Below are 72,089 nucleotides of genomic sequence, written 5' to 3'. Positions count from 1 at the left end.
AAATAAGTGAAACAAAGGTACCAGTTAAAAAGAGGTTTCGCTTAATTAAAAATAGGATTCAAACCTATAAAATTAATAAAAAAATATGGCTTATAAAAATTTAAAAAATGAGTAAAAATAATACATACAAAATTATAATTCATGTCAAAATAAAAAAGGATAAAAATAATACACTTAGACTTATAACATGAATCATAAAAGGTGAAATCAAAAGGTGGTGAAACTAAAAAATAAGTGAATCCAAATTACCACATAAAAATATGTTTCGTAATTTATTAATAAAGAAAAATGGGTAAAATAATACATATAGAATTTTAAGTCATATATGAATCAAAATGGATAAAAACAAAAGGTGATGGAAGGAAAAAATAAGTGAAAACACAGTATCACTTAAAAAGTTTATTAATAAAGAAAAATGGGTAAAAATAATATATATAGAATTATAAGTCATATATGAATAAAAAAGGATAAAAATAATGCACTTATAGTTATTACATGAATCATAAAAAGTGAAATCAAAAGGTGGTGGTACCGAAAAAAGTAAAATCAAGATACCACTTAAAAGAGATTTCGCTTATTAATAAAGATGGTAGTACCAAAAAATAAATAAAATCAAAGTAACACTTAAAAGTAGGTTTCGTTTTTTTTTTGACAAATATGGCTTATAGCCTTACAAATGAGTATCTGTTCTCATAAATCTCGGGGTGAGCGAGGATCGAACCCAGTACCTGGGACTACAGATGATAAACTCTTAACCACTTGAGCTATCCAACCGTGCTCAGGTTTCGTTTATTAAGAAAGAAAAACAGGTAAAAAATAAAACATATAGAATTATAAGTCATATAGGAATAAAAAAGTATCAATATACTTCAACACATCTCCCACGATAGATGGGAGTACTTCACTTTGGCAAACCCACTCCTTTCCGATCTAGGGGTTAACGCATTGGACTCATTGGAAGGTATCTGATCAACTTAATATTAACTTATCGGTTTTGTTAATTTTAAAACGAACATGATCCCATTATAAAGAGATTCCCAAATTTTGTTTGAATAAATACTTCAAATCAATATTCGTCAATGGTTTGATTTGCAGGTAGTGAGGGAGTCACAACTGTCTCGCTTAAAACCCACAACCTTACAAGTTCAATGAACTCTTTTTTGACAAAATCGCCCCATGTCAGATATAAAGAAAATTTGTATTTTATTTGTGTTTCATAAACACGAGAATCTCTTAATCGTTTGTTCATTTTAAAATTTTGAGTCGTTACCGATTTTATCTTGTTTAGCAAGCATGGCATGGGTGTCGTATCTAATACATACATCCTTAATCTAATTAAATATGCATCTTTATAAAATACTCTACATATATATTCATCATATGCGGAAATATATATATATATATATATATATATATATATATATATATATATATATATATATATATATATGTAAAGTGCAATAAATAAATGTGGTTGGTTATGGCTTCATCCTATGTGATCTTCATCAAGTTAATGACAAAGATCTATATCAATCTTGGGTAAAAAATAAATACAAGCTAACTATTACATGTCTTTTTTCTTGTATTGCTTCCTTGGATGACCTCTATGTGAGATTACCCTTCCTTGATCTTCAAATCTTCATGTCTTCATGTACATTACACGAATGAAATATAAAAACTAATCTAATGTACTTACAATAAGAACTCGAGTTACATTCGAGATTTAATAATTACAAGATCAAACGACATACAAGCCGTATTTAAAAAACCGAAACCATTAACCTAAGGTCATAAGCCATAACCATCCACCATCACCACTAGAAATATGGGATTAGACATCGGTTCAGAACCGATGTTAAAAAAATCTGAACCGATGTCTTCGCGTGTGATGTTAAATGTCATCAGCCTTTGACATCGGTTAACAGCCGATGTCTATTACAGTGCTATATATCGGTTTTAAGATTAAATGTGATGTCTTTGCAACAAATTTAAACTTATATTACAGTATATTTTGGTGAATATGAGTATATTATGAGGTATTTATCCATTAAAACATGAAACCTACATGCTCTAAAAACCATTTATTAAAATTCTTTATAACAAACCGATGTGAAATGCTAGATCAGACATCAGTTAGATTAGTTGGCCGATGTGAAATGTTTGATTAGACATCGGTTAAATTAGCCCCCCGATGTGAAATGATGGATAAGACATGGGTGTTCTTCACGAAACCGATGTTGAATCTTTTTGTTTAATATCAGCCAGTTTCTCTGACCGATATTATTTGACTTAAAATACATTGAGTTTCTTTTGAGAACCGATGTCAAATGACTATTTTACATCGGTTTTTTAGTTCTTTTTCGTTTAATATTATTGTTCCTGATGTCTTTCTTATATTTTGTACATCGTTTTATATTTACCAATGTGATGTTAAAGTTTTGTATATTGCATGCCATGCTGATACTGTTCACATCCACATGAACCAATTACATTTACAAATAAAAAAAATACCAAACAATGCAACATAAACATAAAGCTACATTGATACCAAATTTCTTCACTACACAACTGGAAGTAGCATAGTTCACAATTATTTTTGTATAAATAATCATAAGTGTACATGTATGTAACAAATACAAATGGAAATTTTGCACGCCTTGTCATTGTTCTTACAATTCCAGCACTATATGAGAGGTACGAAGATCAAATCGACAAATATGTGTTGTTAGCGTCCAGGAAAATGATGTAGTTGTATGTGATCCTCAACCAAGAGTATATTTTCGCCGCTTGAAGCTGCTTCCTTTTTGGCCCAGGTCTGGAAGTTTGTTGTCTAGAGGACTGCTTGCGACACCTTGGTTCCCTACATTACCCCTGTCTATATTAAATAGGAAACAAGTTAAACTAAAAATTTGTGCAGAATGTGTGACAAACTAATAGTGCGGAATTAGGTTTGATCTTATGTGTGATGGTAATATACTGTGAAAACATAGCCACATCAAAATCATCATCTCTAGAATGCACCCCTACAGTTTTATTTATTTATATATGCTCATTAAGGGCACACTTAATTAATCATAACAAAATGAAAATAAGAAACACGCAAAATAAAGAAAAAATAAATAACTCTAGATATAGATGTTTTTATACAAGTAATTGGTAAATAATGATACACATCGAAATTTGTTACTTATCTAATTTTAATAAATTTAATTCACCTCAGTGATCCAATTGGTAAAACTGATGCTTAATACCGACACCTTAATGGTCCGAGGAGCATCGAATCCATTCCTTTAATTTACAAGGTTCCTTTGATTCTTGCACATCAATCTGCTCTAAACATGTTATTAAGCAGTACTAGGTAAGTAGATGATGGGAAAAAAGAGGAAGATCAAGGTTTAGAAAAGTCACCTGTATTATAACATCTGAATCACGATCAGTCTGCCGCCTTGTATCCATGGATGATCGACGCTCATTGATACTGCCTGCGACCTGAATATCTCTACCTTTTTGAATTTATTAATTATTTTCTGAATAATTACGAAACTATTTTATAAAGTCGGGAGTCGTCCAACTTTAACCATTTTTACAACCCGAAACTCTTCTGAAAATTCCTTCCTAACCTAATCTGGTAATTTCAGACATTTTCCGTGTTTTTAACTTTTTCGATCCGGAATATGGTTTGACCCGTGCGCGGCCCGACGCCAAATTTTCGATAGAATAATCATTTCGATAAATCAACAAAACCCGTATTCTCAAAAGACAGGATAATATTACATTATTTTCGTATAAAGTGTTTTATAAAAAGCCCGGTTTGGATAATTACCCGATACGGATACCAAATCGGATCGGTTTTGCAGTTACTTAGCGGCTAAGTAACTAATTAATCGATCCAGTACGATCCAACTCGTACCAATAATTCCATAAATATAAATAGCCCTTTTATTATTTCATTTTATTCGTATAATTATAATATATCAGTAGAAACTGATAAAATACAGAAAAAACCCTAAACACATTGCGTTCTTGAAAATCAAACTTACAAATGAAGGCGTTATCGAACTCCGATTCGGGCGTGCCATATATCAAATCGAAACTCTCGAAAAGTTCTTTCTGAATCAATCAACCATATTTGTGCAGAAATCAAGGTGATTATCTTATTTAATTATTTTAATTTGAATTAATTAAGGATTAAAATAAGAATTTTGTTCTTGATGTTGTTAATATGATTTGATGCTTGAATCATGTAGGTAATTTTATCCTGGTCATTTTGGTATATTATATGACTAATTTGGGGTGCAATAACATATAGAAAAGGTGGTTTGATTCTTAGAAATCAAATTAGGGTTCTTGGTATGAATTTTTTAAATTGAAATTTGGGGATTTTTGATTCATGAATCGTTTGTTGATTTTGATGCTTAAATAAGCTTTACGATTGAATTTGCAGGCGAATAGTATATCTAATAGATGATTATAACCCCTAGAATAGTTAGGCCGAGTTCTTGAAATTTTGGTTTTTATTTTTTTAATTTCTAGATTATACGCGTTTCGGTGATTGATTCTGATAACATGAATCGATTATATGTGTTGTAAGCTTCATTTTTCCCTATAAATCCCTGAGTTTGGTTCAGCTTTGCGAAAAATCAAATTATTCCGATATGGTTCACCGGTTTTAATGAACAGTTGGCTGGAATCTTTGAAATATGGGTTGTAGGTTGATGTTGTCGAATTCGTAAGGTTTCTGGAAGCATATTGAAAGATTTTCGTGCACAAATGAGTTCAAACCGTGGTGTTATAGCCTTAATCACACTCTGGCCGGACCACCGATCGGTCGCTGGATTCTGTAGAATCCCGGCGGACCTGGGAGGTTCTTCCCGACCCGGGTATGACCCGTTTGATTCTTAAAAGGCCCGGTTTAAAAACCCGGGTTTAATTCTGTTTTCCCCAAAATCAGATTCTGAAATATGTTTCTGGATTTGATTTTTTTGTAAATTCCAAAATTCAGTTTTTGTTTATTAATAAATTGATTAATTAATTAAGTCTCTATTAAAACCAATTAAAACAAGGATCAAAAATTTCTCTCTCGCATGAGAGTCGGCCGCCCTAACTTCACCTAACCCTAGCCGCCCTACCTTCTTTTTCCCCCTTTCTACCCATCTCTATCTCCATATTCATCTTCATCTTCTTCTTTTGTTCACTTTTTCTTTAATAAAATCGAGATTTGTTTTACAAAACTCGAAAAATCCATTACAGTTTTTCACTTTAGTTTTCAGATCTACTAAAGTAAGAGCTTGGATTTTATAATAAAATTCAGTTTTGGATTCAAAATCTCTGGTCTAACAACATATTACAATTTGGTGTTATTCCGAGATTTTTGAATTTTGGATTTTTTCGTATTGTTCTGTTTAAGTTATTATTTGTGTGTTTGATTGTCTCGCTTTATGCGATGTGTCTCGCTTTTTGCGATGTGTTGGTTGTGTTGAAAATGAATTGGATGGTGAATTGGGAGATCTGGATATCTCGCATCAACAACAATTTCGGCAGGTCTATAGCTGGTGTCCGGCAGGTAGATAGCTGGGGTGCGTTTGGAACGGTGGTGAAAATCACATGTGCTCACCTCTCACAAAAAATATTTGTTCATAATATAAGGCCTCTAAACTCCGTTGTTGCAACTGAGTCCTCTGAACATTGCAATATCAATCGAATTAATGTGAGGGTCAATTGTGAAGCTACTATTTTCGGGGGAGATGCGTGCTGGATTGTCCGGGAAACCATTACCTTCATTTTTAATTTTCAGAATATTTGTATTCAGTTTGTTAAGCAATCCGGAAACAAAATGGCTAATTATTTAGCTCTATTTGTTTTTTAACCTGGTTGCATGATCAGTTGGGGGTTTGTCCCGATTGAATCTCTTTCAAGTTATTAATGAAATCTGCTTTAAATTTGGCAAAAAAAATTGATTAATTAATTAAATTAATTGATTTTATTTTATAAATAAATCTGAACTGTTTTTAATATATTCAAAAATCCTAAATATTATTTATTTATTAATTATTTATTATTTATTTAAATTGATTAATTATTTTAAAAATTAATCAGTTTATTTATGTAATTCATATTAAATTCATTTTAATTCCAAAAATTATGGAAAAATCATTTTTAATTCGGATTTTTCCTAAATAATGATATAAAAATCAGTTTGAGATTTTAAATTCAATTAATATTATTATTAATTGAATTATTCTTGTTTTATTCGTATCGAGACCTATATTTTGACGATTCAACTCATGTGCTTCATGAATTATGTGACTATGTGTTATATGAAATATGTGATACGTGCCTTGTGTTTTTATGTGTTATGTGAACTGTGAGTCCACGTGTCTACTAAGCTTTATATGATTAAAGATGATCCTTATATGTTATTATCGGGCGGGTAGACGATAAGGATAAGCGTATAGACTAGACAATTATATATTGTAAGTTAATTGAATGGTATCTTTTATGATAGATACACATAGTGCGAGGCATTCAAAGCCAGACGGAGATTGTAAAAGTAAAGCCTGATTACGTGTAGTAATGAAACGAGTGGATTCAGAATAGAGATAAACCTGAAATGGTGAATGATAAGAAATGTCAACTGGTCTGTCAATAAAAATACAGATACATCCGGACTGAGTGATATGGCAGATAGTTAAAGATCAGAGGGTTATCAATTGAGGCAAGTATTCCTTACTTTTCTCGTAAAATACTGCAAATACTTCATTCATATTCTAAGTTCAGAATAGTTAACTGTTTTATATTCCGCTGCAATTTACTCTTAATTATGGAAGTTCCTTTCATTATTGTTCTTATGTTATCGATTGCTCTCTTGAGCAAATACCCATTATTTCAGGTTATTTGGGAACCCTGAATTGGGATGTTTTGAAATCAAAATGATTTGACATCAAAATATTCCACGGACTGGATGGTTAGGATTCGGGCCGGGTATGAACCGGACCCTTGATTATTAGGCCATAGTTGCCTGGGTACCCCATATAAGTGCGGGAAGACTTCAGATAAGGAATGCAGATGATTTACAGGAGAGGATCTGGACTAAAACACTGGAAGATATGCTTTAGAGTTGGAAGACTAGAAGACTTGTAAAAAGATAATATCCGATTGATATATTTTAGGAGATAGAATTATATTCCATATCAATTAGAAGATTTCTTGTAACTGTGTACTATATAAACACAACTTAGGGTTTATACTATATGTGTTATCATTCACGAGAAGATTATACATTGTAACCTAGCAGCTCTTAGTGATATTGTTCATCACTGAGAGTAGTTTAACCTACTTTGTAACAGAACTTATTATATTGAATAAACTTGATTAATGTTACATGCTTGTGTTTAAAATCGATTTGATTGTATCAACACTATATTCAACCCTCTTTTATAGTGTTTTGTGACCTAACAGGTATATAACTGAGGAATTTCCTGATTTAACAGCTGAAGAAGCAGTTATGCAACAAAAGGAGTTAATGGCTCAAATTGAAGCTGAAGCTAACACTTCTAAAGGAAGAGTAAAAAGAGGTGGAAGATCTACAAGAGCCAGATGAAGAGGAGGAAGAGGAAACACTTCTAAATTAAGTCAAGTGACTGTACAGAGAAGGTTATGTTCCTATACAAGGACATGAAGAAGATGAAGAAGTTCAGAAGTCAGAGGAGTTGATTATTCAAAGGAAGAAAAGGTCATCCACTAACGTTGATCAAGCTGATACAGCAAATCAAAATGTAACTCCTGAAGCAGACACAAATCCTGAGGTAAAAGCAGATCCTGATGTTGTGAACCTGATAACTGATTTTGATTCTGATGAAAAAGTGATCGAAGCATTAAATGAGTTAGCCCTTACTACAGTAGTCACTTCTCATATTTCAGAGGTTGATGAAAAAGAAAAGGTTGACAGAAGGAAAGCTGATCAAGCATGCAAAGATTATGTGCAGAGAGTTTTAAAATCAAAGAGAGAGCTATGTCATAAAGCAAAAGGGAAGATTTATGATTTGTCTACAAGTTATGCTCCTCCCGGAAAGAAGGATAAAAGATGGAAAGACATTTATACATTTGATTATCCTAAAGGGTTCAAGCATGTTGAATTTGTGTCAACAGGGTTAAGAGATTCTATTTCAGAATAGGAAGATGTTGATAAGTCCATCAAGAAACCTCTTTGGTGGAATATAATGAGAAACTGAAACTTGTCAAATCTCGAACCAGATGAGGCATTGGTCATTTGGATATGGAGATTCTAAGATCTGATCTGCTGGATACAAAAACTCTGACTGAGAATCTTGGTGAAAGAGTTTCTCCTTCACATCTTGAGAAAGTTGAAGTTATGAAGATTGTTTATAGAAAGATAAATGATAATGATGTCAGAGAAGAGATTCTGTACTTTTTGAGGGATGGTAAAGTAAAGAGCTTTACATTGCAATAACTCTTAATGAAGAATTTGACAGAATTGAAATACATTCACTATCTTCTTAGAGTTGAGAACAGTGTCACCAGAAATTGGTCTTCTATGATACTTGAAGTTATCAGAAGAAGAGTCATGACGAAAGATGATAAATACAATGGTCATTATGTTCCTGTGTACAGAACTTATACTAGTCAAGAAATGAAGATGAAAAAGGGAGTTGCAGTTTTAAAAGTTTTTCTTAACAGTCCTCAGTTATCCTTCAGTCTTGATCATGAAAATGTCAGTTTAAGTTTTGTGTTGATTGGTGATCTTGAGATAAACAAAAGCTCGTTTTCTAAATTAAGATCAGCCATCTATCAGCTTGGAGAAGACATTGAAGAGAAGAGAGAGTTGAAGAAAAAGCTTGTTAAAGTCCTATAAGACAAGGAGGAAGAAAGATTAAAAAAACTTTTTGGAAACAACTGTCAGTTATCTGAAGATACTGAAGTAAGCTTTACTCCTTGTACATTTTGTAGTTGGTTTTGGCATCATTGAGAATATAATGTGTGCTTCATTATATTAAGCATAAATTGGGGGAGATTGTTATATATTGATTCTTAATGATCAGAAGAAGCTCAGGATCTGGCTGTTCGGGTGTCATCAGTATTTGATGTGTCGTCAGGATTTGACACACCATCAGCATTTGGATATCATCAGTATCTGGAGACATTCAACTTAGACACTACAAAAAATATGGGATCAGACATCGGTTCTGAACCGATGTTAAAAAAAAAACTGAACCGATGTCTTCGCGTGTGATGTTAAATGTTATCAGGCTTTAACATCGGTTCACAGCCGATGTCTATTACAGTGCTATACATCGGTTTTAAGAATAATTCTGATGTCTTTGCAACAAATTTCAGCTTATATTACAGTATTTCTAGGTGAATATAAGTATATTATGGGGTAATTATCCATTAAAACATGAAACCTACAAGCTCTAAAAGATATTTTTTTAAAAATCTTTCAAATAAACCGATGTGAAAATCTAGATCAGACATCGGTTATGTTGTCTGACCGATGTGAAATGGTCCATGAGACATCGGGTACTTTTATCAACCGATGTAAAATAATGGGTTAGACATCGGTTTCGTTCATTTGGTGATGTTAAATCCTTTTGTTTAATATCAGTGTTTTTTTCTAACCGATGTTTAATCTTTAATATTGTAAAATTTAAGACATCAGCTATTGAAAATTCGATGTTATTTGGCTTAAAATACATTGATTTTTTTACAGAACCGATGTCAAATGACTATTTGACATTGGTTTTTGTAGTTCTTTTTCTTTTAATATTGTTTCACCTGATGTCTTTTGTTCATTTTTACATCGGTTTTAAATTACCATTCTGATGTTAATATATGTACTGTAAATTGCATATGCCATCCTGGTACTATTAATAGCCCAGGGAACCAATTACATTTTCAACCAGAAAAATACCAACAATATGCAATACATCCAACCAAATTTGTAAAAATATAGAGGTATACATTGATACCAAATTTACTAACATTCAATCCAACAAGAGCTCAATTCGGACATTACATTCCAAGTCTAAAATAAACATCCCAACTAAAAACAATAAAACCCAAATTCTCTAGTTATTACATCCAACATTCTAAACATGTTTGACTAGTTAATATGTACCACTTGTCAAATTTCGACAATTCCAAACATAAATCAGAATGATGGATGTAATTGTCACCAAACATCCCTTAATTAACCACCAACCACCAGCAAACACAATATCAATTCACATAGTTCAGAGAAAAGCTATATATATAGATACTTATCATTTTTACATCTTGTCTTGGATAAATTCAAGCACCTCCATCCGCACCTTATCCAGCTCCTGCCTTGTGTAGGACTTTCGAGTTTTGGCTGCCCACTATAAAACACACGTAAAAATTAGCAACCAGAATATTATTAACCAGAATTGCCATATGTATAATTAAAAATAAACATAACCAACTATTTATAATTTAACCAGAAGAGGACCTTTTCTCTATTTAACCGTAATTTTCTTCGTTAATCCAAAACTATATACCAGATAGTTCCTTATCACTAATAAAAACAAGATCCATCTGGAAATCACTAATAATAAAAACTGATAATAAAAATGGCACTCATATTTATCTGTCCTGAAAAACTACACAAAAAAAATTCTACATGCCATCTATCGGAAATGATTTGCATATATACCTTGGTAGTAAAAGATAGCTCCTTATCAGCAATGATATCTTTCATGTATCGCATTATAACATAGCCACATTCAACCCCTCCTGGTTGTTTGGGAGATCCCTGTTACAATATAAAATCTGAATTAGCACCAGAAATTAATTAAAATTACAAAGTGATAAAAAAATACAAAAAACTTACAAGAAGATTCTTTATCTGAGGAGCTTTATTTCCCCTTCCAGTTTGAGCATTGTAGGATTTCATCGCTCTACATTGCAGAACAACAATAATATACATGATTATTTTTCAAAAGGGAGAATATTTACTATATATATATTTATATATAGTAATTAACAGAAATATATTACTCTGTTAATGATTTTTCCAACTCATCAAAATGTGTTGGATGTGGCAGAGGGTTCAGAATATAAATATCGCCATCCCAAATTACAACCAAAATCCAGTGGCAACTATGTTTATAAAAAAGAAAAAAGAAAAACACAAGTCAGAAATTTTAAAAAAACTACCTAAATATATTAATTTGTAAAAGCATGTCTAAATTAAAAATACTTACTTATGATTATGTGGCATGAAGTACATGCGATAGGGACTACTCGCTTTCAACTGATTAACAAAATAAGAATGAAAAGATTTGTTCAACGTAAATGTAGCTCCTGGATCGAAAAATCCATATAAGACCACATCATCATTCTTCCTCTCAATCTTAATCAGTCTTTGCAAGAGCCTACCAGAGAGTGAATTACATTACTTATAATATCCGTATAAAACATGAATATTGAATATGTAACGATAAAAAATTAACTTACGCCATATAAGCAGATATTGCAGCTTGGCCAATCATATCGAACTCCAACAATGCTTTCACATTTTCATGCAATATATAAATTATTTTCTCAGTCCCAAACACGTCCGAATCACACGGAATTGGATTGACTCCCCAGTGGCTTTCATGAAGACTGCAGTATGTTTGTATAACACCTTGTACTGCTTTGGCACATTCTTGTTTAGCTTCATTTTTCTATAATCATCTTGAAGTTTCTACAACTCATCTTTCCGCTTAGACTGCCCCTGCAACACTTCCTTTTTCTTTTTCTACACAGAATTAAATAAAACAAGAATAATCGGTTATTATTGACATAACTACTATAGAATGCAACAATCAATTCAGAGTATATTGACATAATTTTTATATAACATACCGTCACAGTTGGGTAGATGATCAATTCACGAGGCCATGCTACGTGAGAGCCAACTGCTTGGCGTACAACCTCAATTTCACCAGGTATGGGCACTGGAACCGACGCCTCTGGCTGGATGTGTCCGTCAACCGACACACGAACATGTCCGGGCTTTAGAGGCACTCCGTGTACTAAAACATTCATCTCTTCGTGATCATCAAAAATTGTTCCAAAAACAACCTTGTTCTCTATGCAATCCAGTGCAAGCTCACATGACTGTGGACCCTACATTATAGTGAGGGATCAATTTAATTTTATTGCATAAATCCCAAGTCTGTAGGCATATATCTAGTAGATCTTAATAATAATTTACCTTCTTTCCGCTCGGAGGAGAGGGGTCAAAACCAACAAAGTCTTCATCATTTACCAACAACTGTTTGGCACTCAGCGGTTTAACATCAACTCCAACATTCCACTTATCAGCAGCTCCCTCTTTATTAACAGGTACTTGATAACTTGATTTGTCAGAGAACATAGGAGAGTGACCATTCGAAGCATTAACCAAGGCCTTAAGTTCAGCCATCTCCCGCTGATTTCTTTCCAACTGATCCAACAACTCTGCCTTGGTAATTTTAGTCTTTTTCACTTTTGGCAAATTGAAGAATGCTGTTGGAGTGACAAAGCCGCCAACCCCTCGAACCCTTCCTGCGTGCTCAGGAGTCTGAAGTGCCGTAGTCAACACATCTTCTGTTCCATGTGGAACAAATTCACCCTTCTCCTTCATTTCAAGTAACTCAGCCTGTAAAATAAATACAAACAAGTAGTGCATTATTTATGACGCAATTATCTTTGAAGGGAATGCAGTATTAAAAATATCACTTACAATTCTCGCATTTATTTCCGCTTGCTCTTCAGTAAGCTCATCAGGATTCTTTGGCATCCTAGCCTTCCACCAAAAAATTGCACGATCAGGTTTCTCTTTCCGCTTTAAGTTCCCTTTCTTTATCTGTTAAAAAAGAGAAAATGTTTAAACTCCCTTAAAACTTAGAATTGCAAAGCCAAATAGATATGGTTCTTACTTCTTCTTCTCGCAAACCAATATACCCCTTCCTTGACAAGCGGTGATGTTATTTCCGTTTACCCACTCTATTGCTCTGTAACTTACGTTGTTCCTGCACCAAAATAAATTAGTAAAAATTAATAAATATTATTTAACCAAAATCTATTTAATCATTTAGCAAGTAAAATGGCAATCGTGTATATTTTATTAGTAGAATATATTCATACCAGCCATTTGGGGCTCGTCCTCTCTGCAACAAATTTCTTCCAAGGTTCTTTACCAACAAACGCATACTTCTTCGGAGGCTTCATCAATTTCTTCTTTTTTCCAATAAATGGCACCACATATTTTGCAGTTAAATCAGCTTTAAACTGCCTCCATTTTTCACCTGCCGATTGTAGCACAAGCTTCTCACTTTCTGGGGCAATTTTGAATGTGTCCTAAAGAGCCACATAATATAAATTAGCCACATAATTTACAGTCACAATTTAAATAAAATGAAGAAGTCAACAAGGGATATAATTTACCTGGACATCATCCCATAATTTTGCTTTTAGATCACAATCCACTTTTGGCCAGTTTTTAGTGTCGATTGGAATCATTGTCCTTGCGAGCATTCCTATATAAGAATGTAAAGTAGGCCTTGTATTTCCGATGGGAACTCCAAAATCATTGTATCTAACTTTAAATTTCTTTCCCCGAGCTTTCTTCACCACTACTTTGTGAAGAGCTGAAACACCACGCGCACCTCCTAGCCTTTTTTTTGCAGATTCAGAAGTGGTCATCGTTTCTTCACAACTACTTTGAGTTTGATATTGTGGAGGGACTTGAACCAACTTTTCATTACAAGTCTCTGAAGTTTTGACATCAGGAACAATCTCATCATCAACCTTTTCAGAGTTATTCTTCTTGTCATTTTCTTCGAAAATTACTTTCTTGGCTTTTTGCTTCTTTGCCATTTTGCTCCCTTAGTCTGCATTAAATTGAATAATAAAGCCATCAGTTGAACAATATATTTTCAGTCCGTCATTAATTACAGTCTAGCATAAATAATAAATTGTAAAATCAGCAAGTGCGAATACAACTATACAAGAACAATAATTTACCTAAACTGCAATCAGTAATTAATCACATCTGAAATAACTCTAAAGTATTTTATAGAAGTATAATTAAATAATGCAAAATAATTAAAGAAAAAATAATGCCATCAATCAGTAATTATGGATGAACTACTTATATGATTATAACAATGCAAAACAAAAGAAAAAAAAATTAAAAATATATTTTACACATTATAACACAATTAAAGGCAAATATATATGGTTCATTCAGTCATTCAAATTCCCATTTAGATATATATTTTACATAAAGCTACATCATCAGTCAGTAACGACATTAGGTGCAGGAGTTTTAGTAGCAGTATTTTTAATCCAAATTCCCTCAACATTAGGTCTAGCAGTATGAGCGACATCATCAGTAGTGACATCAGTTACGGGGATTTCAGTACCGAATGGGGGATGTTCCATGATCGTGTCTCCTAAGTCATCTTCATTATACAATTCTTGGTAGTCTCGAGTTGTGGAGGACAGAACAATAGACCATGTAGCATCAACGGGATTTTCAAGGTAAAACACTTGCTTGACTTGGTCAACAGAAACATATTTATCTTTTTTGTGACCTTGTCGACTAAAATCCACAAGTGTGAACCCAAGATCATCAACCCTTATTCCTTTATCATTACTTGCCCATTTACACAGAAACAAGGGAGCTTTGAATGCATGGTAGTCTAATTCCCATATCTCTTGTATGATACCGTAAAATGTCAAATCACTTTCTACGGGGTTCAAGTCCTTGGCACTAGAAACCTGGACCGCTTTAGCAATGACAGACACCCCGCTGTTTTGAACAACGCGTATGTCATCTCGTTCCTTTGTAAAATATCGCACTCCATTCACTAGATAACCTTGATAAGTTAGTACTGAAAATGATGGCTTGGCAGCGAGCCATCTTATCGTATCTGAAACACCTTTGTTGTTCTCCCTTAGTTCATCATTCACCTACATATATGATAAGAAATTTTAAATCCTAAATAGCTAATAGTCGTCATTACACTACAGATCAAAGAACCTAATACAACACTGACTTTGTTTTGAAACCAATCAGCAAAGAGCCGATTGTGCTCTCTCATGAGCCAATGTAAGCTTTTCCTTTTCCCTCGGTGAATTTCTTCAAGATATTCCTTATGCATTCTGAAAAATGCATATGGAATGATATATTAAAGACACATTACAAGACTAATTACTGGATAATGAGGAATTGAAAACAACAAACTGCATAAACTCACAGAATATATGGAAACACTTCAGCGTTGTTTAGAAGGACATGTAGATGTGCTTCATCTCGCTCCTTCTCTTCCACTGATTTTATTATCACAGCGGATAATGGACCTGATATCTTATTATCTTGGTCCTTTGGAAGACCGGCAGTGGAGTAATTCTGACTAAGAAACTCGGTGCAGAATTCTACGGACTCTTCTCCAAGGTAACTCTCTGCCATACAACCTTCGGGATAATAACGGTTTCGAACATAACTCTTTAGTACTTTATTAAACCGTTCAAACGCATACATCCACCTATAAAATACTGGTCCACATAAGCGTAGTTCCTGGACCAAGTGGACTACTATATGTACCATTACATCAAAAAATGACGCATGGAAAACCTTTTCTAGATCGCACAAGGTTAGTATAACATCTGACTGCAGCTTATCCAGTTTTGACACGTCTACTACTTTGTTACACAAAGCATTAAAAAAGAAACACAATCTAATAATTGTGACCCTAACATGCTTCGGAAGAACGGAGCGTATTGCAACCGAGAGTAATTGTTGGAGAAGAATGTGGCAATTATGTGATTTCAGCCAGTAAATATTCAAATCAGGCATGGAAACACAATTTTTTATGTTCGATGCATGTCCGTATGGAAGTTTCATCGACATTAATGATGACAAGAAAGTCCTTTTTTCTTCCTTTGACAAAGTAAAGGGAGAAGGAGGCAAATAGGTTTTCTTTACTCCTACTTGGGGAGCCAAATCAGATCTAACACCCATTTCCATCATATCACGACGGGCTGCCGCACTATCCTTTGTCTTATGGCGCATATTTAGTAATGTGCCAATCAGACTATCACATACATTCTTCTCGACATGCATGACATCAATACAGTGCCTAACATGGTGAAATTTCCAGTATTCTAACTCGAAAAATACTGACTTTTTCTTCCATGGACTTTCAACCTTCTTTGCCTTCTTCATTTTCTTCCCAAATTCAAATTTGATTTGTTCTTGCTCTGCTAACACTTCTTCTCCGGATAGGGTTCGACGCGGCTGCCCAAACTCTTGTTGTCCATTAAAAGCAGCCTTCTGCCTTCTATAAGGATGATGTAGAGGCAAATATCGACGATGCCCTTGGTAGCACATTTTCCTACTATGAGTCAAAAATTTAGCTACGGTGTCATCTCCACAAACTGGACAACACTTATAACCCTTATTAACGCAGCCAGATAAATTTGCGTAAGCAGGGAAGTCATTTATCGTCCACATTAAAACTGCTTTTAAAGTGAAAAATGATTTGTTATACGCGTCATACATATTTGGTTCCCCTTCCTTCCAAAGCTTTTTTAAATCATCAATCATCGGTTGTAAGTAGATGTCGATGTTATTACCAGGCTCATGCGGGCCAGGGACCAATATCGACAACATCATAAATTTTCTTTTCATACATAACCAGGGAGGAAGATTGTAAGTCAGCAATATGACTGGCCAGCAACTATATCTATTAGATAGGCCATTATTGTGCGGGTTTACACCATCCGCCGATAAAGCCAAGCGAAGGTTTCTCGGTTCACTACCAAAGGATGGCCACCTATAATCTATATTTTTCCAAGATGGAGAGTCGGCTGGATGTCGCATTTTACCATCTTGTGTCCGCTGTTGCGCATGCCAACACATTAGTTTAGCGGTGGAAGGAGATTTAAACATACGTTTAAATCTAGGAATTATTGGAAAATACCACATGACTTTGGCTGGAAGATTAATCCTCTCTTCACCTTTCTTTGTCAACTTCCACCAAGAAAGTCGACACTTAGGACACTTGGTTGCATCAGCATGTACACCCCTGTACAGTACACAGTCATTCGGACATGAATGGAACTTTATATACTCTAGACCTAAATTGGAGAGGGTTTTTTTTTGCTTCATATGCATTACTAGGTAACACATTATCTTTGGGAAGTAGAGACCCAACAGAAGAAAGGAGGTCAGTGAAGGCACTATCGGTAATACCAAACCTAGATTTCCAGTTATGCAACTTCAACATCGACTCTAACTTAGTACAGTCACTACCCTCATATAGAGGTTGCTCAGCATCGGCTACGAACCTCCTAAACTGATATGAATCATTATCATATTGACTCGAGTTATATGCCGCGTCACAAACATCAACAGTTTCCGAAGCAGCGACATGCTCCTGATCTTGCTCTGACGCTTCATCAGAGGCTTGCTCAGGAGGTGGGTCTGGAGCTTGCTCTTCAGGTGGACAACTAGCACTTGAAGATTTAGGACCCGTAGAAGCAGTCTCCCCGTGTCAAACCCAATGCACATAACCTAGACAAAAGCCATTGTCATAGATATGGCCCCTGATTGTTTTTATAGAGAATTTTTTAAAATTGGCGCATCGTCCACAAGGGCAAGGAATTTTGTTACGATCTTCAGAATTTTCTTCAGCATATATCAAGAAGTTTTCCACCCCCATTTCAAATGCTAAAGAATCCCTATCTTGCAAAATCCATGTCTTATCCATCAAATTTCCCTACCTGATAGCCACTATAAATATTAAAAATCCAACACATACCTATTTATAATTATTTAATAAAAGGCATATCAAATTTGTGTTGGTTACTGTAGGGATTAATTATATAAACTTAGAAAGGAGTAAATACCTTGATATCCTAATAATTTATAGTACTAATTCATTACTCTAAGATCCTATACATATACCCAATTAATTACAAAACTAGACTAAATTTATAAACTAGACTAAATTAAACCAAGATAATTAAAACAAATTAAACCAAGATATTTGAAAATATCACATAATTAAAAACCAATAATTCCAACATTCACAGCCCAGACAATTGTTAAATTTCCTTCACATAAATAAAACTCAGTGAGAACTTGAGTATTGAAACAAATTCAGCCCATAAATAAATAAATTAAAATTATCTGTTACTTGTATCTGTGAGAAGGATAATTATACAAAACAATTACTATAATACAACACAAGTAACAGATAATTCATATCAGGAATGCAAAGACTTGTTCATATTAGAGAAATGACTATCATACAAAACAAGAAATGCAGAGACTTGTTCATATCTGAGACCTGTTCAAATGCAGCCCCAAAACCCCCCCCCAAAACACACTAATATGTATGAAGAACCCCCAGAAAACACATAATTAAAAACAGAACAGAAACATTTACATTTACATCAATGTACCTAAAACATTGATTTACATCAGTGTACCTAAAATATTTAACATGACATAAAATTCCCAAAAACAAGACATAAAACCCCCAAAAAGAAACAAACATAAAACCCCCAAAAACATAAAACATTTACATGCACAAAGAAGAAAAACAGTAAAGAAGAAAAGAAGATAAACATAAAACATTTACATGCACAAAGAAGATATTAAACATAAAAATGAGGGAGATAAACAGTAAAGAAGTAAAGAAGAATATACCTCCGGATGCTTTCAATGTTCCGAAACCCCAATGTTCTAAACCCTCAGTGCTCCAACCTCCAAATGCTGTCTACCTCCAGATACTAGCTCCAACCTCCAGATACTAGCTCAATTTCAAGTTTAATTTGCTCTAATTTGAAGCTCCAAATCTTGAATTAGAATTGGGGCTAAAATTAGGGTTTCAGAGAAAAGAGAGAAGAGACGGTTAACAGAGACTAAGGTAAGAAGAGAGAAGAAAGGTAAGAAGACTAAGAGAGAAGGAGGGGAGAGATGAGAGAGACGAGAGAGGCGAGGGTCGGGGAGAGATGAGAGGCTCGCGGGAGGTTTTTTGGAAAGGGGGGAAAATATGTTTTGTTAAAATTAAAGGGGGGAAAGTGTACTGAAAAGCGGGGGGGGGGGAGTTAAGTAATTTTTTTTTTTTTAAAAGGCCATAGACAACGGTTAACAAAATGAACTGATGTCAAAGTTAAAAACAAATTTGTGGCCTTTTTAATTTCTGAAGATAGACAACTGCTACTAAGTGAAACCGATGTCAATATGCGTATTCAACATCGCTTTTTACAAAACCGATGTTAAACTGCATTTTAACATCGGGTGCATTACATGCCGATGTCTAAGGACCGATGTCGTATCTACTATTTCTAGTAGTGAGAGGATTTGTTTTGTTCCTTGTATTGTGGAATAAATATCTTTTACGTCTGAGTTATAGGACTTTATCTATTCAGTTGAAGATATGTATCAGTTTCGGTTAGCTTTTTATAATGCATATCTTAGATTGTTTAGTTGTAGCTGTGTAGTACATAAACACAGTTTAGGTCATCACATAGTGTATCGAACTCGAGTATTATTCGATCTCGCAGCTCTCAAGAACATCAGTATTTCTTGAGAGAGTTTTGTAACAGTTTTTTATCAGAAATATAAAAAGCTGTTAATTTTATTACTTGTTCGAAACATTTATACAATTGTATCAAACCCCCCTTAAATAATTGTATCTTTATTGGGCAACAATATGCAAACTAAATTCCCATCAGACATTAAGGATACTTTGATATTTTTTTGGTTGGTTAAAATGTAAAAGATTGGGAATGTGCTATTTATGTTGTCCTTTTTAAGCATTATTTTCATTTTTGTCACAATTTCACTTCAACAAATCATCTACAACTTAAATCACTCTAATCTCCAACCACTTTCATTCCCTATTCGCAGCTCCTTCACTCCGATCTCCATGTCTCTTTATCATCTTTTTCTTACACCTCCAACTCCCTTTATATATTTAAATTTCACTTCTCCTAAACTTTACCTATCATCTTCATAGCATAATCAATCAAACAAAACACCAAGACACAATCTCATTCTAGGCGAAACACCAAAAATTTAGTCATTTCTACAACAAAAATTGTACACATGAACATCAAAACAAAATCTAACTTCCAGCGTAATGTAATATGATTCCAATCAGATAAAAAAAATTATGAAATGCACTTTCGCATTACATATATCATCATAAAAATAGCGGTTCAAAAATTACATTAATAAATCAGAAAGAGACACTACGAAAAAATAACCCGCATAACAACATATTTGCTACTGATCTTCAAGTACAATAAATCAAATTAGATTGACCAAGTATTATATCAACTTTTCCACTTATCTTTTTGCAGCTGAAGGTCATTATATGGACCTATTCCTTTAAATTTAATACAAAACAGTGTATCACGCATAAAACGGCAAAATAATTATTATTATAATTCAAAGACATAAGATTGTCAAGATCAATCCAAGTTATCATATATCGATATAAAAGAATATATATTAAATATACTCAAGTATAATCTAAAATTAGGAAGGAAACATCTAAGGGCTTGCGTGCATTTCTTGAACCAAATCCTAAAGACATTTATGCAGTGTTCATGGACCTTTTTTCTTTTGTTTCTAAAACACCATACTTGAACAATATTCCAGTTGGGGTAGAACAGAGATGAGATGCTCTTGCATTGCACGTCTTGCAGGCTGATGTTGAGAAATTACCGGCAACTTTTTACTATTGAGCTAACTTTTTACTTCCACGTCTACAGCATTGCCTCGGCCCTCTCGCATATTTTACAACTGCACCTACAAATATTCCCAAAAGTTGCATGGCTTCTTTAAACTTCATTCTTGAATCTACAATACAAGCACACTTAGTAGGGAGATAATGTGCAGCCAGAAATCGTACTTTATCTTTTCTCATCATAAACCAAATTCTATAGAGGGAAAAAATCTTTTAATCAATTAATACGAATTCCATAAAAAAGATCAATAATCAGACTCCTAAGAACACGAATCTAACAAGTAATCCACTAAACTTATTTATCTAAACGAACAACTCATTTGGCAGATCAATCATTTAATAGGTAATAGTGATGTTTAGGTTCAGATTATCAAAAACATGTTCTTACGATATCCTAGCATGTCATACATATGTGTGATATACGGAGACAAGCACCTAAAGATAAACAATCTTTCATTAGTTAACAGTTACACCAAACAAATTCAATAAAAAAAGAACTAAAACCAGAAGAACAAAATTTTAACTTGAATTCAGAAAGGCTAATATAACACAGAGACCGGATAATTACTAGATACTTCCACACACACATATACATTAAAAGATACAAATCAATCTTTACACAAATAACACACACCCAAATATATAAGTATATAACAACTATAAGTTATAAACTTTAAATCAATCTGACGGAACACAAATCACACAACTTAACCACTTCAAAATGATTCTAATTCTTTCAGAAATCTCAATAAATACAAAAGAAAGTAAGGAGGGGGCTATCTTGTATACTTGATTTGGAGGCTTTAATGCAAAGAACTGTTGGTTTTAATCAACAGGGGGATATAATAGGAAAAATAGAGAAGTCATCAAAGTAGAAAGGGAAAAGTTGTGTGATATATAGAGTGTAAATACTCTATTAAAAAATTACATTGAAGATTTGAACTTTAATCCAATTTGATATAAAAATGAACTCAACTAATCAAGGATCTGATATTATAAACAAATATAAGTGCACTGCTGAATGAGGAGGATAATGAAACAAGATAATACATCAAGTTAGATGCCGCAAGTCAGAATATACAATGAAACTAAATTGATTAAATAGCCAATTCGATAGCTTAAGTTGTTCAAATGCTTTGATAAAACAAAGCTTTGTGATACAAGAAAGTAGTACAATACATGGTAATGAAACTGAAAAGCTAATGACCAACACTGTGCTTCGTTTTTTTCATATGCTACTATATATCTGCAATCACCACTTTACTCTAGTTCTTCAAACCCTTCAAGTGAAACAAGGCTCTCGCTGTACTTAGCAACTGTGCAGATAAAACTACCAGGAGGTGGAAGAAACTTCTTCGCAAGTTTTTTTGTGTAGTAATAATAATTACTGCCAGGACCAAAATATTTTTTTTTGACAACAATAAACTGTCCATCATCCAAATATAGAATTACCAGATCATCCTCTGACCTATTCTCAATATTGAACTGTTTAGTCCAAGACACATTACCACAATCCACATCAAATGTCCATAGACTGTAAAATGATTCACCAACATCAATGGATTCAGCATATATCATAGCAAGAGAACCTTCAAAATTTAAAAGACGCGACATTCTTGGTTCATTTCGCTCATATATGGGAGATTTGCCAGGTACATGATATGGATACACTCTAAACACTTCCTCATGCAAATCAAACGATAGTAACTCGTAAAAGCCTTCGAAATACAATACCCCGTGGGTTTGAGGAAGAAAAACACCCACCTCTCCAGATGGATAAAACTTAAAAAACTTTATTGATTCAGGAATCTCGATCTCTTTCCAAGAATCCTCATTGGCTGAATACATCTCCACATGTACCGAATAAACAAAATCACGTGTCTTGTAACGAGCATACGCAGTGTACAAAACAATCCTAACAATCTTGTAATCATTACAAAAACCATCATAACCAAACCCTAGCTTAAACGAACAAAAGTGAAATGTTCTGGCAACTGGAGTTGGCTTAAATTTAGGAGTAGGTAGTATCTTAAATTTCCTAATCATCGGATTCCACAAATAAATAGTATCACATTCGAGATTGGCGAGACAAACAAGACCATTACAACACAATACGGAACCAGTCACAACAGTGAAATGTTCTGGCAACTGGAGGTGGCTTGATGTTTTATGATCAGTATCAATGTAAAACTGGTCTCCCAAAAGTTTGAGTATCGACAAGGGTTGTCGTTTCCGGGATTCAATCAAGTGAGTTTCGACGAATTGTGGGTTTAATATAATAGATAGCCAGGATTTGCAAACTGATTTGCAGCGAAGGAGGGTTACAACAGGCAGTAAGACAAATATTTTGAGCATGAGTTCTTCAGGGAGTAATTCGATACCATACCTCTTCTTGCTGCTGCTGCTTTTCTTGCTATTCTTGCTCCTGCTGCTGATTCTTGCCATCTTCCAAACCCTGATTTTGTTGTGTAAATCTGTGAATTTGAGAAATGTGCCAACGGTGGTGGTGAGTGGTGAACACTATATTACTAGTGTTAAATAGAAGCTAATAGTACTGGGCTTTTTCCTGGGCTTTTTACCTTGCCAAGATTTGTTATAAGTTGGGATAGCCCAACTACATATATTCCCCTTTTATTTTTCCTCTTGTATTCTTGAAATAGCTTTATTACCTTTTTCTAGTCCAGCATGCTCCTTTCCTTCCGCGGCATTGGTTTCTAAAGGAAAGAATTGAATGGGAAATTTAAAAAAAAAGAAAAATGTATAAAAATAAATGGGACATAGAAAGTATTTAATTGGAATTTTAAAAGTTACAATTATAAGTCCTATAAGAATAAAAAAGGATAAAAATAATATACTTATAGTTATAACATAAATCTTAAAACGTGAAACCAAAAGGTGGTGAAACTAAATAATAAGTGAAATCAAAGTACCACTAAATATATATATATATATATATATATATATATATATATATCGTTTATTAATAAAAAAAACGGGTAAAAATAATATATATAAAATTATAAGTCATATAGGAATCAAAAAGGATAAAAATAATACACTTGGAATTATAACATGAATCATAAAAACTGAAAACAAAAAGTGAGAGAACCAAAAAATAAGTGAAAACAAAGCATCACTTAAAAAGTTTATTAATAAAGAAAAATGGGTAAAAATAATACATGTAGAATTATAAGTAATATAGGAATCAAAAAGAATAAAAATAATACACTTAGAATTATAACATGAATCATAAAAACTAAAACAAAAGGTGAGAGAACCAAAAAATAAGTGAAAATAAACCATCACTTAAAAAGTTTATTAATAAAGAAAAATGGGTAAAAATAATACATGTAGAATTATAAGTCATATAGAAATCAAAAATGATAAAAATAATACACTTACATAAATCATAAAAAGTGAAACCAACACATGGTGGTACCAAAAAATAAGTAAAATCAAGGTATCATTTGTTTCGCTTATTAATAAAGGTGGTGATACCAAAATATAAGTGAAACCAAAGTACCACTTAAAAATATGTTTCGTTTATTAATAAAAAATAGGTAAAAATAATACATATAGAATTATAAGTCACATAAGAGTCAAAAAAGATAAAAATAATACACTTACGTTAAAACTGAAAACAAAAGGTAATAGAACCAAAAAATATAAGTGCAAACAAAGTATCATTTAAAAAGTTTATTAATAAAAAAACGGGTAAAAATAATATATATAGAATTATAAGTCATATAGGAATAAAAAAAATAAAAATATAATATTTAGAGTTATAACATGAATGATAAAAAGTGAAACCAAAAGGTAATGATACCAAAAAATAAGTGAAACAAAGGTACCAGTTAAAAAGAGGTTTGGCTTAATTAAAAATAGGATTCAAACCTATAAAATTAATAAAAAAATATGGCTTATAAAAATTTAAAAAATGAGTAAAAATAATACATACAAAATTATAATTCATGTCAAAATAAAAAAGGATAAAAATAATACACTTAGACTTATAACATGAATCATAAAAGGTGAAATCAAAAGGTGGTGAAACTAAAAAATAATTGAATCCAAATTACCACATAAAAATATGTTTCGTAATTTATTAATAAAGAAAAATGGGTAAAATAATACATATAGAATTTTAAGTCATATATGAATCAAAATGCATAAAAACAAAAGGTGATGGAAGGAAAAAATAAGTGAAAACACAGTATCACTTAAAAAGTTTATTAATAAAGAAAAATGGGTAAAAATAATATATATAGAATTATAAGTCATATATGAATAAAAAAGGATAAAAATAATGCACTTATAGTTATTACATGAATCATAAAAAGTGAAATCAAAAGGTGGTGGTACCGAAAAAAGTAAAATCAAGATACCACTTAAAAGAGATTTCGCTTATTAATAAAGATGGTAGTACCAAAAAATAAATAAAATCAAAGTAACACTTAAAAGTAGGTTTCGTTTTTTTTTTTGACAAATATGGCTTATAGCCTTACAAATGAGTATCTGTTCTCATAAATCTCGGGGTGAGCGAGGATCGAACCCAGTACCTGGGACGACAGATGATAAACACTTAACCACTTGAGCTATCCAACCGTGCTCAGGTTTCGTTTATTAAGAAAGAAAAACAGGTAAAAAATAAAACATATAGAATTATAAGTCATATAGGAATAAAAAAGTATCAATATACTTCAACACATCTCCCACGATAGATGGGAGTACTTCACTTTGGCAAACCCACTCCTTTCCGATCTAGGGGTTAACGCATTGGACTCATTGGAAGGTATCTGATCAACTTAATATTAACTTATCGGTTTTGTTAATTTTAAAACGAACATGATCCCATTATAAAGAGATTCCCAAATTTTGTTTGAATAAAATACTTCAAATCAATATTCGTCAATGGTTTGATTTCCAGGTAGTGAGGGAGTCACAACTGTCTCGCTTAAAACCCACAACCTTACAAGTTCAATGAACTCTTTTTTGACAAAATCGCCCCATGTCAGATATAAAGAAAATTTGTATTTTATTTGTGTTTCATAAACACGAGAATCTCTTAATCGTTTGTTCATTTTAAAATTTTGAGTCGTTACCGATTTTATCTTGTTTAGCAAGCATGGCATGGGTGTCGTATCTAATACATACATCCTTAATCTAATTAAATATGCATCTTTATAAACTACTCTACATATATATTCATCATATGCGCAAATATATATATATATATATATATATATATATATATATATATATAAGTCCTATAAGAATAAAAAAGGATAAAAATAATATACTTATAGTTATAACATAAATCTTAAAACGTGAAACCAAAAGGTGGTGAAACTAAATAATAAGTGAAATCAAAGTACCACTAAAAATATATATATATATATATATATATCGTTTATTAATAAAGAAAAACGGGTAAAAATAATATATATAAAATTATAAGTCATATAGGAATCAAAAAGGATAAAAATAATAAACTTAGAATTATAACATGAATCATAAAAACTGAAAACAAAAAGTGTGAGAACCAAAAAATAAGTGAAAACAAAGCATCACTTAAAAAGTTTATTAATAAAGAAAAATGGGTAAAAATAATACATGTAGAATTATAAGTAATATAGGAATAAAAAATGACTTAGAATTATAACATGAATCATAAAAACTGAAAACAAAAGGTGAGAGAACCAAAAAATAAGTGAAAACAAAGCATCACTTAAAAAGTATCACTTAAAAAGTTTATTAATAAAGAAAAATGGGTAAAAATAATACATGTAGAATTATAAGTCATATAGGAATCAAAAAGAATAAAAATAATACACTTACATAAATCATAAAAAGTGAAACCAACACGTGGTGGTACCAAAAAATAAGTAAAACCAAGGTATCATTAAAAAGAGGTTTCACTTATTAATAAAGGTGGTGATACCAAAATATAAGTGAAACCAAAGTACCACTTAAAAATATGTTTCGTTTATTAATAAAAAATAGGTAAAAATAATACATATAGAATTATAAGGCACATAGGAGTCAGAAAAGATAAAAATAATACACTTACGGTTATAACATGAATCATTAAAACTGAAAACAAAAGGTAATAGAAGCAAAAAATATAAGTGAAAACAAAGTATCATTTAAAAAATTTATGAATAAAAAAATGGGTTAAAATAATATATATAGAATTATAAGTCATATAGGAATAAAAAAAATAAAAATAAAATTTTTAGAGTTATAACATGAATCATAAAAAGTGAAACCAAAAGGTAGTGATACCAAAAAATAAGTAAAACAAAGGTACGAGTTAAAAAGAGGTTTCGCTTAATTAAAAATAGGATTCAAACCTATAAAACTAATAAAAAAAATATGGCTTATCAAAATTTAAAAAATGAGTAAAAATAATACATACAAAATTATAAGTCACGTCAGAATAAAAAAGGATAAAAATAATACACTTAGACTTATAACATGAATCATAAAAGGTGAAACCAAAAGGTGGTGAAACTACAAAATAAGTGAAACCAAATTATCACATAAAAATATGTTTCGTAATTTATTAATAAAGAAAAATGGGTAAAAATAATACATATAGAAATATAAGTCAGATAGGAATCAAAAAGGATAAAAAATAAAAGGTGATGGAAGGAAAAAATAAATGAAAACACAGTATCACTTAAAAAGTTTATTAATAAGGAAAAACAGGTAAACAATAATATATATAGAATTATAAGTCATATATGAATCAAAAAGGATAAAAATAATGCACTTATAGTTATTACATGAATCATAAAAAATGAAACCAAAAGGTGGTGGTACCGAAAAAAGTAAAATCAAGATACCACTTAAAAGAGATTTCGCTTATTAATAAAGGTGGTGGTACCAAAAAATAAGTAAAATCAAAGTAATACTTAAAAATAGGTTTCGTTTATTATTAAAGAAAAACAGGTAAAAAATAAAACATATAGAATTATAAGTCATATAGGAATAAAAAAAGTATAAATATACTTCAACACATCTCCCACGATAGATGGGAGTACTTCACTTTGGCAAACCCACTCCTTGTCGATCTAGGGGTTAACGCATTGGACTCATTGGAAGGTATCTGATCAACTTAATATTAACTTAACGGTTTTGTTAATTTTAAAACGAACATGATCCCATTATAAAGAGATTCCCAAATTTTTCTTGAATAAAATACTTCGAATGAATATTCGTTAATGGTTTGATTTCCAGGTAGTGAGTGAGTCACAACTGTCTCGCTTAAAACCCACAACCTTACAAGTTCAATGAACTCTTTTTTGACAAAATCGCCCCATGTCAGAAATAAAAAAAATTTGTATTTTATTCATGTTTCATAAACACAAGAATCTCTTAATCGTTTGTTCATTTTAAAATTTTGAGTCGTTACGGATTTTATCTTGTTTAGCAAGCATGGCATAGGTGTCGTATCTAATACATACATCCTTAATCTAATTAAACATGCATCTTTATAAACTACTCTACATATATATTCATCATATGCACATATATATATATATATGTAAAGTGCAATAAATAAATGTGGTTGGTTATGGCTTCATCCTATGCGATCTTCATCAAGTTAATGACAAAGATCTAGATCAATCCAGGGTAAAAAAGAAATACAAGCTAACTATTACATGTCTATTTTCTTGTATTGCTTCCTTGGATGGCCTCCATGTGAGATTACCCTTCCTTGATCTTCAAATCTTCATGTCTTCATGTACATTACACGGATGAAAAATAAAAAATAATCTAATGTACTTACAATAAGAACTCGAGTTACATTCGAGATTTAATAACAAGATCAAATGACATACAAGCCGTATTTAAAAAATCAAAACCATTAACCTAAGGTCATAAGCCATAACCATCCACCATCACTACTAGAAATATGGGATTAGACATCGGTTCAGAACCGATGTTAAAAAAATCTGAACCGATGTCTTCGCGTGTGATGTTAAATGTCATCAGCCTTTGACATCGGTTAACAATCGATGTCTATTACAGTGCTATATATTGGTTTTAAGATTAAATGTGATGTCTTTGCAACAAAATTCAGCTTATATTATACTATTTTTTGGTGAATATGAGTATATTATGAGGTATTTATCAATTAAAACATGAAACCTACATGCTTTAAAAACCATTTATTAAAATTCTTTCGAACAAACCGATGTGAAATGCTATATCAGACATCGGTTAGATTAGTTGGCCGATGTGAAATGTTTGATTAGACACCGGTTAAATTAGCCCCTCGATGTGAAATGATGGATAAGACATGGGTGTTCTTCACGAAACCGATGTTGAATCTTTTTGTTTAACATCAGCCAGTTTCTCTGACCGATATTATTTGACTTAAAATACATTGAGTTTCTTTTCAGAACCGATGTCAAATGACTATTTCACATCGGTTTTTTAGTTCTTTTTCGTTTAATATTATTTTACCTGATGTCTTTCTTATATTTTTTACATCGTTTTATATTTACCAATGTGATGTTAAAGTTTTGTATATTGCATGCCATCCTGATACTGTTCACATCCACATGAACCAATCACATTTACAAACAAAAAAATACCAAACAATGCAACATAAACATAAAGCTACACTGATACCAAATTTCTTCACTACACATCTGGAAGTAGCATAGTTCACAATTATTTTTGTATCAATAATCATAAGTGTACATGTATGTAACAAATACAAATGGAAACTTTGGCACGCCTTGTCATTGTTCTTACAATACGAAGATCAAATCGACAAATATGTGTTGTTAGCGTCCAGGAAAATGATGTAGTTTTATGTGATCATCAACCAAAAGTATATTTTCGCCGCTTGAAGCTGCTTCCTTTTTGGCCCAGATCTGAAAGTTTGTTGTCTAGAGGTCTGCTTGCGACACCTGGGTTCCCTACATTACCCTTGTCTATATTAAATAGGAAACAAGTTAAACTAAAAATTTGTGCAGAATGTGTTACAAACTAATAGTGTAGATTAGGTTTGATCTTATGTGTGATGGTAATATACTGTGAAAACATAGCCACATCAAAATCATCATCTCTAGAATGCACCCCTACAGTTTTATTTATTTATATATGCTCATTAAGGGCACACTTAATTAACCATAACAAAATGAAAATAAGAAACACGCAAAATAAAGAATAAATAAATAACTCTAGATATAGATGTTTTTATACAAGTAATTGGTAAATAATGATACACATCGAAATTTGTTACTTATCTAATTTTAATAAATTTAATTCACCTTGGTGATCCAATTTGTAAAACTGATGCTTAATACCGACACCTTAATGGTCCGAGGAGCATCGAATCCATGAGCAGTTAACATGGTCTACTTGCTCCTTTAATTTACAAGGTTCCTTTGATTCTTGCACATCAATCTGCTCTAAACATGTTATTAAGCAGTACTAGATAAGTAGATGATGGGAAAAAAAGAGGAAGATCAAGGTTTAGAAAAGTCACCTGTATTATAACATCTGAATCACGATCAGTCTGCCGCCTTGTATCCATGGATGATCGACGCTCATTGATGCTTCCTGGCGACCTGAATATCTCTACCTTTGTTCTAATAAAATAGCATCAAATTTAAGATATAGTAACTCCTAGGAGTAGTATTTTTAAACAGTAAGATAGAAAATGGGAAAAGCAAGAAAAACATTTAAAAATACATTTTGCATTTAATAATTACTTATATCCATTCTTGCAAAGGGTCAAAATGAAAGTATTACAACACCCAATAGCAATTTAGAAAGTTTAAAATTTAGTTTTAAAGAAAATTATTAATTGCTGAGATATTTTACACTAAATCATATTTAACTGGATCTAGCATTGATAATCAATTGACCAGGACAATTAATTTAAAAATATACATACCATATGCCATTCTTTTCGTGAATATGGTCACACCCTGTTTCCAACCTTTCTTCACCATAAATTGACAACACTCCGGTATCCATTAAATTTGCGAAGAATTTCCAACCAGTGGGGACCTGGCAGAAGCAGGAAAGAAAAAAAAATCAAGCCAATTTTCGGCACTGACAACCATTAATCGCTTGGATAACATTTCTGAACACCAAACCTCAAAATATGGCAGATTTAACTTCTCAGCAACACGGTCAAGAGCATCACTTGTTGGCATGGATCTTGCTAAACCCTAAAAATTTAACAGCACGTGTAATCTAATATAAGAATTAGGATAAATCTAAAATAATGTTACAGAGGCTTCTTACTTTTGGGCCACTCTGGAAAAATGGAATTGTATTTTGCGCATTTGCTGCGACGATTGCAACCGAGTCTGAAGGGGTGACAAAAATACCCAAAGTAGCAGACCTGTGAAAAAAATAGACTAAAGAGAAAAAAATTAAAAATCGGAGACTCGTTCAAATTTAACGAACCAAATTTGAAATTAAACTTAATTGAACAATACCCAATTTCGAAGATCCTTTTAAACTTGAAATCTATGATTTTTGTCTAATCTTACCAATTCAAAGCGTAAGCTGTGCTTAATTAGGTCTAATTTGAATGTCAAATATGTATTGGTGTAAATTAGGGTTTATGAGGGCAAGTTTGAGAGAGAGAGAGAGGAAAAAGAGAGAAGATAGAGTCGCCTTGGGATGTGGGGGAAGATAGAGATAAGGGAAGTGAAGTCTGCAATCGAGGTTTGAGGGAAAGAGGGAGAGAGATAAAGATGGGGATAGAGACATAGATAGAGAGATAGTCGATATATGGGTGTGTCAGTAAAGGGGGAAGGGGGAAATAACTTTAACTTTTTTGTTAAGCGGGGAAATTTGGGTACTTAGCGGGGGAACTGAAATATTTATTTAGTCATTATTTTTAGAAATGGCTATAGACAACGGTTAGTATAAATAACCGATGTTAAAGTGAAAAACATTTATTTGTTATTATTTTAAAATTGAACATAGACAATGATATTATGTAAAACCGATGTCAGTATTTATATTCAACATCGCTTTTTTTTAAACCGATGTTAAACAGGCTTTTAACATCGGGTGCATTACATGCCGATGTCTAAACACCGATGTCGTATCTACTATTTTTAGTAGTGCATGCTCAATTAACACATAAGAACATATTAGAACACATAATTTGATCTTAACATATCTTACCCATCATGATCTAATCATAAAAACCAAATATGGAAAAAATCAGAAAATTCGAAATTAAATCTTATCACTTTAAATCACAAATTACAGGGTCTAAACGACGTCAAACGCCTTACAGATATGTCGTTGATAGATTAAGCTATCAGTTTTGTTCAGACACTCGATTCCATATGAAATCGCGTATTCGTTCGCCAAAATCAAACACCAGACCCAGATTTCAGCTAATCCGCTGCATCCGATTTAGAATCGTATCAAAATGATTTATATAATAAGAACAAACACAAAACATGTATATATTAGTATATATAAAGATTATATAATCATCATATGATTATACAACTCTCATGAATATCATATATACATTCAAAATATATACATACATGCGCATATATAAACATAACAACATGTAAAATATAAAAAATCGCATACATAACAGTCATAGAATATTGTATACATGTTATCATCATAAAACCAGTATACTCATAAATGAATAAAACACTTTTCCAAGTAGCTCTGATACCATTTAAGGGTTTCGAGCACATAAACGCAACAGGAAACAGTAATTAAAAACGTGAAAAATCAAAATTTTTGAAACCCACCGCAATATCCATACGAATAATAGATATTTAATTCGTAGATCAGATTGTTTACCTTAAGAAGTTTTAAGAATTATTGACTAATGGAGATCCAAACCTTGTTCAATCACCACGTATCTCGCTCTCGCGATCTGCGCTCTATCAGTATCCACACGAATGCTTGAACTCAAGGATTGGATGTGTACTAGCACAAACTCGTTTCTTCTTGATTTCTCCATCTTCTCTCTTGGTGGCTAGGGTTTTAATAAAATTCTTGCACACAAAATCAACCACACAAGAGATATTATATAGAGAGTAAAAAAAGAATTATAACTCTCAACTAATTAGGAGTAAATATTAATTAAAAATTCATATTTGTTTTATAATTAAGTCTCACTTAATTATTTAACATATAAATTTCATAATTAATATTAGTAAATTCGAATATTATTATTTATGTAATTAATTAAGTCAAACTTAATTAATACTATAAATGATTCGAATTACTTTAATTAAATTTAAATCCAATTTAAATTAAATAATCCTTCAAGTATTCTTTGTGTGTGACCCTATAGGTTATTGTTACGTTGGCAACAAATTTTAAATCTAATTTAAAATCGTAAACAATGAGCGGCATCTTAGTAATACATCATTGCTACCCAAGCAATAATAATTGAATCGGTGATCGATCAAACCTTTCGTGAATAATGTACAATGTAATATAATTCCTTTAACCAAATATTATAGATTAAACTAGAGGCATGTAATGTGTCATCCTCATCATAGTTTAATCCAAGTTTCCTTGATCAATGAGTAGACTATCATATCAAATCAACATTTGAGCGTGACCACACATTTCATAGTTTAGCTCACACAAGAGGCCAATAATGTCACTCGTAAAATAGGAGGGTTAAATCCCATCTAGATCATTCATATTTCTCATACGATTCATAATATACTCAATGCCCACTTTTATCATTACCCGGTCAAGGATAAATTTTAATGGAATCAATGTATATTAATTTTCGTATAGAAATATAATCACTTCAAGTCTAAGGACCATTACATCATTATCATTGTGAGAATTACTTATGACACAACAGAGATGTAGAATCTCACATTGGGTCTGTCCAGCACCATGTACATTTACATATGCCTGTGTTTTTTACTTTAGTATCACTATACCCATGATCAATGAGATGTGATCATCAGTCAATAAACACACCAGTCTTAATGTATTATTATTGTCCCTTAATAATAATACTCGACTAGGAACCTTTAGGAATATTGATAATATTCTCATAATCTCATTTCTAAGTCACGTACTTAGAGATATATAATTGCATATAATATTCCAAGGATATGTATTAATCTAACATTTATATCGCAGTAAATTAAGAATTAATAAATTATAAGGGGAATAATTGATGGAACATACATATTAATAATTTAAATGTCTTAAACTAAAACATCATAGTGTTGTCTCTAGGGCACAAACACTAAAAATATATACCAAAAAAATTTACTCATACCAACATTGTATCTATTGACCCTAAATCCGTGACACTATACATATCGGTACAAATCGCGATGGGCAAATGTGACGTGTAATATTATAAAATTACTATTTGATAACCAGTGTGAAGTTTGGACCGAGATCAAAATATCAATATCAAATAATGATTAAAGAAATTTATTCTAAATTGTAACTAAAATATATATTAAATAAAATTGTACGATTATTGCAAATATTGTTTTGAATTTTTATGTAATTTTCATTAACTCAAATCTCATTAAAACAACAAACTCAATTTTATTATGTATTTGTTGTTCAAAACAACATAACTAATATTTTACATCGAAACTTTAGCCAAGTAATGAGCAACTCAATTGATAGATAACTTAACAAAATATTAAATTAACATTACTAAATAATTACATATTAGATTTCTTATTGTTAGCTGAATTTATTTTTTATATAGTTTGTGATCGCATATTTTTTTCTAATAAAATATTTTTTATATATGTATAAGTTTGTATTTGGTGCTAAAATAGAATTCTATTGGTATGAATCTAGAAATTACAAGGTATATACGATTCCGTTTATATAAAAACAATATAAATATATGGTATATAAGCAACAAGAAACTGATACAAATATTATATATAGAATTATAAGGTATATAGAATTAAAAAAATAATGATTATAGTAAGATTCAAAAATGGGTGAAACGAAAAGTTCGTGAAATCGAAAACGGGTAAAACCAAAGTACCCCCTTGAACATTCATATTCAACAAACTCAAAATTTTAATTGCAGTGATCACGCATAAAAAACATGTGTATAGTTTGAATAAAATATTAGTACCTATGACCCTTATTCCACCCCAGTTTTAAAAGTTGGGTAATCTGTGCATTTTTTATTATAAATCACCATTATTAACTAAATATATTATTTATTACAATATTGTTGATTATTAAAAAATTAAAATTACAATATAATTCTAATAATCATATTAATTTATTTAAAATCAATTTAGAACCATCAAAATATATGAATTTATAGGAGAAATAAATGTGAGAACGAATCGGGAATTAAAGTTATTATTAATTTTATTTTTTTATTTACAACTATTTTAAGAAAAGTAAAAAAATTATAATATACATGTGAGAAAATACATTATTTGCATTAGAATTATAATAAAAAAGATTATAATAATGTAACTCAACAATTTTATTATTTCATTAAAAAATACTATAAAGCTATATAGAGTCTTATTGGAAATAGAATTATCGAGCTGAAATAAAAATAGGAATAATAACAATACGATTTTAATAATTTAGTTATTTCATTAAAAAAACATAGAGTTGTACCAAAAACAGGATGATTGGAGTGAAACCACAATATGGGTTGAAAAAAAAGGTGATATAAAATTAGGGACCATTTAAAAAAGGGGTTTTGCATATTAATAAAGTTACGATATTTGTGTTATAATCTTAAAAAAAAAATTATAATTATTATACGATTTCACAAATTTTATTATTCATTAAAATATAATATTGTGTCAAATGAGAAATATATATGCTTACTGAGTTGTAATCAATATAAGAATCGCAAAAAAAGGTAAACTAATATATATAATATTATAAGTCATATATAAGTAAGAGAAGAAAAAAAAATTATACATTTAGAGTTATAGTGAAATTTAAAATGGGGTGAAACCAAAAGTTGATGAAACCAAAAAGAGGTGAAACCAAAATACCACTTAAATGAGTTTTTTACTTATTTATAAATATTATTAATTACAATAAATAAAAAGATTATAATTATAATACGATTTCAAATTTTTTATTATTTCATTAAAATATACTATTGTGTCATATGAGAAATATGATTATTGACTTAAAATCAATATAAGAATTACAATTAAAACGTGTAAAATAATACATATAATATTATAAGTCATATAGAAATTAAAGAAGAATAATTGGGTGATACTTATTAAGAAGAATAATAAAAATAGATTTCTACTAATCATACTAAATCAAAAAAGAGTCTGTTAAGGTATCTATATCTATATTTATATATATAATTAGGATGGTCTGAGTGTTGCTTAGAAATGAAGAAGTATAATTATAATAGAATTCTAATAATTATATTAAAAAATATATTAGGATGCTAATAAAAAATTTAAAAATTAATTTTATTATAGTAAGCATAGTATATTGAATTAGTAATATATAAGTGAATTAGGAATACAAAATTAAAGTCAAAAGGGTAAAAAAATAAAATCAAACTTAATAGAAAAATAAGACATGTAGAATTATAAGATAACAAAAATAAAAATAATAAGAGATGTAGAAGTATACCAAACTTAATAAAATCATAATGCAGGTGGAATAAGATAAACATACATTAATAAAGCACGGAACCAAAAGTGTAGTAGAATTAAAAGACATAAAAAGTATAATTCTAAGATACCAGCCTATAAGTCGTGCATGGTAGACACTGATTATAACATTTGTAATTTATTATTTTATTATTTTATAAAATTAATTATAAAATAATAATTATATATTATTGAGATTAATTAAGTTAAATATTTATGTATTATTTTGTTAATCTTTACTATACTATTATATACCAAACATTGTTTACATTGGTCGGTTGGTTAACAGTTTCTAAAAAGTATGCTAACATCTTCCAAAATAAAGTTTAAACAAATATAATTTAATAAAAAATTAATTTCTCAACTTCTTTCTTGCCTCTCGATTAATTTTAATAATTGAAATTATAATATATAAAAATATAATTAATAAATAAAGAAAAAATTAAAAAATATATTAAAAAAATTTATACTTTACTACTATAAGTCAGGTTTCGTTTGGTCGGTTCGTTAACACCTTCCTAAAAAAGTATGTTAACACCTTTCAAAATAAAGTTTAAACAAATATAATTTATTAAAAAAATTAAATCATGTATCTAATATAACTACAAACTCTATGAATTATTTTCTAATTTAATTTATAATCACACTCAATTTCTTTTTTACCTCTTGATTAATTTTAATAATTCAAATTATAATACAACAAAATAATTAAGAAATCAACAAAAAAATAACATTAAAAGAAAATAATACCAAATCATTCACGTACACCACTCTTATTCAACACTGACACTTTCACACACGCATCAAAGCCACAAATTGGATGTAGCAGAGATTTTAACTATCTAAATTTTGAATTATTCAATAATATAATATATATATATATATAAAAATAATACGAATTTTAACTTCACTAATCTCAATAATATATAAATATTTTTTTATAATTTAATTTTATAAAATAATAAATTTACAAACATTATAAACAATTTGTGCATCGCACGGGTTATAGGCTGATATTAAATTATTGAAGGATTCAAAATTTAGATAGTTAAATCTTAAAAAGTCCATATACTTGGGTAGTGCTTATAGGAAAGTGGGAGTATTGAAACATATTGATTTATATAGATCATTTGGTATTATTTTTTGAATTGTTTTTAATTTTTTTTGATTTATTAATTACTTCGTTATATCATAATTTTAATTAGCATAACTAATATTGAAAGTATTTGATTCCCTACGAAAAAGGTAAGAAAAAAGTTGAGTGCGATTAGAAATTAAGTTGAATAATAATTCATAGAGTTTGTAGTTATATTAGATATATGATTTAATTTTTTTAATAAATTATATTTGTTCAAATTTTGTTTTAGAAGGGGTTACTTACTTTTTTAAGAAAGTGTTAACATATTTTCTTAGGAAGATGTTAAATAACCGACACCAAATGAAATCATGTTTCGCTTATAATAGTATAGTATAGATAGATGAATGAATAACGGAAACAAAAAATTGGTAAAACCAAAATTAATACTTTTGTACTACTTAAAAAGAGGGTTCGATTATTAATAAAGGTTAATGTATAAAGTATTCCATTATATTATTTTAATAAAAATAAAAAGAAATTCTACGAAAAATAGAAATATCATAATTAGAATATGATTCCACCAATTTATATTTTGTTAAAAATAACATAGAACACTGAATAAAAGAGAAATCTAGGGGTGAAATCAAAATAGGGCATAACAAAATCAAAATACAATATTTATAATATTCCAATCATTTTAACATCACTGCAAGCTATTTATTCCAACATCAAGAAGTAAGCACTATCCTAGCCCACTTTGTAGGTAGATTTTGAATTACTTGAAGAAACAAAACAAAGCTTCAACAAAGTTCATAAAAATTCATTAATTTCTTTCCATTTTTTGAAATTGCATTAATCCCACCCTTCAAAGTTGCTCTCAAAGACTCATTCCCATCATCTTTTTAATTCTCTAAGTCTTTGTCTTCTACAGTACTACTTCTATTGCACTCGGCATATTAGCAAACATACTACAATTTTATCTAAAATGATCCCTTGACATGGACTCTTCCTAACTACCAGGGTCACATAATAGTAGATGCATCATAGTATAGAACCATCTTTTGAAACTCAAAGGTATTCGTAGTTCTGTCATGTTTATCATGGATCATTTCGATTAACGCCTATCAACACATGATTGATCAATTTAAAAATTCTGTTCGGTAACATTCCAGGCTCATTAACATTCCTGGCTCACGTTCTTATTTTTTATTCTCTACTACATGTTCATATGCTTAACGAGCTATAATGAACTAATAATAAAAAAGTTAAACAAATTTATAAATTGCTCTGTATTATCAACTTAATAAAAAATTATAGGTTATTTCACTTCACATGTTTCATCAACTAATGAAAAAGAATCTAAAAGCGGGTCACATTTAGTTTTTTAGACCGATAAAGTTTTTAGACATCTTGATCCTAACAGAACAAAGAGACGAAGGAAGGGTTCACGTATATAAGTAATTGGCATTAAATACACACTACAAGAAAAAAATCCATAGACATCGGTTTTTGGCCGATGTCTATGTTGTTTGGCAACCGATGTTGATGTCGGTGATGTCTGTTCTAGACATCGGCCATAACCCGATGTCTTTACTTACTTAGACATCGTTTCTGGCAAAAGAAATGATGTCTATGCACTGTTTTTTTACAAAAAATGTTAGAAATAAATAATTTAATAAATAAATTACACCTATTACAACAGATTAAACATATTACGAGCTATGCTTTTTTCCACATAGACATCGAGTATTTTCATTTAGGTGATGTAAAATCAGATATTAAACATCGATTTATTTAGTGAAATGTGATGTCTATATCGACACATAGACATCAGTTTTATCCCAAACAAAGTGTTATCTATGTTTAATTTAGACTTTAACATGTCAGTCTTTGACATCAATTATTCATTTAAAAGCGATGTACATTAACTTTTTTGACATCAGTTTTTCTTCTTTAAAAGTGATGTATATATTGTCACATAAACATCAGTTTTATCTCAAACAAAGTGATGCCTATTTTCAATTTATACTTGAACATGGCAGTCTTTGACATCAGTATTTTTATCTAAAAGCATGTACATTAACTTTTTTTTACATCAGTTTTTGTTCTTTAAAAGTGATGTATAATTGCTTTTGTAACTAAGATATATCAAATATACGAAACTTGCACTCAAGTAAACTAAAGAAATAATAGATTTGAATACATGCTTAAATACATAGTCTGGTCCTTTATCATCATCAAAATAAACTGCATCTTACATTGAAAAGATACTAGTTTGTTTTCTGCTATGCCCATCAATTCATCATCTATATTTTTTGGTGAAGCATCTACATTCTCACGAAGACTGGATCCAAGTTCCCGCTGTGTTTTAGAGTTTTGTCCACCAGTTGACTTCTGCAACACGTCTAAATAGATGCATGTTCCAGCTAATTATTGGCGAAAAAGATTTAAAGGTGGCATGTAAAATAGTGAAGTACGATGCTCAAGGTTTTTATGGAGTATACCCAAAGTCAAAGCAGGGACAGAGAAAATATATATCAGTGTGCAGAAGTTCTTTATAGTTTATACCTCTCAGCAGAAATGTGGTGCATTCGCGATCTGAGATTAGTATATGAATTATAAGATGCATCAAACTCTAAGATAGAGAACAATATATCCATGACGCTGATCTTTTGTGCGGTCTTTAGCATGGCCCAGTATTTCTTCTACAAATTTAAGAGCTGATTTAAAAAACTGTACTTTCAGTTTTTCTTTCAATGCTATACTTTCCCCAAGATGAAACTATTAAAACTAGTGCTCTCTCATTGTTCTAGCTTATTAGAGTATAAATATGTAGATAAGAGTAAGTACTTGTAGTTACAGACTCTTCATTTTGTATATTGACCTCCATGGAATCCACAACATCAGAGAGCTAAGAAATAAGATGGTATTAGAAAGTACACAAGAAGCTTTGATGCAGGACAAAAAACAAAGGCAATAAAATAAGAAGGATAGCTGGTAAAACTGTTGTGCAACTAATTCTAGAAATATTGTTTGGGTGAATTCATATCAGAGAAAATTTAGACCATACCACCTATTACTCAGCTACAACGAAAAGAACATATATGATGCGACCAAACACAATAAAAATCAAAGTTAAGAATTTACCTTTCTCACAGAGAGAAGCAACTATTAAGCACTGCATATCTATTGAACTCCGCTCATTTACGTCCCGTCCATTTTTTATAATTTGGAGAGAGTAGATATATGACATCAAATTGAAAGGATAATATAGAAGAGCTGGGCAACAATTTAATTATTTAAAGTTTGCAACCGGTAAAATATTATCACATCAGTAGTGCGGTGCATAGGACTACTTCATGAGCTGATATATTTATCCAAGTCGAATTGGCCAAAATGTGTAGAATTAGTTTTTCACACTAAACTAGAGTGAAATTATAGGGAATAATTGTGGATATATAGAAGAAAACACTAAACATCAATATGTACTCACGGGAAATATAGTTTTGTGCAACTGCGCTTCATACTCGACAACAATGACAGGTTCATCATGAAGAAAATGCTGGAAAAGAAAAGGTTGAGTAGGAAGGTCAAACTTGACAACAACAAAGAAAATATTAGACAAAGGCAGAGAAGTAATATACTTGCAAATACTCATCTCGCAAGCTGGTTGACTGCATCTGATCCCGCTCCAAATAGGCAGATTCGATTTCTGACAATAAGAACGCCCGAGCAATAACTATTTGACGCTCAGAAAACCATGTAGCCGAACCCTTGCAACCTAAAATGTAAGAAATCAGTAGAAGAAATATAAGAAAGACTTAACAATTTTATAAAAATGCACACCTCAGTAAGCATTGATTCCAAGGCCTCTATAGTTCCTTTCTCTTTGCAAGACGAAGTCATTATATAGGCCTTACTTGGTCGAACAAGGACATCAGCGGAAGCCGAGCATGAAAAATATGGTAGATCCTTCTTGCGAGATATCTTAAAGAATCTTTGGTTCAAAGCATCAAAGAACATACACTCTACAAGTAATTCCCTGTAATCCCTTACAGTCCTCAGCTCTACCACAGGCATCTTACAGCTTACCATCACTGCAGACTATTCAAGGCCAATTAAAGATAGGAACTGTCTGACTTATTGCATGGAAATGATCATCCAACATGAAAATACATGGTTAAAAAGAAGTGTAGTTAAAAAAGATGCACAACAAACTAACCCCGACAGCTTCAGATTCTAACAAACATAAATATCATGGCTCTTCGTGTGATGGAACCAGAAAGTGTGGTATAGGAGGAGGATCAGATGCTGAAATTTTATTCCCGAAATACATCTTTATAAGCTCAACAACAATCTGTTATATCAATTATGATGAGCGAGGGAAGAGAGAATTAGATAATTAAAAAATAAAACTCAGCATTATTAGTCGCCGTATTTCAAAGGAATATACTGTATTATTAAGCTAGCTGACATGATTGGATTTGACACAATTCATTCCAAATACACACATAGATTCTTTCCAGGTTTAATTTGACCAACTGGAGATTTTTTTCACTCTGGTGAGAACATATATATTAAATACACGTCTGTTATGAAATATCAAAGTATGCGATAAATAGCCAGATTTGAAATCTAGACCTGTGTATCAGCGAAATCTCCAATTGCTACAACAACCATATTTTTCAGATGATACCATTTCCTGTAGAACTGTTTCACAGTCCCAGGAGACACAGTTCGGATCACCTTTTCCAGTCCAATGGGTAAACGCTCGGCATACTGCAACCATTGATGAGCATATATGATGTATTCATATAGATATAGATGTATTGTTCCCAAAATCATGCTCACAATAAATTACAACTGTACCCTAATTCAAACAGGAAACACCAAACTCATATTAAAAGTACTACGATAAAAAGAATTGATCACCTTACTTTCAATTCTTAGGCTAATAGTGAGCATGCCAATGCAAAAGCACAGATAAGGTTCGTTCACAAATAAAAAGGAGCACAGAACAAACTTGTACAATACAATGAGGATCACATACATATAAGCTTAAACCGACATACTAAAAAATCAGGATTACTGAGCATGTCGATCAGGATCTGTTTTCTAATTAAGCTAAGAGAATGTTCGACAAGTGCTAGATAATAGCTAAAAATATTTGGAATTACAAGTGCCAACAACTAGACCTTTGAACCTTCCATCATGAGCGCCCAATGTGCCTCCTACATCCTTCCATTAGCATTTCTAGTACCTCTATACTCTTCCAGAACTGCTCCTCTTTCTTTCTCCAAATCATCTGATGATATCCAAATTTGTACTAGGCATAAGGTTGAACCTATAAAGATTTATGATAAAATCTCAAATTATATAAAAAACCAAAACGTCACTATTACCTCTGAACTGAATTCAGCCAGTATAGATATAGCCTGAGGTAAAACTTCAGGCTTGTCAACCGGAACAAACAGTTCATAAACAGTTTCATTAGAAGATGTCACTGCATTTTGACAAGCCCCAAATTCTACATCATCACTTTCAAGAAACTTTATAATATCATGATTCGTGTACTTGTTAGTCGCACTGAAAGCAAGATGCTCAACAATATGCGCAACTCCACGCTCTTCCTCCTCTTCCAACACCGAGCTGCTATATAAACTTGTCCAATTATAAAAACAACCCAAATAAACTGTGTATGCAGGAACTATAACAAACAAGTAAACACTTTTCACTGCAACTTCCTTGATTATACCCAAGATTTCATCTACAATCAAAGCACCTTAAATATAAACCAAAGATTACCTTAAATAATAGTTGTATCATATAAAAAACAAAATTAAAAAATTAATAAATGAAAGATAAATCCAAGTAAACGAAAATAACATGCTAATTATTACCCAAACCATATTCCTTATAACCAACAAAGAGTATTAAAATTAAAAACCCCAATTTAAAAAATTAGGGTTTCGATTTTAAAAATCCCCAATTTAAGAAATTAGGGTTTTGATTTTAAAAAACTTAACTGTTAAAGCAGAGAAGACCATAAAAGTATTCATGTAAAGGAGACACCAAGAGATTGTTAGCAGACCGGTGAAGGTGATTGTGATGGTGAACCCATCGGACCTGGTGGAGATGGTGGTTACTAAAACAGCAGAACTGGTGGCGGTGGCCATTAGAGTAGCGAAGGTTGTAGTGGTGAGAGACGAGTGAGAAAGAGAGAGAGAGAGAGAGAGAGAGAGAGAGAGAGAGAGATTCAGTGGGGGTTGAGAGACGAGAGAGAGATTTACTATTTTTTTTTGTTTTTAGTTTCTCTGGACAGGGGGAATAATTGGCAATCAAACGAGGGAAAGTTTTGTAAAATTTCACTAAGGGGGGAAACAAATTGAAGTGGCCCGCGCTGATTTATTTTAGAGAACTTTAGACATCGGTTGTTAAATAATCGATGTCTTCAAATAACAAAGACATCAGAAAAACACGGGGTGATGTTATTACCTCTTTTAACATCAGTGGCATCCGCAACCGATGTCTAATGTGTGATGTCTATTCAACTTTTTCTTGTAGTGACACCTGGAGCGATGATCATTTATTTTTAAGATAACGGGGAGGATGAATATAAATTGGTTCAAAAATCAAACAAGTCTTTAATACTTCATGTCCATTATTTGTCGAACTCAGTACTTACTAGATTATTTCAAGCTATTTCTTCCAACACGAGTAACAAATTATCTATATTTTAAATTTAAAAAATGAGTATGTAAGAATTAATAAATTAAGAATTTTCAAGTTTGATAAAATATTATGAAGATCACTGAAACTCATTTTTAGCCCATTTTGCACACTAGATATTGAATTGTTTTTTGTAGTGGAAGAGATGAATTCATATAAGAAAGTTCAGAAAATTCCAGTTTCAAAGTAGCTCTCAAAGACCCATTCTCATCATCTTTCCATTCTCAAAGTCTTGGTCTTCGTCGTCTACTGCATGCCTATGAAAGAAGACTGTGAGCTGGTATGCAAAAATGACCCTGCTGCATGTACTGTTTTGAAAGAAGCAAATCATACACATGTGGGACATGGCATACATAATCAACTGCGTATTAGCTAGGATTTTTCGCTGTCAAGATAACCCTGTGCAGGGGTTAGAAAGTAACGCATGCCCCAGTTGTATATATCATGTGTATTTAAAATATATAATAATTTATTTTATTTTCATAAAAATAAATCAGATTACATCATTTTGCCACTTGAGTGACCCAATCATCAATTTTCTGAAAAATCATGCCACCACTATCAAGTTCGTGCCGGATCAAAGTGATATGGAGAGAAAAGAGTAAAGTCTTTGTCTTTTTTTTCTCGGCCCTAAAAGTGCTTTTTGTGCATTCCACATATTTGTATACAATCATTTTCCATCATCCGTCTATTCTCAAAGTCTTCGTCTTTGTTGTAGAGATGATTCTACTACAGCCCACATATAATTTATCTTAAATGACCCCTCTGTATGGACTCTTATGAAACAAGATGTACAGAAGCCATGGAATAGCAAATACACTGCTATTTTACTCATACCAACCCACCAATAATTCCTGAACACCCCCTTAATTAGAAGACAGACTATTATCATGAAGGTCCAAAAATACTTAGTTCACCAAGGTGATCATCAATCTGGACAAAAGACTCTCAACTGCCATGTTAGCTAGGACTTTTTGTACTTGTGATAACCCTTCGCAAGGGTTATTAAAGAAAGCAACTTATAACTTAAGTTGTTGAATTTTCAACGTATGTCCAAAATTTACGATAGATAGATTGTAATGATGTAAAGAAAGTTCAGAAAATTTCACTAATTGATACCGTTCTTGAAATTGCATTCCAGCTTTAATGTAGGTAACTATCACGGACTCAATCCTATTATCTTCCAGTTCTTAAGTCTCAGTCGTGGTCTTCATCTTCTAGAGCTCTAATTGTTCTTTTATCGTAGCCCACACAGTAGTAGAAAGACTGTGCCCTTCTGCATGGACTCTTACGAAATATCTCATACCTAATGTGTGAACAACCAGGGACGAACCTGACTTATACATACATTAAAGAAAAGACTTTCACAACTTATGCAGAAAAGTTGATTTCACATTTCAGTCCCTTTTGTACAACAAATATTAGTAGAAGAAAGAAGGTACTTAAAAAAAGTTGAGAAAAATGCATTCCAGCTCCAAAGTGGCATTTCAAAAACACGTCGTTTCTCAAAGTCCCGGTCTTCGTTTTCTATTGCACAATAAAGGTGCTCCTATATATTGTAGCCCCTCATAGACATTAGTAATAGATTCTGGCTGATACCTAATGTATGAAAAAGCAATTACAATCACATGTAAATAGGAATAGCAATTACATCCCAAGGTACTATGTATTAATATCAATGTACATCCTAACATGTAAATAGGAATAGCAATTACACTGCTAATTTTTCTCATACAATTACCACCTCACTGAAGAGGCTATCTTAGATTCTCTAAAAGTGCTTCCATTGCAGCCCGAATATATTTATTAGACACCCCCATAATTACTAGACAGAATATCATCCTGAAGGTTTGAAGATATTTTGTTGAGCTAGATCATCAAATTGGAAAAAAGACCCTCATCTACCGCATTAGCTGGAAGCTTTTGTATCGAGAAACCAAGGTTTATGAAAGTTCAGAGAATTGAATCATTATTTTCCTTTTCTTAAACATTCCAACTCCAGAATCTGCTGTCAAAGACTCTTCCAGTTCTAAGAAAAGACTATAATCATACATCAGAGAAAAACTATCAGTTAGTTAAACTGGCCTGTCTGCATCAATCTTAGTGGGGAAAAACAGCTCCTAGTACCTAAATTTTGGCATTGGTACTAATAAATACTGATGGTTCAAATTATAATATAATATCTTATAATTGATTTTCAAAAATCAGATACTTATTGAAATCCTAATCATGATCATATCCGAGCTACTGATCATCAATTTTCAGATATTACAATGTTCTCTGTTTTTTATCAAGGCCTCAGACTCTCAATACTATAAATTGTTAGTCAAGTTCATTCATTTCAAAAATTTGAGATCAGTACCGTATTCCTTTGCGGACATTTCCACCTCCCCCTCTTATTTATGTCAGAACTTTTCAAAATGTTGAATAGCATCGGTCTAAGCATATCCAACTTTTTGAATGTCAAAAAGTGACATTTGTGATTCATGAGAATAAATATCACCTCAAAGTACAATATTTTACATACTATCTCTCCACCAAAATTTTTAGAGCAAAATGATAATGAGAAATTTCGTCACCAGTTATTTCGTAATCATTGTGATGATCATCTTTTTGCAACACCGCCTTGTTGCTCCTTTAAGTCCTATACAGCAAAAAACAGCATTGTTCCAGTTCAAGAAAAGCTTGAATATTAGTGCTCCTGCAGATTGCATCTATTATTCTTACGACGATAGTTTATATAGTATTCCTTCACATCCAAAGATGATGAACTGGAGCATGAGTTCTGATTACTGCACATGGGAAGGAGTTAGTTGCGACCACATGACAGGGGAGGTGATCGGACTGGATTTAAGTTGCAGTGGGCTGGAAGGAGCCATTCTTCCTACCAGCAGTCTCTTCCAGCTCTCTTCTCTCCAGTTCCTTAACCTTTCTAACAATGACTTCTCTCTTTCCAATGAGTTCCCTCAAGAATTCGGTTTCTTTGCAAAAGGTTTGACACATCTCAACCTCTCTCGTACTAGGTTTTCAGGGAGAGTTCCTTCAGGAATCTCTCATTTGCATAAACTGGTCTCAGTTGATCTCAGTAACGATTATGGTGCTAATCTTGAACTTGAAGATGAAGTGTTTAAGTCACTATTACAGAATTTAACTCAACTGAGAGTTCTTAATCTTAAAGATATTAACATCTCTTCGGTTTTACCCTTTAATTTATCTACTTCCTTAGAAGTTCTTAACCTTGGGTATACTGGTTTAAATGGAGTTCCCTCGGGAATCTCTCATTTGCATAAACTGGTCTCACTTGATCTCAGTTCCAATGATGGTGTTAAACTCGAAGATCAAGTGTTCAAATCACTCTTACAGAATTTAAGTCAACTGAGAGTGCTTAATCTTGAATATGTTAACATCTCCTCTGTTTTACCCTTTAATTTATCTACTTCTTTTAGGGTTCTTAACCTTAGGAATACTGGTTTACACGGAGTATTACCCCAACAGGTTTTCCACCTTCCCAACTTAGAGTTTCTGTACCTGAGAAGTAATTACGATTTAAAAGCAGTATTACCCAAACTTAAGTGGGGAAGTAGTGCTACTCTCCAACACCTTTCTCTTACTGGGATAGACTTCCATAACAGAGGTATACCTGATTCAATAGGATATCTAGAGTCATTGGTTAGTTTAAGACTGGGAGATTGTAATTTGTCTGGGCCGATACCAAAATTCATAGGGAACCTTGGTCAACTAACTTATTTGGGCCTAGAAAATAATAATCTTAATGGCCCAATTTTAATACATTTAGCAAAATTTACAAACATAAAATATATATACCTTTATTCTAATAATTTCACAGGTCCTTTACCCTCTACATTTGTTGCTCACTCCCGTGATCTCATTGAGGTAGATCTTAGTGGTAATGGGTTCACCGGACCCATCCCCTCAAATTTGTTTAACCTTTCATCATTAGAAAAGTTGGATCTAAGTCACAATGGATTTAGAGGTCAGCTACATGAATTTGATTCCTCCAAGTCAAACTTGCAATATTTTTATTGTAAAAATAATGCACTCCATGGAACCATTCCACACTCAATTTCTCAACTTGTGAACCTCTCTTACCTTGATTTTTCATCAAACAATTTCAATGGTGTTTTGAACATGAGTATGTTTTCACGATTTGAATCCCTTAAATATCTTTTTCTTTCTCATAACCATTTCCTCTCGGTGAGAACCACAGCTATGAGCCCACTCCCTCCTACACTTTCCGAATTGGATTTTTCATCTTGCAACATAAAAGAGTTCCCACACTTTTCAAAAGATGCAAAGATCCTATTGGGTTATGTAGACCTATCAAACAATAATATTGAAGGGGAAATTCCTGATTGGATTGGGTCAGTGGGTTGGTATTTGAATATTTCTCGCAACAAGCTAACCGGTGGTCTTGAGCAACTACCTTGGAATAGCATTCGGTACCTTGATCTCCAGTCCAATAAGCTTAACGGATCATTGCCCGATTCAATATGTAATTCAAGCTCTCTTGAGGTACTTAATTTGTCTCATAACAAATTAAGTGGTGTACTCCCTAGTTGTCGAACAAATTTGACCAATCTTTCGGTGTTTAATCTACGCATGAATAACATTCAGGGGAGTCTTCCATCAACCTTATCAAATTTTCTCAATTTGCAAAGTCTGAATTTGCATGGAAATAAACTAGGAGGAGGAATTCCTTCTTCCTTTTCTAGTTTTGGTCTCTTAGAAACTCTTGATCTTGGAAGTAATCATATTAATGATACATTCCCGCAGTGTTTGGAAGCTCTTCCAAATCTGCAAGTTCTTGTTCTGAAATCAAATAATTTTCATGGTCTTGTAAACAAGAGTTCTAAGATAGAACACCCATTTCCTAGCTTGAGAATCATTGATATATCACAGAATGAGTTTTCAGGTCCACTTCCGGCATTTTATATCAAAAACTTCGAGGCAATGATGAAAAGTGACGTGAATAAAATGAAGGCTGCATATATGGGGATTGACACTGGCTTTATAGGTTTTTACCGTGATTCGACGGCTCTAGTGATTAAAGGAGTTGAGATTGAGTTGGTTAGAATTTTAACTGTGTTAACAGCCATTGATGTGTCAAGAAACAAATTTGAAGGGGAGATTCCAGAATGCATTGGAAATCTAGTCTCACTCAGATATCTCAATTTATCAGCCAATCATCTCAGTGGACACATACCATCCTCGCTTGGAAAATTGCTAGTGTTGGAGTCACTGGACCTCTCACTAAACCAACTTGAAGGGAAAATTCCGCGACAACTTGCCAGTGTATATACACTTGCACGTTTAAATCTGTCTTGCAACCAACTTGAAGGTCAGATTCCAAAAGGTTCACAATTCAATACATTTGACAGTGATAGCTATGTTGGTAACTTAGGGCTGTGTGGATTTCCATTGTTGAAAGAATGTGAACATGATAGTAAGACACAAGAAGAAGGTGAAGATGATGATTACTTTTTTAGTGGTTTTACATGGGAAGCTGTGGTGATTGGGTACGGCTGTGGGGTGGTGCCTGCGTTTATTGCTGGATATTTTATGTTGCTAGCTAAAAAACCAAAATGGTTTGCTGGAATTATTGCCAGGGACCGGGGACTCAAGATGAGGAGGATGGAAATTAAAATTCGATTTTAATGTTTTGCATCTCATGTTAACTGTCACCACATTAAATCAATAATTCTGAAATAATATTCCCATCCGTCTCTTTTGTGTTATAGCTTATAACACTTAACATTTATTATGTTAAATTACTTTGATAATAATCTTATTTTTTCACCTTCTTTTAGTTTGTTATTAGTTGGATTTCATCTAAACATAATTGTTAAGGGGAACTATAGCCATTATATTTAGATTTAACTAAAAGGTGGGGACTTCTTTTTATTAAGATTTTTCAACAAGGTTCCAAAAAAAAGACAGGTTCTAACATGCCAAAAAAAAATATGACAGGTCCAAAGTTCTGAATGCAGGAAATACCGTATAAGCCTAGTTAAAATTATTCTTATTGGTAGATCAAAACAAGAGCTTACTGAAACTGGTGATGGATTAGCTAGATTTGCCGAGCTTACTCCTGTTTAATTTTGCTATCAAACAGTTCAACAAAACCCAGAACTAAACTTAAAAATCGCACTGTAAATTTTGTTACATGAAAGTGTTGAGGGAAAATCAATTCTTTCGTCCTTTAACTTTATGCTGTTTTTGGTTAAGGTCTCTGAACTATAAAATAATTTTTTACGATCCTTATAAATTGATTAACAGACGTTAGTCGTGTCCGATGTGTAAATTAAAAAAAATATAAAGAAAATGACTGGAAAACTAGTAGGACGTGTCGTGGCAAAATTAGACACGGAGAATCACCTGATACATACTTTCCCCGTTTTATATCATCCAATTTAAAATACAAATAACCAAAAAACGTTAAAAGATATTGGGGGTTTAATTAGGGTTAAGGGAGAATTGGGGATAGGTAATTTATGATCAAATTGGTTGGATCGAAAGCTGGTTTGACCATCATCATGGTATATATGTATATATTTAAGGCTTCACAGAATCATTCATCACATATTAGTGATAAACCCTAATTATTTTATTATACTGTAGATGGGGTTATACCATGTGAACATACAGATTCATCACGGCGGGAGTTTACTACAAAGGATGGAGTAAGATATTACAAAGGAGGTAAAGTTGAATACATTTACGACCAAAATTTTAATGGAATCACTCTTGCTGTATGTCATAAATTTGTAAATACTGATCTTGGCTATAAGGATTATAAAATTTATTGGCACAAGGAAGGTTCTTCACTTGATAGTTGTACTATATTGTGGAATGATGATGTTGTAGGAGAGATGCATGCATATACTTTGAAATTTGTACCGCTATTATATATGTTGATCATGCTTGTGAAATTGGTACTAATGCTCCTGAAATTGATGGTAATGAGAAGGAAATTGATGATAGTCATAGTGATAACAGTGAGAGTGAATGGCATTACTAGAAATATGCGATCAGACATCGGTTCAGAACCGATGTTAAAAAAAATCTGAACCGATGTCTTCGCGTGTGATGTTAAATGTCATCAGGCTTTGACCTCGGTTAACAGCCGATGTCTATTACAGTGCTATACATCGATTTTAAAAGTAAATGTGATGTCTTTGCCACAAATTTCAACTTATATTACAGTATTTTTAGGTGAATATGAGTATATTATGAGGTATTTATCCATTAAAACATGAAATCTACAAGCTCTAAAAACCATTTATTAAAATTCTTTTGAACAAACCGATGTGAAATGCTAGATCAGACATCAGTTAGATTAGTTTCCCGATGTGAAATGTTTGATCAGATATTGGTTATATTAGCCCTCCGATGTGAAATGATGGATAAGACACGGGTGTTCGTCACGAAACCGATGTTAAATCTTTTTGTTTAACATCAGCCAATTTCTCTAACCGATGTTATTTGACTTAAAATACATTGAGTTTCTTTTCGGAACCGATGTCAAATGACTATTTCACATCGTTTTTTTACTTCTTTTTCGTTTAATATTATTTTACCTGATGTCTTTTGTATATTTTTTACATCGATTTACATTAATCATTATGATGTTAATGTTCTGTAAATTGCATGTCATCGTGGTACTATTTATAGCCACAGGGAACCAATTGCATCTACAACCAAAATAAACCAAACAATGCTAACATCCCAACAAAAAACATCCAAAAATATCCAACAGAAACATAAAGATAAATTGATAGCAGATTTCTTAACATTCACTACAACAAACTCAATTCGTACATATATTCGAGTCTAAAATAAACATCCCAACCAAAAATAATAAAACCCAAATTCCCTAGTTATTACATCCGACATTATAAACATCTCTAATGCTTGCAAGTACCACTAATTGCATCATGATGTCGCGCAATTGCCAAAGCATCAGCCAAAACTGTCAGTTGTAGGCGGCCTGCTTGACTTCTTCCCTTAAAATATTATAACAGTGAGTATGTGTGTGTGTATGTGTGCGCTCCATCTTAGGAATTGCACCACAGTGACAGTGTAAAAGCCGAGCATACCAAGTTGATGATCCAAGAAGGAAAGTGACTGGAATTAAACTGTTGAAGCAAATTTAATATTAGACTAGTAATTATCTTATAGTTATGTGTATAGATCTGTTGGCTTCTAATCGAACCTGTGACAGTAAGAGTGGAGGTCACAACAGATTTGTTTTATTAATTTTCATAAAAGATAGATTAAGAAGAATTATAATTACCTCTAATCAAATGCATAAGGATCAGCTGCATATGGATTCAGAGATCCTTCTGAGAACATATCACCTATAAGAAACAGTAAACAAATCAACAGGGAACAAATCTTGCTAGAATGTCCAAACATACAGCTTCTGTTTGGAGGAAATGCTTAAGATAACCAATCAAAACTCTATAGCATTTAATACTACAAAACTAACACAGTACATTTTATAATTTGCATCTCCGAAGTTCAAGGATGATACTGCCCCCAAGACGAATCCTCCAACTTGAGAAGTAATTGGCTGTCTAAGAGACTTTAGTGATTGTTGGCTCTATGGAAAATTATTCTGTGAGAGTTGCTTTAGTATCCGCTGAGGCGAAGATTTCGGCTTTCAAAAATGGAGTCTACATATTCTCTTATCATGGGAACTGACATAAGTGAAAGAATCACATATTTACAGGAAGGAGCATAACTACTTGCACAGATCCGATAACTTCAGCTCAATATTTGCAGGACATAGGACCAGTTACTTATCTCGAGTTCTAAAAGTTTGATAATATCATAAAACTGAAAATTCTATTCCTTCAAAATGAAGACAATGTGTCGCCCACCCAAATCATTGGCTAGTACAACTCAGAAGTCAGGAAATTGACAATTTTCATCTTATTTCGGTGACATGGATTTATTATGTTGAATATATCTTGTTGAAAAGTAACAAATTTCATATTATTTCAGTGGCAGAGATTCATCAAATTAAATATATCATGTTGCACATACAGTCTAAAACATTGAGAAGAGGTGAAAACAATCAGTCAATCACAGTTACTAAGGCATTATAATACCTATTGTGTAGACATCATAACTTATTGTTCAGTGTTAAGAACCTGACTTGCTTTTGTGGCGAATCAGGATTCACCTTCACACACTTCTCTGCTCCAAACACTTCCAACTCACTCAACTGTCACAACTCCATTCCCAAAATAAATCACCAGCAACAATAATTTTTCTCTGATACATATAAAATACTTGATTATGTTTAGAATGAGTATCACTATATGGAAGAAGTAATTCTCCTTCAACAATAAATAAGCTGGTTTGCTAATCTTCCTTAAATAAGCCCTTGCTCTCTGGAGCTTCCTTGTCGCATCTGGAGTCCTGAAAGTCAGGTTGACAGGATTATGATAACCGGATTCCAAGGCGACGACATGAGTCAGGAGAAAAACCAAGAAGAGGAAAGAAACATTCATTATTGTAATTACACTATTAATCATTTCAGGCCTCACTTAGTATTTTCAAAAACATGACAATCTCATTTAGACTTCGAATACGAGCAATACTAAAGTAAAAAATATGACTGCCTATAGTTAGGAGGTGTCCATATTTTCGCAATATGTATTATATAACTCAAGCTTTAAAGCTTCAGATCTATGAACAAAAACCTAATTAAAATCACAACCTAAAATTTTAAAATAATTTGAAATTTACATACCTATTCAAACCAAACCAATTGCTTACAAGGCTTGATTCCAAGCTATTAAATCGAATATTCCCAATTTCAAGCTCAATTTGTTATGAAAAACTCCAACCCTTTCATCAAACCATTATCAATCACTTTCACCAAGGCCATAATCTGACCTTCCACCAATCGATTTCGTATTAATCAAACCAAGGAAGTTTTTTTTTAAGATTATTAAGCATGAATCGAACCCATTTCAAATTGGGCATGTGCTTAATTACGGTACATGGTTTCAATTTCTGAATTAGTGAGTACCAATTTGTGTGGATGAAATAATTAGGGTTTGAGATGGGTTGATAGAGAGGAGAGAGAGAGAGAGAGAGAGAGAGAGAGAGAGAGAGAGAGATGAAATAGAGAGGATATTGAGTCTGAGGTTTAAGGTAGAGTTTCAGTGTTCAGAGAGATGGAGGGAGAGAGAGAGAATCGAGGTTAATTACAGTCGGGTTTGAGAGAATGGAGAAATTTGAGAGAGATAATTTAGGAAATGGGGAAATAAAAAATGAGGTAGGGGAAAGATTCTTGGTAAAAGGGGGAAAGATTTTTGGTAAAGGGGGGAAATATATGTATTAAAACATGGAAAATGATAATTCAAATTTGAATTTTTTTAAAATTGGTCATACACGACGGCTCGTAAAAATAACCGTTGTTAAAGTTTAAAACTTGTATTTGGAAGTTTTTTTTGGGAACATAGACAACGGCTAGTATAAGAAACCGATGTCAAAAATGTTTTAAACATCGCTTATTTAGAAACCGTTGTTAAAAAATATTTTAACATCGGGTGCTTTACGTGCCGATATCTAAGCACCAATGTCGTATGCAGTATTTCTAGTAGTGTGGTATGAGAGCGAGGAGGATGAGAGTGATGAAGAGTATAGTGGAAATAAAATGACAAAGACGAGGAGTTTCTTGAAATTATAGAGAAGAAAAAACAAGTAACAAAGGCTAAAAAAATCCAAATAAAGATGAAAATAAAAGCTAAGATGATGATTTGCATGTTCCATTAAGTACTTTGCTCAATAAAAAAGATAAGAAAGATTCAAAAAAAAGAAAAAAAGTAGACTTGAGTAAAGAAACTGAATGGAAGAGTGACCATGACAGTGATAACTTTAGAATGCCTTTTAAAGAGTCATTAGACTCTAGTGATTATGATGAAGAATCATCTAAGTCTGTATGGAGAGAAAAAGGACCATCATATGATGCATTTAATCCTAGAATACCAATGAAGTATATTGAATTTGAGCCTGGATTATTGTTTACTAGTGTATCAGTCGTGAAGCATGCTGTGATTGACTATGTTGTAGAACAAAAGAGAAATATTTGGTTTTCTAAGAATGATTTGCTAAGGGTCCAGGCTAAGTGTAGACCAAATTGTCCATGGTATTTGTATGCTAGTAAGATTGATGTGGATGGAACTTTTCAAATTAAAACATATAATAAACAACACAGTTGCATCTTAGTGCATAAACACAGCTTTGTGAGGTCTGATTGGTTGGAAAGGAAATTTAGGAATCAAATCAGGGCAAATCCTAAATGGAAGCTACGAGAGTTTCAACAAAATATCAATGAAATGCATGCTCTGATAATATCAAAGAATCAATGTTGGTTAACTAAAAAGTTAGCATTATCTAAAATTAAAAGTGAAATTGGTAAGCAATATAAGAGACTATATGATTATGAAGCAGAGATATTGAGGTCAAATCCAGGAAACACAGTCAAGTTTGGTGTTGAGAAAAATGATAGTGATAACTTAGGTACTTTTAAAAGAATGTACATTTATTTTACTGTTGTGAAAGAGGGTTTTGCTCAAGGGTGTAGGAAGTTCATTGGTTTAGATGGTTGTTTCTTGAAGAGTTTTATGAAGGGTGAGCTACTGGCTGCAATAGGAAGAGATGGAAATAATCAGATGTTCCCTATTTCCTGGGCTATAGTTGATTTTGAGTCAACTGAAGGTAAGTTATTTGTAATTTTTCAATTTTCATTGTGTTACACACAATGATTATACATGTAAAATATATATTAATTTGCTGGTACTGAATGTGCAGGGTCTAAAAAATACAATTGATAACATTCTACCCAGGGCTGAGCACAAGTGGTGTGCAAGACATATACATGCCAACTGGAAAAAATTGCATCCAGGAAATGTGTTGAAAAATATGTTTTGGCAAACAGCAAAAACCAGTACTCTAGAAGAATTTAAATTGATCAGGGAGGAAATTAAAGGTATATCCCCCCTTGCTCACTATGACTTACTTAAGACTGAACCTAGATACTGGAGTAGGGCATACTTTGATACTTTGACTTATTGTGATATGGTTCATAATAATTTATCTGAGTGCTTCAATAGTTGGATAGTAGAAGCAAGATATAAGCCTATACTTGAATTGTTAGATGATATAAGATTGAAAATCATGGAGAGATTACATGTCAGAAGAGACTTCATGTTAAAAAATGATTGTGTCATTGGTCCTCAAATTATCAAGAAGCTTAATTATTCAATTGAGGCAACTAGATTCTGCAAATCAATATGGACTGGTGCAGATGAATGTGAGGTTAAGGACATTGATGGTGGACAGTGGGTGGTGAATATGGTCAAGAATACATGTTCTTGTAGAAGATGGGAACTAAGGGGGTATCCTTGTAGTCATGGCTATAGTGCTTTATTTGCAATGAATGAAAAACAAGAAGAGAAGATAAATGAATGCTATAGCAGAGATGTGTACATGAAAGCATATGATCACATGCTTAAACCAATGAAAGGGGCTTTGTATTGGCCAAACACTGGGTTTCCTGACATACTTCCCCCAAAGTCTAGAAGAATGCCAGGAAGGCCTAAGAAAAATAAGAAAAGGGAACAAGGTGAATCAGGTGCAGGAATAAAGTTAGGAAAGAAAGGGGTCAGAATGACTTGTAGTAAGTGCCTTATGTTTGGTCACAACAAAGCCAGTTGCAAAACATCTGAGGAAGAAGTAAAAGAAAGACATAAGAGGGAAGCAGCCGAGGTAAAGAAGGCTCAAGTTGAGGGAGCAAGGGCACACGCTGCAGAGATAATTTATCTTGTTTGTACCTGTCTTTTTTTTCTTTCATTTACAAATAATTTTTGTTGCTTATTGAATTTGCAGAAAAAAGAAGAAGGTGACAATTCAAAAAAGGAAGCCAAAAGCCGAAGGCACAAATGAATCCCATCAATCAAAGAAAAAGAGAGGAAGGCCTCCTAAGGAGACGAATGTTCAAGTATTACCACCACGTCCTCCATTGCCCCCACAAGGTGTTGGTTTTTTTAAGTCTGACCAAGATGGTTTCTTTTACTTCTCAACAACTAAGGAAATAATAAAAGTATCGTCACAGCCTGTTGGAGGGGACTCAGGATCATCAAAATCAGAAATGATGAAGCACAGCTCAAGCCAACCTTGAAGAAATCAGAAAATCAGAAGTGATAAAAGTCCTGGATTTTAGAGTTTAAATTTTTGTATGCTAAATGGTTATTAATTATTTTGGATGTTAATTTATGACAATGGTTTGATGACAATTTATAACAATAGTTGGATGCTAAGTTATAAGTACTTTTGGATATTTATTTGTGATGGTTTTGGAGTAATGATCTTGATATTTCAGTTTCACTGTAAGTGTCAAATGATGGTGTTAAACATACACCGAGTTTTCAATTCATTTGATAATTTGTTACAAGTTAACTCATTAAAAACCAACTCACATTCATAGGTTCTTTTACAAACACAACTTCATTACAAATGCAAGAAAAACAACTGAAAATCCAAATCTGAACCACTTCAAGTGGCTAATTTCTGCATCTTTTAACTTCAACTTCAGTTCCATATCTGCAGACTCCATCTTCTTCAATACTTGGAGCTCACCAATTTTTGCCTCCAACACAGCTATCTTACATGTCAGTTTTTCATTATTCGACCATTGATCATCATCGTGCCATATAAAGTAGCCACAATATTTCTCTTTTACCTTGTAAAATGGACACCCAAAAAACCTTTTTCCTTTACAATATGGTTTTTGAGATGTCCACATCGGACATTCATAACCATATTTGCAGATTTCTGATGTTGAAGATGCCCCCGAGTTGCTTGTGCTACCAACACCCGATTTCATCTCAAATTAGTTTTCTCAATTGTTATATAATAATATGTATGAACCTTAATCCCCAATTCATGTACAATATATATATAAGTCTGTATGTAATATGCAAGTAACGGTAAGAAAACAATCATGTGCAAATCATGTGAAACTAATATCACACGTATTAATAACTGGGAATCCACCTAATTTTTATTATCTTTTTTAATTTGACACGTCAGCAACGACTAACGTCTGTTAGTTAAAATCTAACGGATGGACATATATCAGAAATATTTAAAAGTATAAGGATCGTAAAATATTATTTTGTAGTTCAGGGACCTTAACCAAAAACAGCATAAAGTTAAAGGACGAAAGAATTGATTTTCCCAAGATTTGAGCATGTCTAGTTTTTCCTCAAACGATTTATGCAAATTTTCAAACTTAGCCTTGAATAGCGAGGCAAATTTAGCCATGCATTACCATCTTTACTAGGTAAAAGAACAAGTAAAACTAAATATTTTACGTTCGGAAAATGCTAGAGACCCCAAATTTTTACACCAAAAAATTCCCCAAATCTGATGTGTCATATGAATATTTGGAAACCTTCCTAATAATAATATGAGACCCCACGTGCATTTATGTATGCCCACGAATTAAAATCAGTCATGTATCAGCCACGTCATTTGGTAATTTTTTTGGGGAACATATTTGGGGTACCTAGCACTACTCTTTACGTTTATCTCTAAAATTTACTGTATTATTTAATTTTTATAGGTATATTAGGATAATAGAAAAAAATTAAAATTTGATTGAGATTATGATTTAAAATTAAATTAGACTATTGGATTTAAAATTTGGATCAAGTTTGATTATCGAATGTTAAGAAATAAGGTTTTGTATCGCCATAAAAATATCATATTCGTCTTCACATTTTTTGTATTAAAACTAGTTAGGCCGAGATCAAAATAACAATGATTCTAGAAATTAATTTTCAATTATAATTAAAATATATAATAAATAAAATTATATTATTATTATATTTTTTTTGAAATTATATGTAGTTTTCATTAACTCAAATTTTATTAGAACAACAACTCAACGTTATTATGTCTTTGTTGTCCGAAAAGACATAAGTAATATTTTACATCGAACTTTAGCCAAGCAATGAGCAACATGATTGACAGATAATTTAACGAAACATTAAAATAACATTGCTAAGTAATTGCATATTATATTTCTTATTTTTGACTGATTTGTGTTTTTATATAGTTTGTTATCGCAAATTTTTTTCTAGTAAAATTTTTTATATGTATGTATAAATTTACATGTGATGCTAAAATATAATTTTATAGGTATGAATCTAGAAATTACAATTTATATACGATTCCATTTATATAAAACCAATATAAATATGTGGTATATAAGAATCAAAAACGGATAAAAATATTATATATAGAATTAAAATCATATAGGAATAAAAAAATTAATAAAATATTTAAAGTTATAGTACGATTTAAAAAGGGGTAAAACCAAAAGTTCATGAAACCGAAAATGGGTGAAACCAAAGTACCCCTTAAAAGATGGATTCCATTATTAATAACAAATAGTATATAACTCTTGCGATGCGCCGTCGTTTTTATGTATATTATAAATTATAATTTTAATGTATGTTACTTGTAGGATTCGATCTTATATCACTTTAATAATAATTTTAGAATTATATCTAGCGGTTCTCATCAATTTGATCTGATGGCTCTAGATTAAGTAACCAAGGACCAAAAACCAAACTTTTAATGTTTCGTTTTTAATATAATAGTATAGATGTATAAATGATTCTATTTTCATAAAAAAATAAAAATGAAATCTACAGAAAATAGAAATATCGATATTATAATATGATTCTAAAACTCTATATTTCGTAAAAAAATTAACATGAAACTCTACATGAAATAGAAATCCAGGGGTGAAACCAAAATACGGCGTAACCGTACTAAGATGAAACCAAGTACCGTATCAACAAATAATTTAGAATTCTATTGAAATAGAATTGTAATCATAATACAGTTTGAACAATTTTATTATTTTTTAGGGGTGAAACCAAAACACACAATGTTTATAATATCCATATCATTTTATTAAAATACAAGTCCACTAACAAATTAAAAACTTCTATACTAAAATATTCAAATGTAAATACATGACCTATTTACTTGGTTGTGATTTATATTTTCCACAATCTATTTAGTTGGGTCAATATATGAACCTATTTATTTTCAAAGCATAATTCAAAATGGGATTCAAACATATAAAAGTAATAAAAAAGCATGACTTATAAAATTCAAAAAAATGGGTAAAAATAATAAATATAGAATTATAAGTCATATATGAATAAAAAATGATAAAAATAATACATGAATCATGGAAGGTGAAAACAAAAGGCGGTGGAACCAAAAAATAAGTGAAAACAAAGTAACATCGCTTACTAATAAAGGCTATTAATGTATAAAGGATTCAATTTTATTATTTTAATAAATACAAAAAAGAAATCTACGGAAAATAGAAATATCGTAATTATAATATGATTCCAACAATCTATATTTCGTTAAAAACAACATACAACTCTACATGAAATAGAAATACAGGGGTGAAACCAAAATACTGTGTCACCTTACTAAGATGTAACCAAGTACCCTATCAAGAAATAATTTATAGTTCTATAGAAATAAAATCGTAGTGATAATACAGTTTGAGCAGTTTTATTATTTTTTAGGGGTGAAACCAAAATACAGTGTTTATAATATCCATATCATTTTATTAAAATGGAATTCCACCAACAAATTAAAAAATTCTAAATTAAAATATTCAAATGTAAACACATGACCTATTTTCTTGGTCGTGGTTTATATTTTCCGGAAACTATTTAGTTGTGCCAATATATGAATCTGTTTATTTTAAAATATAACAAGCATGACTTATAAAATTCAAAAACGGGTAAAAATAATAAATATAGAATTATGAGTCATATATGAATAAAAAAAGATAAAAATAATACACGAATCATAAAAGGTGGAACCAAAAGGTGGTGGAACCAAAACAATAAGTGAAACCAAAGTATATATCCCCGCTCGCCGAACCAGACGTGATGGTCTCCCCTTATCCGGCTAAATTGTTGAAATCGTATTGTAATTATTCATATTTTTATTTCAGCTCGATAATCCTATTTTCGATAAGACACTATATAACTCTATAGTATTTTATAATGAAATAATAAAATTACCGAAATCTATATTGTATTATAATAACCGGAATAATGTATAATTTGATATGATTTTTTTTGGTTGGTTTGGTTATCCGAATCTATGATCGTCATATCTTTTTTAATATTTTTAATCAAGTGATGAGGACCGTTAGATTCAAATACTAAAAGATATATACAATACTCAAACTCGCATATTAGAAACCCGCCAACAACAAATATATATATATATATATCTGTGTGTGTATATATGTGTGTATATATATATATTATTTGTACAATATTGAAACTACCAGGTTCAAACCCCACCAACAGCAAATATTTATATTATTATTTACACACTACCCCAGATTTATGTTCGAATTCCGCCAAAAACAAATAGTTCTATTACTATTATTTATAAATATATCAATACGTTAATGATTCAAAAAGAAATTTATAATAATTTTAAATAATATAAAAATTATAATGAAGACTCATGAATCGCACATGTTGTGAAGTTAGTTATTATTAATAATCGAAATCCCTGTTAGGTGATACACAAGTTTTAATTTTGGTTTCACCAATTTTTGGTACCACCAATTTTCGGTTTCACTTGATGTATATCTTATAATTCTAACCCGAATCAGAGTTTAGGAATAGAACAGTTAGATATAAATAACAGAGTTCTTGTTTTCATTGTGGTAGTGTTTGGCACTCTATTTATACATGTAAAGAGTATCACAATTTGTATTATGATTAATATGAACTGAAACCCTCTTTAAATAAAGCAAAATCTATTTCTGCATGTGTAAATACTGATAGTAAGGATGTTAACATAAACTCTGATAAAAAATCTCCTGCTGCATATGTTAACAAACTTAAAAAGGCCAAAGGATCCAAGCAAGTCCGGGTCCTTAAAAACAATAACTGATTTCAAATACTGATTGCAGGGTAACAGGAGGAATACTCTATTCTTGGACAGTGGATGCTCAGGACACATGACTGGTTATAAATCCCTGCTATCAGAATTTGAGGAGAAAGCTGGCCCAAGTGTTTCTTATGGAGATGACAACTTATGAAAAATCTTGGGATATGGAAAAATCAAAGTTGGAAATGTCATCATTGAAAATATAGCTCTGGTTGCAGGACTCAAGCATAATCTGATCAGTGTGAGTCAAATCCGTGACAGAGGTTACCATGTGAATTTCTTTGAGGAGCATTGTGAAATTGTCAGAAAGATTGATGGCAAGATTGCATTGACTGCTGTAAGACATGGTAGTTTAAATGAAGCCAGGGTCTCCACAGAACCTGATGAACCAGAAGTTTGTCAACATAGTAAAGCATCTGTGAAAGACAGCTGGAACTGGCATAAAAGAATTTCTCACCTCAATTTTAACAATATCAATAACCTTGTGAGAGGATTTCCCAATACAGTGTTTACTCCTAATGGATTATGTGACTCATACCAGAAAGCCAAGCAAAGGAAAACATCTTTCAAGAGTAAAACTGAATCCTCCATTTTTGAACCATACCATCTACTTCATATTGATCTCTTTGATCCAGTAAATGTTATGTCAATTGCCAAGAAGAGGTATACACTCGTAATTGTTGATGAATATACAAGATACACATGGGTGTATTTTCTGCACACCAAGGATAAATCTCCATACATTTTTCTTGATCATGTAAGAGAGATGAAAAAAGGATCAACAACAAAGTGAAGATCATCATAAGTGATAATGAAACTGAATTCAAGAATAGTTTTATGGAAGAGTTCTACAAACTCAAGGGGGTAAAACAAGAGTTTTCTGCTCCTTAAACTCCACAACAAAATGGAGTTGTTAAAAGAATGAATAGAACTCTCAGAAGCTGCAAGAACCATGCTAGAGGAAGTAAGATTACCTGCCTACTTCTGGGCTGAGGCTGTGCAAACTGCTTGCTTTACAAAAAATGCAACATTGATCAACATGCATGGAAAAACACCATTTGAGATGGTGAAGGGAAAGAAGCCAAATTTTAAGTATTTTCACATTTTTGGTTTTAATTGTTTTGTTCTCAAAACTCATCCAGAGCAGCTTACCAAGTTTGATCTAAAAGCTGATAAAGGCATTTTTGTGGGATATCCATTATCTACAAAAGCCTTCAGAGTTTATAATCTGAGAACTGCAACAGTCATGGAATCCATACATGCATCTTTTGACGACAAGAAGATAACAGGTCTAGAAGATGCAGATGACCATGACAAATTGAGATTTAAAAATGAAGTACCATATGTTGAACTCTTAAATCCTGATCCCGATACAGTAAGTCCTGATATCACTCAAAGCTCTGATAATAGAATTGTAATCATAATACAGTTTGAACAATTTTATTATTTTTTAGGGGTGAAACCAAAAGACACAATGTTTATAATATCCATATCATTTTATTAAAATACAATTCCACTAACAAATTAAAAACTTCTATACTAAAATATTCAAATGTAAATACATGACCTATTTACTTGGTTGTGGTTTATATTTTCCACAATCTATTTAGTTGGGTCAATATATGAACCTATTTATTTTCAAAGCATAATTCAAAATGGGATTCAAACATATAAAAGTAATAAAAAAGCATGACTTATAAAATTCAAAAAAATGGGTAAAAATAATAAATATAGAATTATAAGTCATATATGAATAAAAAATGATAAAAATAATACATGAATCATGGAAGGTGAAAACAAAAGGCGGTGGAACCAAAAAATAAGTGAAAACAAAGTAACATCGCTTACTAATAAAGGCTATTAATGTATAAAGGATTCAATTTTATTATTTTAATAAATACAAAAAAGAAATCTACGGAAAATAGAAATATCGTAATTATAATATGATTCCAACAATCTATATTTCGTTAAAAACAACATACAACTCTACATGAAATAGAAATACAGGGGTGAAACCAAAATACTGTGTCACCTTACTAAGATGTAACCAAGTACCCTATCAAGAAATAATTTATAGTTCTATAGAAATAAAATTGTAGTGATAATACAGTTTGAGCAGTTTTATTATTTTTTAGGGGTGAAACCAAAATACAGTGTTTATAATATCCATATCATTTTATTAAAATGGAATTCCACCAACAAATTAAAAAATTCTAAATTAAAATATTCAAATGTAAACACATGACCTATTTTCTTGGTCGTGGTTTATATTTTCCGGAAACTATTTAGTTGTGCCAATATATGAATCTGTTTATTTTAAAATATAACAAGCATGACTTATAAAATTCAAAAATGGGTAAAAATAATAAATATAGAATTATAAGTCATATATGAATAAAAAAAGATAAAAATAATACACGAATCATAAAAGGTGGAACCAAAAGGTGGTGGAACCAAAACAATAAGTGAAACCAAAGTATATATCCCCGCTCGCCGAACCAGACGTGATGGTCTCCCCTTATCCGGCTAAATTGTTGAAATCGTATTGTAATTATTCATATTTTTATTTCAGCTCGATAATCCTATTTTCGATAAGACACTATATAACTCTATAGTATTTTATAATGAAATAATAAAATTACCGAAATCTATATTGTATTATAATAACCGGAATAATGTATAATTTGATATGATTTTTTTTGGTTGGTTTGGTTATCCGAATCTATGATCGTCATATCTTTTTTAATATTTTTAATCAAGTGATGAGGACCGTTAGATTCAAATACTAAAAGATATATACAATACTCAAACTCGCATATTAGAAACCCGCCAACAGCAAATATATATATATATATATATATATATATATCTGTGTGTGTATATATGTGTGTATATATATATATTATTTGTACAATATTGAAACTACCAGGTTCAAACCCCACCAACAGCAAATATTTATATTATTATTTACACACTACCCCAGATTTATGTTCGAATTCCGCCAAAAACAAATAGTTCTATTACTATTATTTATAAATATATCAATACGTTAATGATTCAAAAAGAAATTTATAATAATTTTAAATAATATAAAAATTATAATGAAGACTCATGAATCGCACATGTTGTGAAGTTAGTTATTATTAATAATCGAAATCCCTGTTAGGTGATACACAAGTTTTAATTTTGGTTTCACCAATTTTTGGTACCACCAATTTTCGGTTTCACTTGATGTATATCTTATAATTCTAACCCGAATCAGAGTTTAGGAATAGAACAGTTAGATATAAATAACAGAGTTCTTGTTTTCATTGTGGTAGTGTTTGGCACTCTATTTATACATGTAAAGAGTATCACAATTTGTATTATGATTAATATGAACTGAAACCCTCTTTAAATAAAGCAAAATCTATTTCTGCATGTGTAAATACTGATAGTAAGGATGTTAACATAAACTCTGATAAAAAATCTCCTGCTGCATATGTTAACAAACTTAAAAAGGCCAAAGGATCCAAGCAAGTCCGGGTCCTTAAAAACAATAACTGATTTCAAATACTGATTGCAGGGTAACAGGAGGAATACTCTATTCTTGGACAGTGGATGCTCAGGACACATGACTGGTTATAAATCCCTGCTATCAGAATTTGAGGAGAAAGCTGGCCCAAGTGTTTCTTATGGAGATGACAACTTATGAAAAATCTTGGGATATGGAAAAATCAAAGTTGGAAATGTCATCATTGAAAATATAGCTCTGGTTGCAGGACTCAAGCATAATCTGATCAGTGTGAGTCAAATCCGTGACAGAGGTTACCATGTGAATTTCTTTGAGGAGCATTGTGAAATTGTCAGAAAGATTGATGGCAAGATTGCATTGACTGCTGTAAGACATGGTAGTTTAAATGAAGCCAGGGTCTCCACAGAACCTGATGAACCAGAAGTTTGTCAACATAGTAAAGCATCTGTGAAAGACAGCTGGAACTGGCATAAAAGAATTTCTCACCTCAATTTTAACAATATCAATAACCTTGTGAGAGGATTTCCCAATACAGTGTTTACTCCTAATGGATTATGTGACTCATACCAGAAAGCCAAGCAAAGGAAAACATCTTTCAAGAGTAAAACTGAATCCTCCATTCTTGAACCATACCATCTACTTCATATTGATCTCTTTGATCCAGTAAATGTTATGTCAATTGCCAAGAAGAGGTATACACTCGTAATTGTTGATGAATATACAAGATACACATGGGTGTATTTTCTGCACACCAAGGATAAATCTCCATACATTTTTCTTGATCATGTAAGAGAGATGAAAAAAGGATCAACAACAAAGTGAATATCATCATAAGTGATAATGAAACTGAATTCAAGAATAGTTTTATGGAAGAGTTCTACAAACTCAAGGGGGTAAAACAAGAGTTTTCTGCACCTTAAACTCCACAACAAAATGGAGTTGTTAAAAGAATGAATAGAACTCTCAGAAGCTGCAAGAACCATGCTAGAGGAAGTAAGATTACCTGCCTACTTCTGGGCTGAGGCTGTGCAAACTGCTTGCTTTACAAAAAATGCAACATTGATCAACATGCATGGAAAAACACCATTTGAGATGGTGAAGGGAAATAAGCCAAATTTTAAGTATTTTCACATTTTTGGTTTTAATTGTTTTGTTCTCAAAACTCATCCAGAGCAGCTTACCAAGTTTGATCTAAAAGCTGATAAAGGCATTTTTGTGGGATATCCATTATCTACAAAAGCCTTCAGAGTTTATAATCTGAGAACTGCAACAGTCATGGAATCCATACATGCATCTTTTGACGACAAGAAGATAACAGGTCTAGAAGATGCAGATGACCATGACAAATTGAGATTTAAAAATGAAGTACCATATGTTGAACTCTTAAATCCTGATCCCGATACAGTAAGTCCTGATATCACTCAAAGCTCTGATAATCCACATGACAGTGGAAATTCTTCTAACACCAGAGCATATATTGGGGGGAGCAACATGATTCAAATCCAGATACTTTTACAAGTGATTCAACTCAAGAGATGTCAGTAGATAAATCAGCAGACTCTCATTCCTCAAACTCTAATTAGTCAAATACTGATAACAATGGGAACACTGATTCAGGGGGAGCATCAGGACATGAGCGTGGTACTAGTCAAAGAAATAATAGAGAGTTCATGGATCAAAGGAGAGGTTCTTCTTCAAGAAGTCAACTTCCATCTACAAGAAAATGGACTAAGTCACACACACCTGACTTAATCATTGGAAATCCTGATAGTGGTGTAAGAACCAGAAAACCACTCAAAATGAATGTCTTTATCATGCTTTTCTATCTCAAACTGAACCCAAGAAGGTAGAAGAAACTCTTCAAGATGCTGACTGGGTTACAGCAATGCAAGAGGAGCTTAATGTTTTGAAAGGAAAAAGTCTGGACTCTTGTGCCAAGATCAAATAACAAATATGTAGTTGGCACAAAGTGGGTGTTCATAAATAAAACTGATAGTGAGGGCATTATTACAAGAAATAAATCAAGACAGGTTGCAAAGGATTATTCACAGCAAGAAGGCATTGATTATGATGAGACTTTTGCTCCAGTTGCAAGGCTTGAGGCAATAAGAATTTTTCTAACCTATGCCGCTCACAAGAAGTTTAAAGTGTTCTAAATGGATTTAAAGAGTGCATTTCTAAATAGAGAACTTGAAGAGGAAGTTTATGTTGAACAGCCTCTAGGGTTTAATTGATCCAAAGTATCCAGATCATTTCTACTTACTGGATAAAGCACTCTATGGACTAAAACAAGCTCCAAGGGCCTGGTATGAAACACTTTCTCTATTTATGTTAGCTAGAAAGTGGTTTCACAAGAGGTACAATTGACAAAAATCTCTTTTATAAATACCATGGTAAGGATTTGTTATTAGTATATATATATTGATGATATCATTTTTGGATCTACTAATGATAAACTTTGTGAGAGATTTGTAAAGTTAATGCAGTCTAGGTATCAAATGAGTATGATGGGAGAATTGAGTTATGTTTTGGGGTTACAAGTTAAACATACTGACGTAGGGATCTTCATAAATCAATCCAAATACACCAGGAATTTGATCAAAAGATTTGGAATGCAAGACAGCTCAACTGCATAAACTCTCATGGCCACTGCAACCAAGTTAGATTTAAATACTGGTTCTTCAGTAGATATAACTAACTACATAGGTATGATTGGCTCACTCCTATATTTGACTGCTACTAGACCTGATATCATGTATGCTACCTGTCTTTGTGCAAGGTTCCAAGCTGATACAAGGGAACCTCATCTATTAGATGTGAAAATTTTAAATTATCTCAAAGGCACCATAAATCTGAGATTATGGTATCCTAGAGATTCACACTTTAAGCTAATTGGATATTCAGATGCTGATTTTGCAGGATGCAAAATAGACAGGAAAAGCACTTCTGGAAGCTACCAATTTTTTGGTGACAGATTGGTTTCTTGGTATAGCAAGAAACAAGTCAATTTCTGTATCAACTGCAGAAGATGAATATATTGATGCAGGAAACTGTTGTGCTCAGATTCTATGGATGAAGAATCAGTTGCTGGATTATGGGTTAGCCTATTTTGCTATTCATATATATTGTGATAATCAAAGTCCTATTGCAATGACAGGAAATCCAGTGCAGCATTTAATGACTGAACACATCAACATCAGGTACAATTTCATAAGGGAACATGTGGAAGCAGGTACAGTTGAATTGGTCTTTGTTCTAATAGATCAGCAATTAGCAGATATATTCACCAAGCCTCTCTGTGAAGCTACTTTCACAAGATTGGTGAATGAATTGGGAATGATATCAGGACAATTCTGAAACTCTGATAATTAAGAAATAACTACTGATAGTTAGAGTCTGGTTATCATTATGTGTCAATACATGCCAATTATTGATAATTATGTTTAAATTATGATATCGCGCAAGCATGCAATTAAATTCATTCAATATCTGCATGTTAAACTCTGATTATGTGTATAACCTCTAATATTGGTCAAACTTGTTTTGACTAATAGATCCTGACAATAGTTATTTAATACGCATAATGGTCAAACTTTGATTGACTATTATTCAACATGACAACCCAAACACAAATCCAAACACAAACTCAACCATCACAAAAATCTCAAACAGAAGCCACCTCAGGTGTCTCCCAAAAGACACCTGTTGTACAAAAAAAAAAGAAAGATTTGACTAAGAGAGCTACAAATCCTGCTGTAGTTAAGTCAAAAGATGAAGCATCTCAAGTTCCTCATTCTTTTAAACCTTCAGAATTTGTCAAGAGGAAACTTGTACTTGCTGGATTAGAATCAGATTCAGATGAGGACAATGTTACTTTATCTTCAAGATTTCCAAACCTTTCATCTGATTCTTCTCCAAGACCATTTGTTCCACCAAATGAAGGAGGCACAACTGTTGATGCTGGTACAAGCCCCAGGCCAAAGAAAAGCGACTGGTTAAAGCATATTATAATCAACACTTGTTTAAGATTAAACATGAAATTGCTGAGGAGACACATAGTGCGTCCAATCCAAATCCTGAGTTCCAGACAACTGCTGAGGTACCTGTAGAACTGTCTGATTCTCCGATAAAGCAATATAGCAAGAGAGCAAGATAAGTCTCTCATGAGCAAGTTGAAGCTAGTGTAAAGAGGTTGCAAGGGAAAGGTCTCTTCCCTAGATCAAGAACACAAGAACCTGTATCTCAAAGGGTACAACAGTTGCATCTTCTAATCCAAACCCACAAGAACCTGCACCTCAAAGTGGTGCAGCAGATATTGAAGGACAAGAGCATCTGACTAATAAGTCCATTCAACAATGCCATGATGAAAAGCCTGCTCAGGAGGTTATTACTACGATTGTGGATAAGAGTACACAAGAACCTGGTTGTCAAAGTCATCCAGCAACTCCTGATTCTCCAGCTACACAAGAACCATTGCATCAAAGTTACAATGAAGACCTTACTCCTGCTGTAGTAACTCAAATAGATACTGAAGGCAGAATTCATCCGTCTCTATTGTCTACTGATGTTTTATTAGTACCGCCACTGAATATCTGAACAAAAGCTACATCTTAATATTCACAAGGTATAAATATTGTCTTTACTTTATCACCATTTATTCTAAATACTGATTTGGTAATTTTAGCATTTATTATGCATGTTATAAATCCCGTTGGTATGATTATTTCTAGACCTTATTCAAGGACTATCTTTAGTTGTATGACCACAGACCACCCTTCTTTAGCCACCTTTTATTTCTATATGCCAATTTATCTGAGCTTTTCTATGAGTTGTGTGAAAATATTTAGAGAAAAATAGAATTAAAGAGAGGCAGGATCCTTCCTGACAAAAGCAGAGGTAGATGAGAGATATGATTTCGTAATCCTTGTGAGGAAACTCTGATTTTTAAAAATCAATGAGCTGTGTAGTGTGAGGAGTAGTGAGACTACTTTAAAAGAATGTAGAGATTAAGTGATACTTGTTATATAATACAGGTGCACAGAGTACACATGAAACAGCTGTTGAATAACAGTCTGTTGACACTTTGATAAACTCTGATGTACCAAGTGTTGTTAATCTCCCTGCAGGTCTAAGTACTGATACTTTCTTGCAGTCCATTCAATCTACTATTTCATCACATGTAGCAATCCCCATTTTTACTGAAAAACAGTTCATTCACTCTACTATTCCACCACTTGAAGTAATCCCTGTTGTTGCTGAAGATATAGTAGCACAACTATCCATTCATAAAGTTTTATCCATTTGAGGGTCACCACATCACTCTACAGGAACTGAGATGCTGGAAGTAAATTTAGAAGCTCCGGTTCATTTATCTATAATTCTTGAAGATGTGGAGTTACTGCTGCTGGTATTGAAGCTTTTGAAGCTGTTGAATCACATATTGCACCAATTTCTGATTTTATCTTAAATGCTGAAGCTGGTAAGAAAGTTCAGCAGATAGTTCAAAATCCAGTTGCCAAGGGAGAATCTAATGATGGTGAAGAAGCTAATATTTCTAATATTCTTATAGATCCTGAAGATGATCTTTTCTTCCCTGAAGATATGCCTACTCATGTAAGGCAACAAAAACTGAAAGAGTTAGATGCCAAGAAGAAGCAGGATTATTTTGAAGCTATCTGGAATGCTAAATGGAAAAATGATACATATCCTATTTCCAGAACAAATGCTGTTGAACATCTGGAAACAGCTGAAAAGAGAATTCAAAATCCTGATATGCTGACTCATCTAAAAGCATGTACTATAGTTGTCAGTTCCTTCCATACAGCTTAAGAAGCAACTACTTCTCAAATCAATCAAGAAATTCAAGGCTGACTACTCTAGTTCTCATTGTTTGTTTCAAGGCTGACTACTCAGCAGGAAATTTAGAATTAATTGCACCAATTGTTGCCAAATAAACTACGATTGAAGCTAATCAAGCTAGATTGGAAGTTAAGCAAGTTTAAATGTCTGATCAACTTACAGAGGTACATAATTCAATGAAGCTGGTTCTTTCTCTACTACTTGGTGATGATGCCAAAAAAGGGGGATAAAATTATTCAATCTAAATGCAAGCAGCTGATATTGACAAATACCGATGATGAAAATCTTGATGGAGGTAATAAAGGGGGACAAAAGGATTGTGAAAGGAGAAGAGGTGAAGAGCTAGTTGGAATTAGCGGTTCATCAAAAGCAATCATTAGGTCTCAATCTAGACAAGGTGGAGAAAGTAAGAAAAGTGAAAGAAGAGTTAGAGAACTAAATGT

At 32.1% G+C, this 72,089-nt stretch overlaps 5 protein-coding genes, 1 long non-coding RNA gene and 1 pseudogene across 9 annotated transcripts; 2 read left to right on the top strand and 5 right to left on the bottom strand.

The window, feature by feature from the left end:
* Positions 1 to 12,557: 12,557 nt before the first annotated feature.
* LOC141659632 (uncharacterized) lies at positions 12,558 to 12,978 on the bottom strand. The gene is made up of 3 exons (XR_012549832.1): positions 12,945 to 12,978; positions 12,749 to 12,871; positions 12,558 to 12,664 (listed from the first exon to the last, which is right to left on the bottom strand). It is a non-coding gene; the product is annotated as an uncharacterized LOC141659632 (long non-coding RNA).
* A 1,326-nt stretch (positions 12,979 to 14,304) lies between these two features.
* Positions 14,305 to 20,824, bottom strand: LOC141661154 (uncharacterized). The gene is made up of 5 exons (XM_074468138.1): positions 20,789 to 20,824; positions 17,152 to 17,558; positions 15,270 to 17,099; positions 15,069 to 15,174; positions 14,305 to 14,982 (listed from the first exon to the last, which is right to left on the bottom strand). Exons 1-5 carry the CDS (start codon positions 20,822 to 20,824, stop codon positions 14,305 to 14,307), a joined length of 3,057 nt encoding a protein of 1,018 aa, XP_074324239.1.
* A 1,213-nt stretch (positions 20,825 to 22,037) lies between these two features.
* Positions 22,038 to 23,222, bottom strand: LOC141661153 (F-box protein CPR1-like). The gene has a single exon (XM_074468137.1). The coding sequence runs from the start codon at positions 23,220 to 23,222 to the stop codon at positions 22,038 to 22,040; it is 1,185 nt and encodes a 394-aa protein (XP_074324238.1).
* A 6,209-nt stretch (positions 23,223 to 29,431) lies between these two features.
* Positions 29,432 to 32,798, bottom strand: LOC141662015 (uncharacterized). 4 transcript variants are annotated; one of them, XR_012550210.1, is made up of 5 exons: positions 32,640 to 32,798; positions 31,053 to 31,152; positions 30,286 to 30,388; positions 30,068 to 30,208; positions 29,432 to 29,728 (listed from the first exon to the last, which is right to left on the bottom strand). XR_012550210.1 is itself a non-coding variant. In XM_074469063.1 (5 exons), exons 1-4 carry the CDS (start codon positions 32,758 to 32,760, stop codon positions 30,111 to 30,113), a joined length of 417 nt encoding a protein of 138 aa, XP_074325164.1. In that variant the 5' UTR covers positions 32,761 to 32,798; the 3' UTR covers positions 29,432 to 29,728; positions 30,068 to 30,110. The 4 variants fall into 4 exon arrangements, 2 of the variants coding, with proteins under 2 accessions (XP_074325164.1, XP_074325162.1); XR_012550209.1 differs by having other exon boundaries at positions 29,432 to 29,713; XM_074469063.1 differs by having other exon boundaries at positions 30,068 to 30,203.
* Positions 32,799 to 40,965: 8,167 nt separating this feature from the next.
* LOC141661152 (zinc protease PQQL-like) lies at positions 40,966 to 43,663 on the bottom strand (annotated as a pseudogene).
* A 2,953-nt stretch (positions 43,664 to 46,616) lies between these two features.
* Positions 46,617 to 49,979, top strand: LOC141659300 (receptor-like protein 6). Its single transcript, XM_074466106.1, has one exon. The coding sequence runs from the start codon at positions 46,773 to 46,775 to the stop codon at positions 49,890 to 49,892; it is 3,120 nt and encodes a 1,039-aa protein (XP_074322207.1). The 5' UTR covers positions 46,617 to 46,772; the 3' UTR covers positions 49,893 to 49,979.
* Positions 49,980 to 55,135: 5,156 nt separating this feature from the next.
* On the top strand, positions 55,136 to 57,200 carry LOC141661151 (uncharacterized). Its single transcript, XM_074468135.1, has 3 exons — positions 55,136 to 55,973; positions 56,194 to 57,080; positions 57,144 to 57,200. The coding sequence occupies exons 1-3, from the start codon at positions 55,136 to 55,138 to the stop codon at positions 57,198 to 57,200; spliced, it is 1,782 nt and encodes a 593-aa protein (XP_074324236.1).
* The last annotated feature ends 14,889 nt before the right edge of the window (positions 57,201 to 72,089 follow it).

Source organism: Apium graveolens, chromosome 5 (genome assembly GCF_009905375.1).
Source record: "Apium graveolens cultivar Ventura chromosome 5, ASM990537v1, whole genome shotgun sequence".
NCBI lineage: Eukaryota > Viridiplantae > Streptophyta > Magnoliopsida > Apiales > Apiaceae > Apium > Apium graveolens.
The sequence above is the reverse complement of the archived record's forward strand: the minus strand, read 5'-3'. Positions and strand labels throughout refer to the sequence as shown.

Bases quoted from the DNA above. Each gene is read 5' to 3' on its own strand.
- LOC141661154 (XM_074468138.1), bottom strand. From the start codon at position 20,824: ATGCGAGAGGGCCGAGGCAATGCTGTAGACGTGGAA. The intron at 17,100-17,151 runs GTCTAGAGTATA...TGTACTGTACAG, and splicing joins AAAAACCCTCTCCAATTTAG to GGGTGTACATGCTGATGCAA. The intron at 14,983-15,068 runs GTCAGTGTTGTA...TCATATATGTAG, and splicing joins CTGATTGGTTTCAAAACAAA to GTGAATGATGAACTAAGGGA.
- LOC141661153 (XM_074468137.1), bottom strand. From the start codon at position 23,222: ATGGCAAGAATCAGCAGCAGGAGCAAGAATAGCAAGAAAAGCAGCAGC.
- LOC141662015 (XM_074469063.1), bottom strand. From the start codon at position 32,760: ATGGAGAAATCAAGAAGAAACGAGTTTGTGCTAGTACACATCCAATCC. The intron at 31,153-32,639 runs GTTTGGATCTCC...TTTTTTTCACAG, and splicing joins ATACGTGGTGATTGAACAAG to GTCTGCTACTTTGGGTATTT. The intron at 30,204-30,285 runs GTGACTTTTCTA...TGTTTAGAGCAG, and splicing joins ATTCAGATGTTATAATACAG to ATTGATGTGCAAGAATCAAA.
- LOC141659300 (XM_074466106.1), top strand. From the start codon at position 46,773: ATGATAATGAGAAATTTCGTCACCAGTTATTTCGTAATCATTGTGATG.
- LOC141661151 (XM_074468135.1), top strand. From the start codon at position 55,136: ATGCCTTTTAAAGAGTCATTAGACTCTAGTGATTATGATGAAGAATCA. The intron at 55,974-56,193 runs GTAAGTTATTTG...TTTGGCAAACAG, and splicing joins TGATTTTGAGTCAACTGAAG to CAAAAACCAGTACTCTAGAA. The intron at 57,081-57,143 runs GTTTGTACCTGT...TTGAATTTGCAG, and splicing joins CTGCAGAGATAATTTATCTT to AAAAAAGAAGAAGGTGACAA.